At 44.2% G+C, this 72,089-nt stretch overlaps 1 protein-coding gene across 1 annotated transcript; it reads left to right on the plus strand.

Annotated features, from left to right (window-relative positions):
- Positions 1–12,942: 12,942 nt before the first annotated feature.
- Positions 12,943–26,263, plus strand: LOC138582391 (keratin, type II cytoskeletal cochleal-like). The gene is made up of 9 exons (XM_069653656.1): positions 12,943–13,562; positions 13,954–14,162; positions 14,540–14,600; positions 14,875–14,970; positions 15,288–15,452; positions 16,406–16,531; positions 20,925–21,145; positions 24,737–24,771; positions 24,861–26,263. The coding sequence occupies exons 1-9, from the start codon at positions 13,047–13,049 to the stop codon at positions 25,178–25,180; spliced, it is 1,749 nt and encodes a 582-aa protein (XP_069509757.1). The 5' UTR covers positions 12,943–13,046; the 3' UTR covers positions 25,181–26,263.
- Positions 26,264–72,089: the final 45,826 nt, after the last annotated feature.

Raw genomic sequence — 72,089 nt, forward strand, 5'->3', positions numbered from 1 at the left:
TTTCGCTGTGGATTACTTTATGCAGTATTTAGTCTACAAGTTCTCATATATTCTGAGTGTACATTATTGCTTTAGGTAACATGCTCACCTCATATTATGGGGATTCGCTGATTGCAAGCCTGTACCCGCTGTGGGGAATATGCTGCTTTTATTCTGAGGGCCCGATTCTCAAGTTGGTGGTAATTACCGAAAATGTCGTAAAAAGGGCTAACAACATTTTCAGTAATTACACCCTATTCTGAAGGTGGCGCAATCTTCCGAAGTCGGACTGATTGCGCCACTTTAGGAATATGGGTGCCGGTTGCTAGGAAGGGCTGGAAACCGACTTAGCAACCGGCACTTTGTTAACTCTCCCTTTGCATGGTTATTCTTGTGGAACTCCGCCAATTTCGTAAGCGCTTGAAATTGGCGCTGAAGTACGGTACACAATTGGTGTCGTACGGAGGAGTGCCACAAGAAGCAGTTGTTTGGTTGTGTCAGGTGGGTCTGATATATCATTTGTGTGTGTGTTACATTTGTTTTTTTATAAATAGATGGTGAAATAATGAAAGTTGTTTAACAGCAATTATAACATGAGCAGTGCTGTACAATGTAAGGGGAAGCCCTGGATATGCTTTATGCTGCCGGGGGCTGTTACCCTGTACAGGACCCCTCCACAATTGCCCCCTGCAGACACAGCAGGTGGGACTGGATTGTAAGGTCATGTCCTGAAACAAATAATGTAAATAGCAGGTGCACCAATGGCCACGTAGTTAGTAGGTCTCATGTGATCGTTTTCTAAAGTTTTATAAAGTGCACACATAAGATGATTCATGAGTTGTGTATGCATGTATGGGACATATAATATACAATGAGATGCACCCTGAGGTTACTGGTAGGGTGTGGGTATAGTAGAAACATCAACTTTTTTGGGTTGATGTTGTATGGATGTATGTTCTCTCTAAAGCGCTTAGACGTATGCAGTATATAAATAACACGTCATTATCACATAAATAACACATCATTATCAAGTAGCTGGAATGGTTAGGAGGAGCCAGGTACGGGATTGAATCACTTGCAACAGATATTTCTATGGAACTGGTTTGGCATTCAGACCGTAGATAGTTTTTGCTACCCTGATTCTTGTTCTGTTGCGGTTCTGAAAACCTCTGCACAAGTGCATATTGACCTATGTTTCTGTGTTATGTGTAGGAACAAAGAGAACATTGGCTGCAAGTACGCAGAGGGCAGCATTGCAGTGATTGCAGTGCAGTTGGTGGTGTGGAAAGATGGCCGGTGTAGTGGCAGCATATTTTTCAGTTCGTCGGAGGAATGCCAACAACGAAGGCCACCAAGCAGTTGGTCCAGTTGTACACATCATCCCACTGGAAGTGCAGCAGCCCAGGGAAGGAAGGAGACAGCGAAGTAAGGAACGTATATTTCGAGCACGAGTGAATTTGTTTCACATGTCACCTGAACAAATTATCAGCCTGTACAGGCTGGACAGTGCAGCAATTTTATACTTGGTGGACCTGATAAAGGGTGATGTGGAAGCAACTTCCAAAAAGACTACTGCCATTACACCTCTAGTGAAAGTGCTTGCGGTTCTACATTTGTGTGCAACTGGGTCGTATCAGGGCACTGTAGCCATGTCAGCAGGGCTGTCGCAACCAGATTTCTGCAACATTTTTAATGTGGTGCTAAAAGCTCTTCAGCAGCACATGTAGAAATTAATTCAGTTTCCACAAACAGCAGCAGAGTTGGCGTCTGTTAAATGTACATTCTTCGCAATTACTGGCTTTCGTAATGTTGTCGCGGCAATTGATTGCACACATGCCCGCATAGTACCACCGCGTGCAAGGGAGCAAATGTTCAGAAACAGGAAGATGCACTACTCTCTGAACATTCAGATGACCTGCAGTACTGACTTGCAAATCACACATTGCAATGCCATTTTCCCTGGGTCTGCACATGATGCATATGTTTTACACAGCAGCAACCTCCCTCTGGTGATGACTAGTGTGTCTCCAGACAAAAGCTGGCTGCTGGGGGATGGAGCTTAACCGCTTAAGCCATGGCTCATGACCCAATTTTGAATCCACGCAGTGCAGCAGAACAGAAATACAATGCGGCACATATTAAAACAAGGAAGACAATAGAACATACTTTTGGACTCTGAAAAGTCATTTTAGGTGTTTGCATGCGTCTGGAGGGGACCTTATTTACTGAAAAGGTTTGTTAAATTATTGTGTTGTGCTGCACAATTTAGCAATTCGCCGCAGACTACCATAACCAGCAGATGGGATATTGGAGGAGGAGGTGGAGGACCCCATACTCAATGGGGAGTGTGTGATCGAAGGTGCAGATGTGCATCGTAATGTTATTGAAAACCTTTTCTCATAAAAGCAATATCTAAAAGCATGTAAATGTACATTTCCTTCAACAATAAGTTTTGCAATGAAACGACATATGTAACTTTCCATTTGCAATGGCAAATAACTTTTATTGACCCACATGCGGAAAGGAAAACATTTTCAAACCACGCCTTTGCATGCAAAGGCATAACCACAACTATTTAACAATGCACATTATGTTCAAATGTGTACAAAAAGAATGAGTGCAACTGCAATAAACAAGTGCATGTGAGATACATTCACAGCATGTGTGTGTGTGCGAAGCACTCCACTTCACCATATTAAAAAAACAGATAAACATTAACCCATGAACCGTCATGGAAAATCAGTGTTTGTGAACTTCGACAACCGACCACAATCTACTAACAACCAAATGGGATGCATCTGACTTCTGACAATGTATGTCTTTTTCAGTCATTTTTTATTTGGTTTCCTCTTACTCTGTTGCTGTGGTCTGCTGGGCATCACGACTTTCTCCTTGGCAACTTTCGAGGTAGTGGGTGCATCGCACGATACCCCTATAGTAGTCTCCTCTTGAGATAGAGGGACAGCCATGCTTGCTGTTAGTAGTGTGCACTCCTTTTCTTGCACCTCCAGTAAGTTAGTCCGTTTCTGAAGGCACAATGCATTTACCTTTGCAGCAGTTGAGCACATGTGTACCGCCTCCTTTAATGCAATCATAATTTGTGCATTTTCCTTCATCAATTCACACTGCATTTCTGCACTCCTGCCCACTCCGCTGGCCACACGATCAACAGATGTACACACTTTACCAATATCACCCTTCATGTACATCAAGGCCCCCGTCAGAGCCATCATTTCGGCATAAGCTACCGAATTGCCTTTCCTAACTGCAATCAGTTTACTCTTCAAGTGGGCACAAATTTGCTCCAAAGCCAAGGTCTGTTTTTCTGAGAAGTGAAGCAAACGATTGTCATTCTGCACACCTTCACCACTTCTTGTATCAGTGGACTCCTCTGCTTGTGTTTGGGTGGGCAGGATGTCAACAGGCATCGATTGCGGAATGGGAGCTTCCTCTACATAATGCACCTCATTGCTGTCCTCTTCATAGTATTCATAGAGCATTATCTCTGTATGCTCTTGTTGATCTTCTGACTCTGTCACATGTTTGTTTTCAGGAGGTATTGTTTTCACTGCCTCTGCAATGAACTGCACTGTCACATCACCTCCCAAAGAGGCACCTACACAAAGCAAGACAAGAATGCAGACTTTAGACTGTGGCCTGATCCATCAACCCCATTCCGAAAACGGTCACTGCTAATGATTGATCACTGTGACCAATAGTTTACATGTGGCAGTGCTTGTAAGAACAGAAAGTCCTTTAAAACACAATTGTATATTTACACCATGGCATACCCAAAAGCACTTAAACAGACTCGCTTTACTAGGGTTTGCAAGTACAAACAGAAAGCTATTGCCCTCACACAACGTGCTCTGTCTACAAACTACTGTTCAGTCCTGTACTGAAATTGCATTGTCAGTTTTAGGCCTTTCCCCCACTATACAGGACTCTCAAATCTAGCTGTAACCCCCAACAGCACCCACCCATGTGTCTGACCTGGGCTGCTTAGTTGAGCCTTGCCAGCCACCCTACTCCTAGAACGGCAACACGCACACTTGCATTCCATAAGCTGAACCCCCTACAATTTTCCAACCACAATGATTATAGTCGCCAAGGGAATTTCAACCAAGGAAAAAGCACATTGAGGCCACACAAATGGGGAAAGAGCGCTATATAAATGACCAAAAATGATACAATACAATACAATAAAATAGAGCACACGTTTTTTCACTTACTACTGCAAAGCGTATCCATGACTCCAACACCCTCGAGGCTCCTGGGGTCCATTGCTGCAAGCATCTTCAGTTCAGTAGATGTGCAATTTGGCTCATACGGAGAACCTCCGCTGGTGCCCTTGCAGTGCTCTTTGCCTCGTTGCTTTAAAAAATAATTTCACGAACCCTGCGGAGAACATCATACCAGCGCTTTTTCATTTCATCTACTTTGCGTAAGGTGTTTGATACTGCATTAACTTTCAGAGCAATGCAATCCCACAGGGGTTCTGTGGGACATTGCACCAAATAACAGCACTTCGTGCGTTAGTACCTCGTCCACGAAGATGCCCATCGCCACTTCACTGAACTTCGCCTTTCTTTTGCGCCCTTCTCTTTGAGCATCAGCATTTTTCCCATCAGTCATGTTAGCCTGTGTCTGTAATGTTTGGTCAAATCACAAAATTCTTAGAAAATTGCATACAAAGCTTTTAAAATTGCACAAAAACCGACACCTTACTGTTGCACTCCTGTGCACTGTGGTCATTAGCTCTCACAATGTCCAATTGCAGCCCAAATGCCCCAATGATGTACAAAAAGGTAATCAAATTGCACAGAAAGATTTTTTATTTAGCCAAAAACACCCTTACAGTTTGCACTCCTGTGCACTGATGTTGATGTTCAAATTGCCTTCCAAATGCCCCGATCATGCACCAACAGCTTATCAAAATGCACAAAAAACGTCCAAACTTCACAACAACCCAACACCTTCACACACTCCTGTGCACTACTGTCCACGTGAAATGTCCCAATGATGCAGAAAAATGCTTTTAAAAATGTAAAACCTTAAGGCTGCCACAACCGTCACTCCGAACTTGCAGGCCTCCAGTCAGCACATGCTTTTGTTTTGATCTCGGCAGCAGTTTCGTTAAATAACGATTTCCTTAGTTAACGAAAGTGCTGCCGAGAATCTGCATTCGCCTGTTTCCAGAGGAAGCAGGCGGATAACAATGAAAGCACTGTCGTGCTTTGTGATGTCACCCAGGCCCACTTGAGAATAGCAGTGGTGCCTGGGCGTCAAGAAATGGTGCAGTGAATCGTGCTATTTAGCACACTCACTGCGCCATGATGAGAATCGGGCACTCAAACTCTCTAGTCTGGTTTATTCTAAACTGACCTTTATAAGGTATCCAGTGTATATGTAAGTAAGCCTTAGCACTGTGGAATTGGTATTGTGTTTGCCAATGTCTTACAGGATGTTCATGGCCTTTAACGGTGATTAACAGAAAAACACCTGTATTTGTGCCCTCTAGTTTCAAATAAAGTGACTTGACGTAATTTACTGTGTAAATAGTGATTTTATTTTGATAACACCCTCTTTTGATTTCACCCTCTCACCCTTGACACGTGTTTCTCCAAATAGTATTTGTTTGGTTACTCAGGAGGGTTTTTCAAACATTTCCAATCATGGCTGTAAGTAAAATGCATCACATAGTGATTAAGTGACATCTTTAAACATGAATAAATTGCTACAGTATCTTTTGGTTCAACATAACAGGTAAATGTCATCAAGGCAAATACATTCTCACTTCAATTACTGTACAAACAACATGATAAAGAAAGAAAAGATTAGGAAGAGGCATGAAAAGTATGGAAAGGGGGAAAACCAGGAGCTTTGTACTCATTTTTGTTAGATGCTTTATTGGTTAAGTTTGTGGATGATTAAGTGGAAAGATGAGTTGTAAGTTCAAATTATCCTGTAATGAGCAGCGGGTACTGGGGAGAATGCTGTTCTCTCACTCTGCAAATGTATTAAGAGTGGAATTCTGCTTGGTTATCTATATTGGGAAAGACCATATGGGCAATTTAGCATTTCTGTAGCAAAATGGTAGCATATGGATTCTAGTTATATCACTGGCAAATGTATTAATAGAGCGGAAAAGTAGGATAGATTCAAAAGTCTTACCTTACTAAGCAGTAGTCAATCTTTAGGAAGATAGGCTTGATAACCGTGGTTGTGTACAATGAAAGTCACGAAATGGGCGCATTTTTATATAATTGCTTGATGACGTCATGCATGCGGTCGGGGTTGCACAATGAACTTTAGGGACAAATGCTACTCCCCCCACCCCCAGCTCCAGTCTTCCCTGTGTCACCACGGCGGACCTTTCAGTAGGTCGTGGGCGTGCCTGCCGGTCCCTCTGTTTATCGGTCTACACTCCCAAGATTGCATCCTCGCAGTGGTCTGGGAACCGGTCTATCCCTCAGCATTTGCACCACAGTTGGGGCTCTGGGGGTGGAGGCTCGACAACTCGACACTCCAGGAACCTTGCAGGTGTCCCCCCTATTCACATCGGGTCCTCAATAATACTACGTTTCAAGGCCATCTCTCATGCAGCCATCTACTTCTGCACCCTCTGGTGGTCTCAGGATGTCCATGCTTGATATTTTACATGTTAAGTCTGGGTAGGTGTTCTCAGTGGTCAAAAAGGGCAGGTTAATTCTGAATAACTTGTAGTTACAGCCTGAGAAGATGTTTTCCTGATTCTTAGAGGATAAGTCACATTTTTATGGCTTACATACCGATCTTGTTAGAAGATCTTCAGTAGCCCTACTAGGTGGATGAGGGGAAGTGTAATAATATGCCATTAATGCACTGGTTATGGATGAGGTATCCTCAAGGGAGGAAGGGGAATACCATGCCTTGTCCGATGGTGCCCTGCTACTCTCCTGGAGGCTCTCCCCCCCCATGTGATGCTCCCTCATATAGCCGCTCCGAGTGTCAGGATCAGGTAGCGGCTGCCATCCCCTGGCCACATGCTGAGAGGTCACTGCGGGGAAAGGAGTGATGAAACCATTGGATAAATCACAGAAGGCCGAGTGTAACATCAGAGGGAACGTAGAGTGGTGGGGAGGAGAATATCATGAGTCATCAGAGAAGAAGAGGGCCAGGTGAGATTATGGTTGTGTGCCGAGCAGTTGGAACTGTGTGGAAGGAGGCACCTAACTCCCTTAGAACACTAAGCGGAGCTAGACGAGGGACAGTTAGAAAGCCCCTATGGAGTTAGGCAGACATCACTTAGGGGCACGGCATCTAGAAATTGTCAGACGAGCAGACAGACAAGGGTCACCGTTCACTAATACGAACCATGACTTAGGGGCGATTGGGTTAGGGATGTGGCAAGAGGCTGGCAAAGTTGAGATAGAGAGGGATAGCCCTAGAGTCATTTTCCCCCTAGCCCCACTAGCCCCAACCTAGGTAATACTCCTGGAAAAACACCATCTCATGCCCCCACATCCAATCTCAAAGGAGCACTCATCAATGAGCGATCCCTCAGAGCTCATGCCATAGAAATCCATGACCTCATAGTGGACCAACAACTCAATATCCTGGTGGTCACTGAAACATGGCTACACCATGCTGCAGGCCCACTCTTAGCTCTTGCTATCCCCCAAGTTTTAGCATCCACAGAACAGACAGGACCAACACCCAAGGAGGCGGAATCGCCTTAATAGCCAGAACCAACCTGCAAATCAGAGTTTGTCCAATAGAACAAATACAGGGCTACAAACTACTATTGGTAAAATATACATCCAACCCCAAAACCACTACCAAATTTTTGGTAGTGTACAGATCACTGAATAAAAATACTCACCTTAACTTGGACATCCCCCTACTACTAACACCCATCATCAAGCCCAACACTAAATGTATCATTCTCTGAGACATCAACTTATGATATAGTGATCACCTTGATCCTGACGCATCAGCCTTCCACACTGCAATGTTAGACATGAACTTCACAGCTGATAAATGAACCCACCCACTCTAAAGGAAGAACACTGGACTGGCTCCTCACGATGAATGCACAAGTCAATATTGATTCCCTCCTCCCTGTAGCGTGGTCAGATCACTTCATTATCAACTTCACTCTGAACAACAATCTCATAGACCACATTACCTCCAATAAACCCGACACTTTTGAAGCCAGAAATATTAAGAAGCTCTCAGCAGACAACCTCTCCCCCGTCCTTAATGCAGCATTAGCCAACACTTCGCCAGACACCAACAACCCTGCTTACCTAGCAGAACAGTGCCACACCCATACTATTGACTTACTTGCTTCCATCACCACCAAAACTCGAAAAACAGACAAACGATCACGCACCTGGTTCAATGTGGAATTAGTCTCCCTGAGACACACAAAAAGATCGCTTGAGCACCTACACAGGAAAACTAACACCATAGAATCAGTGAAAGCCTTTGATGAAGCCAACAAAAGATACAAATCAGCCGTAATCACACAAAAAGCAGATGCCTTTAACTATCGCAACACTAATTCCTCCTCAGACAGCAAAGAACTATTCTCTATCCTCAGAGAGTTAGAAAATCCATGACAAGTTATGACACCCACTAGCGCCAGCAAAGCCTGGTGCACCACAATACAAGACGCTCTAGCAGCCAAAATCCTACTACTGCAAAAAAAAGATTGAAAGCAAAAAAACCCTGTCAGCAGAAAAAACTCCAACACCATCACAGATAAACTATCTTACTCCACTCTGGGCAAGCCATTTCACTTCACACCAGTCTCTCACTAAGAAGTGTTAGACACCATAGCCAAACTTAAAGCCTCCAACTGCAAAGAAGACCAACTCCCATCCCACCTAGTTAAACTTTGCACCCTTACCCTCACACCCATCATTACTGAATGTGTTAATGCCTCCTTCTATACCAACTCAGTCCCCACCAGTATTAACAAAAACATGGGTAACCCCCCTCCTAAAAAAAACCCATTTCAGACCCCTCAATCCCCACTAACTACTGACCTATTACAATGCTACCGTTTATCCTAAAAATAATCGACAAAATGGCTTACTCCCAAATACAAAACCACCTAGGACAGCACCAACTACTAGGAGACTGACAGTCAGGATTCCACCCTAATCATAGCACAGAGACAGCCCTTCTCGATCTGAAGATCCAAATGGATGCCACCGGAGATGCAGGCAAACTCTGCCTACTAATACTACTGGATCTCTCAGCGGCATTCGATTTGGTGGACCACGACAAACTCTGTGGCACACTAGCAAATAACTTCAACCTGTCTAAGGATGCCACTGACTGGATTAAATCATTCTTAGCAGACAGGTTATCAAGAGTGTCCATTGGTAAACAATCAGCTGACCCCATACCAGTTCCCATAGGCGTCCCGCAAGGTCCCTGCCTATCCCCCACACTGTACAACGCTCATACTAAGCTGCTCATCTCTGCCTGGATGCCATGGGTGTCATCTACACCAACTTTGCAGATGACACCCAGATCCTCATCCCACTTACAGGCAACCTTGAGCAAGACTCACTGTTCATTAAACAAATTACTCAATTATCCAAACTGGATGGCTAATAATAGCCTCTGCCTCAATGATGACAAAACAGAGCTCCTCATAGCAGGTTCATCCTCAAAAATCGACACACTTCAGCCGGCCTACAAATCATTCATCATTGATGGCACCTCAATCCCTGTACTTAAACAAGTTAAGACACTTGGTGTCTACTTAGATGCCACATTAACTATGTCCAAACAAGTCAACACACTAGCCTTCTCTACTGCCTACACCTCCAAACTCATCTCCCTTAGTCGTACATTCCTCTCACCTGATAAGTGCGTCACATTAGCAAGATCAATCTTACTCTCCAAGCTTCACTATTGTAACATCCTCTTCCTTGGCATGTCCAAAACCAACATAGCCAAACTTCAACTTATGCAGATCAAAGCTCTCCGAGCTGCCCTAGGCATAACAAAATCCAAACACATCTCCAACGTCAGGAGAGACAACCACTGGCTCCCCATTCAAGCTAGGATACTATTCAAAACTCTAAGCATCACACACAAATGCATTGCTAATAAAGCCCCCAAATACCTCATTAACACAGTCCTGATGAAATCTCAGACCGGACTCCTTGGATCCAATAACAACCCACAACTCGAAATCCCTAGATACAAAAGAGAGAAATCGGGGGTAGCAGCTTCAAAGCCCTTGCTCCAAGATACTGGAACGCCCTACCTACCAGTATCATGAATGAAACATCCTACCTACAATTCAAAAAATCACTGAAAACTTGGCTATTCAATCAATATTAAATTGAACGAAGACCCCAACTCACCTGACTAGACCTCCACCGTCTGCTGTATATACACTGTATGTAACATTACCATTGTTTTTACTGTATTCATGCTTTATAATATTAAGATTGTATTTACCCATTGTTTTCAACTATGCCGTGATACCTCTGGTCTGGGCGTATTATAAATGTAATAAATAAATAAATGGCCTTAAAGATTCTAAGAATCCCTGAACCAGTTCTCTGTAAGAATTCCAACAAACACCCTGGGACTTCTACTTGAAGCCGGAATAGTTCTGGGCAGCGAAACCCACCACACATGGTTGTCAACTTTCTCAGGCCCTGACAAGCCAGAGCATTGACTGCTATGTTGAAGTTTTAGGTAGGCTTCTCTGGAGAATCTGGCTTGATGAGGCAGTCACTCAGATAAGCATGTGCAAAACATTTGTCCAACTCCCTCAGATGGGCCACAACCACTGCCATGCAATTACCTTTGGGATAGATTTGTGGCAGAAAGGTTGGACTTTCCACCGATAATGGTGGTTCTGTACCACAAGCTCAAAATCGTCCTGTATTCTTTGTCACAAGGATGTGGAAATAAGTCTCGTAAACAGACTCAGCACATCCGGCCCCCATCTGAAGGTGCAGGAAGATTTGCTGTAAGAGCAGCTTCCTGAAAATGTTCCCTCTTTACATAGTTGCTGCTGTGCCTTATAAGCAGACTCAAAATGATGCCTTGTCCTCTCAAATTGTGCCCTCAGCTTAATCCCTTCCCTGTCCTTGAGCCTGCGGGTAAAATATTTTTAGACAAACAGGATACTATTTAACTTAGTGGTTATACTGTAGACAACCAATGCAGAGAGCATGGTCATCTTTTTTGACATGGTGCCACCACAGGAGGCACACTGATTCCAAAGTGACAAAATTTTGGCTCAAGACAATGAAGGCGGTGTAGAAAACCCGGAAAAATACCTACCTTCCTTCACTTAAAAGGTCCTTGCAGGGGACATTGAGCGAAGCTAAGAATTGTGCTCTAAATGTGATAACACACAAGCGTTAAATCCTTCAAAGAGCAGAGAAAGGGTCCCAAGTTCCTCCTTGCAGGGTACAAAAAAGACTTGGCATCAACTGATAGGAGTCAGGAACTGCTGTCTGCCATTCTGCAGCAGTGTTACTTTCCTCTTCACATGTAAAGCTGCCCAGCTCTCTCCTTCGGTATTCCTCTGTGTGGGGCTTCTTATGTAGGAATAATTCATTTGGGCCCACAAATGTATTCTACTGAGGGAAAACTGGAAAACAAAAGCCAGATAGACCAAATCGCATTGCTGTCTTCTAAATATGAAATATAGTATTATTAATATCAGTGTTTTATCTATATTGATTAAATAAATTGTGTTTAGAAGTGGGATTGCGCCATTGTTAAACGCTTTTGTAAATCAATTCCATAGTATTTACAAATCCAATAAAGATGTCCTTAAAGGTGACATTTTTAAAAAGCAAACTTAGAAAGTATGACAAAAGAAAATGCTCTGTCACTTGCTCACGGTGCAACCCGTCTGAAAGCAGAGAGGGACCAGCAGGGCAGGCGAGGCGCATGTGGGAGCGAGGTACACGGTTGTGCCTGTGCATGCCATTCAACACGTATGAACAAAATCGCACAGGGCGTGGGGGTTCCACCTAACGGGCTGACATTTATTTTCTTGAAGTTTCGCACGAGAAGCCTTTTTAGTCAGCCATCCTAAAATATAATCCTAGCTCCCGCATGGAACGTCTTATGCACACATTTCCATGTGTATATCTCCTTTTCCCTTTGATAAGATGTAACTAAAGATGTACATAGTTCAAATCTTAAACATTTCCTTTGCCCTACAGGTTCACGAAGCTGTCAGCGTTACTCAGTAGAGGTTGCGATGCATGCTGGGTTATCCTGCTTAGCGAATTCCTACAAGTAAGGTAGAGGGGCACATCTATGACGTTTCTCATAATGCAGTACTCGGGTCGGTTCAGGAAAGGAAAGGCATGTGTTCTCCTACTTGCACCACATATTATCTAAAGCAAATACGGAAAACCCCACTAAACATGCCACACCCACGTCATGATAGAAATGCACATAAACATTACAAAAAAGAATGAGACTGTCACCTTCAAGGACCGCATCATTACCAAAAATGCATTGTGAAGCATGCTTTCCTTCTAAGCCAAGAGGGAGGAACCACATTCTAAAAGCTGCATCAACCATAAAATCCATTTTGCAAAGAAATTATGCTGTCTATTGAAGTTCTGGGAAGCTAGAAGACCAGAGCCAAAGGGAGGCAACTCTCAGCACATTCAACCAACCCAAAAGTCATATAAAAAGATGCTGATGTGATGGAAACTTCTAAGGATCTTGGTCGTTAACTATAATTTGGAATCCACATTGTAATTCTTTGAATATACCCTTTTATGGAGATAATACTGCCAGCAGAACATGAGCAGCATCGTTTTTATTTCAGAGGTGTGTGGTTATTAGTCGCCCATTAGTCAGGATGAACAGGGCGAGTGCCTGCAAAGCTTCCAAGCTCATAAATTCAAAGGTAGGGTCCTTGTTCAGCGTTTATGGGACCAATCCCAGTTTTGCTGACAGATAAAAGCAGGTTCAAGCTCAGCCAGCATCTCAGACGGATGCACTCTGTGCCACTCAGTTGTCTGCTCCAGCGCATTTTCCATTTCTTTTCATTCGATCTTTAAGGAGACGCAATGTCTCAGCAATCCATTCGCACTGGCTCTAAGGGGGGACTGCAGGGGTTCAGCTCTTCTTCAGCCTTTCTGCCCAGGAGCGGGAGCCAGTACAGCGCTGCTACTTCCACAAGAAGAATCGTTGGCAGTTCGGGTATTGGAGGGACTGGTGGTTTTGGCAGCAGAAGTCTCTACAGTGCCAGTTCTGGTCCAAGCAGAATTTCAGTTGGTGGCACCCGCACTTTAAGAAGTGGATATGGTTTTGGTGCCCCTGGTGGAGGATATGGGTTTGGTGGAGGAGCTAGCAGTGCATACATTCTTGGAGGAGTATCAGGTGGTGCTGGAGCTGGCCTTGGTTTTGGGTTTGGAGGAGGATTTCCAACATGTCCCCCGGGAGGGATTGCAAACGTTACTGTCAACCAAAGCCTGCTGACTCCTCTAAATCTGGAGATAGACCCACACATTCAGCAAGTGAGAAAGGATGAAAAGGAGCAGATCAAGACCCTCAACAACAAGTTTGCCTCATTCATTGACAAGGTAAGATTTCAGTATCAAGGTATTTGCAAGTCCAACACGTAAATTGTTTAAAGGGGAGTAGGCACAAGCACCTCATTTCCAAACTGCATATTTCTAATTAATAAATGTCATGCATATGTAACCATGAGCTGTTGTAACTAAATGTATTCTTAGAAATACCAAGACATTCCTATGGGCACTTTTTATACAAGTGTTACTAACACATTGACCAGCCTTTCACTTATTTTGGAACCCTACTTCTCCCTCTACTTTTTTTAAGTATGGGTTTAAGACCCAACATCATTTTCTTCTACTCTTTAGTTCATTTACCAGAAGTAGTTGCACAGCCAAGTAGCAACTTTCATAAACATGATAAAAACGTTAAAATAATGTCCTACCTGCTGGCTTTCAGGTGCGGTTCCTAGAACAACAGAATAAGATGCTGGAGACTAAATGGAATCTTCTGCAAGACCAAAAGACAGCGAAAAGTAATATGGAGCCTCTTTTTGAGAGCTATATCTCAAACCTAAGGCGGCAACTGGAAGGTATGGGTGGGGACAGAGTCCGTTTAGAATCAGACAGGAAGAACATGGAGGATCTTGTGGAGGAATTCAAGCGAAAGTAAGTCGATCCGAGTCATGTATTCTGATCAACCTTTGTGAAGTATGCCATAAAATTATTTTTCCCATATCAGAATTAAGGAGTCAGTTAATATATCAGTGGTAGGAGAGTCCATAGGTCCTAGTGTTAACACATATGTTATAACTTTATTTCCAAACTAACCTCTGCTCCCATGTTTTTTAAAGCATGAAAAATAACTACTTTTCACACAAGAAATGGAAGGGAGGATATAAAGTCCAACTACCCATCATGTGCATGTGACAATATCTTTGAAAATTGTGAATATTCTCAACCCCTGGTTAAAAAAAGCAATGCTGCAATAAATATGAAAATTAAAGTGTGCTTTGTATCATCACATCTTTTCATTAATCCATCAGATATGAAGATGAAATAAATAAGCGCACAGCAGCTGAGAACGAATTTGTGGTCCTCAAGAAGGTGAGATCTAGAATATTTTACCATAATTTACCCTAATATTATCAAAACCACATCATTTGAGACTTGTAATTCCTAGAAAATATATACACGTCTTAATGAATGACTGTATAATTTCAAAATGGTTTCATGACAAGTGAAGTAAAATATGCATGATGCTACTAGGAAGAAACATTATTAGAAAACTAGGCCAATTAAAGTGACAAAAGCAGAATGCATGTCAGCAATGATCTGCTAATGAAGAAAAATAGGTCTAATTTAATCTGCTCTTATACAGGATGTTGATGCTGCCTTTTTGAATAAGGCAGAGTTACAAGCAAAGGTGGACTCTTTGGTGGAGGAGATCAACTTCCTTAGATTACTGTTTGAGGCGGTAAGGAAATCTCACTTAAAACAACATTTATGAGGGAATGCTTATACAAAATGGGCCCCTGGAGTGTTTGTAGTCTTTTAGTTAATAATGAAATGGGTTGATGGCTTTTTGCCATTGGCTTTCATTTTTTAAATTGAGTTAAAACCAGCAGTCACTTTAAGTCAACAATTTGTATGTGCTTTTGGTTTCTGTTTTCTAAAAAGGATGGGCAGCTAACCTTAAATGTAATGTCAAATAAAGACAGTTCACCACAAAGGGCAGGTGGAAATGGATCCAGTGCCGAATAAAGCAATGACATAGTCTTTGGCAATTTATAGGAAATATGCCAGCTGCAGGCACAGATCTCAGACACCTCCGTCATTGTATCCATGGACAACAACCGGGATCTGGATCTGGACAGCATCATCGCCGAGGTTAAAGCTCAATATGAGGACATGGCCAACAAGAGCCGAGCTGAAGCAGAATCCTGGTACCAAACTAAGGTGTGTATACTCTAACCATACATCAGGTCACATATAACATAAGTGGGTTAAAAGCAGACAGTAAAGTAACCCATAGGGCCTCATCACGACCCAGGCGGTAAGTTACCGCCTGGGCCGTGACTTTACCACCATGGCGTAAACTACGTTTACGCCATGGTGGTTGGCGGACTTACCGCCCCATTCGGACCTTGGCGGGGCGGTAAGTCCCCAATCCCCATTTACCCTTCCCATTCCCATTTTTGCCCCATAGGGCATAATGGGAGTGGGGAAGGCGTTAATTACGCCACCGTAAATTACGGTGGCGTAATTAACTCCATGGTCCCTTAGCGCCATGGATTTTAACACCTGCTAAAAGCAGGTGTTAAATTCGCCATGGCGCTAAGGGACCTTGTACTCAGGCGGTAAGGGTCGGCGCTGTTTACGGCGCCGTAAACCCCTTACCGCCTGGGTCGTAATGAGGCCCATAATCACTAACCATGTTAATTATACTAGCCCTTAGTGGCTTAATGGACAAAAGGTAAAATCGCGATGTTTTTGAAAGGAACCAACACTTTTCCATACCGCAAACACAAAATGAATCAAAGTACAATCATAATATTTATTGGAAAGTCCAAGTAGGTCCTCCAAATCTATTGGGGAAAGGTTTTGTAAGTTGATCCAGGCCTGATTTACGAAGAGTATTTCAGTGGGTTTTTCCCATTGAAAAACATTTTGGTAAAATGTATTTGCTCCATTCACAAACTCCTCTGGCCCTCCCGGCCACTCAGTGCTGTATCAAGTGCCCAAAACGAAAGACAGCGAAAGATAAAGAATTAAAAGACAACGAAATGCAATGTATGAGCCTAGGTAAATCAGAGAAGAAAGTCGTAGAAACAGTGCACAAGTACCGTTGTTTCTTGGGTGCATTCAAATTCTGTTCTTTTCCACGTTACATGTTTGCATTTCTTTCTTAGTATGAGGAATTACGTACTACGGCTGGACGACATGGAGATGATCTGCGTATCACTAGAAATGAAATCACAGAGCACAATCGAATGATTCAAAGACTGAAGGGAGAAATTGATAACGTGAAAGCACAGGTAAGACAGCAGAATTCAAGAATTCAAGTAACGCAAACAACAAAGCATATGTTCTCATGAAGGTGTGATTTTATCACAAACTGTTTTGGTTAGAACAATGTAAAAAAATTAAGGGCATGCTCGTTACCACGATAGAGCAAAGTCTTTCAAAACAACAGAACAAACGTGAACTATGCGACAATTGAGAGCTACATTTAGTGTTGCTACTACTACATGACCAGACATATTTATTACAGATAAAACTGATGAAGTGGATGCAAACTGACGAAAATGTAATGCACAGTGGTGTTATTTAGCCAATATCCAAGTCACTGGTGAGGCTTGACAGACCAAATTGGCAAAAATGGATTAGAGATGGTTAACACAAAAAAACCTTTCTATAACATGGAGCTGACTTATGTCTCCAGAGAGGGGCATGTTATGTTGATATACTTTTCCATTGCCCCAAATCACCACCAAAATAGTTTCCGAGCGCCAAGTCGGGTCTGTGGAGTGGTGTGCTGTGCCCTCACCAAGAGTATCCAGACGTTAGTCTGCTGGAGGAGACAAAATGATCAAGAAGAAGAGTAGAGGAAGGGAAAGCAGGAAATGGGCGCTACAAACACAGGGGGGGTGGGATTCAGCAGGGGGGATGATTTTCGCTAGCAGTGTGTGTCTATGCCAGTCCTGTAAGGTGTACTATAGAGCTGCAAAAGAAGGATAGCAGATATTCCCTAAAAGTTTGCTAAAATGGGGTTGCGTTTCCAAGTGAGATTGGTGGAATTGTCCGTTAGTAAACAGTGTAATTTTGCATGCATGAGGGGCTTGACTGGGTGATTGGGCAATCCTGAAATGTTGGTGGCTTATATGCCTGGGCATCGGCAAACGTTTTGCCTGAGGTCAAATTCTGGAATGTTAATGCTGGGCTGCTAAGCCTGAGCACAGAGTGAAGTACGCAAGAATAGACTCTGTACAAAGGAGAATGTTGTTGGTAACAGAATAAGGGAATTAAGTGCTCAAACTAGTATGGTAAGATTGAAAAAAGCGTGGCACTTTCATGGTATTATTAAAAGTTTGTTCCATGTCGTATCATGCTAGAATGTATTGTAGCTCATGTGAGACAGGGTGGGCCCATACTTTGGAGTAGGCTATACAATTATAGTTCTAATTAGCCATTCAAGGGCTTCCCGTTTACAGCCAATGTCACACAGTCTTGCCAAAAGACGACCATTTGACACTATTCAATGCTAAGAGACAGTCTCGGGAGCACCAGTGCATGGGTGCCACCCAAAATGCCAGTCAACAAAGGCCATCCATGTTGGATGCATCCATAGACATCCACTTGTGCAAAGTCTGAAGCAAGCCAGTATCGGTACAGAATATTATCACCATGTTAATATGCTTAAGGATGTAGGTTAAATACGAAATAGTGTAAGGTTTACAGTTTTAAATTCTAAAAAGGAACATTGGGCTCAGTGCAGTATGATTGGTTTTCACACTAACCTTACAGAATTTCTTTTTAGAGATTAGGGCATTTCCTCTTGAACACCACAATACGCAGCAGCCAACTCTAGTAATTGTCTATCACACCTACACCTCAGCGCGTAAGACAATTGGTTGCCCTAAAAAATGTCTATATAAATATGAAATAGGGCAGAATCTCAACGCTGAAGGCTTTTAAGCAAAAAGGTCACTCTGGCTGATTTTAAAGAGTTTGGCAATTTCACAAACATAATGAGGGATTCATATTTTTTCTGATAGAATAGCCCAAGTTAGAATGAAGGGTTAGCTTCTTTAACATTTTTGGAGAACAAGGATCTAATGGAAAGTTAGTTTGCTAGTTTTAGCCACTGTGATGAACAGCTTCTGATCCAGGTGTTGAAATTCTGAAAACTGAGAATCTTTATTAAAAGGTACAATATTCATGAGTTACTTCGGTAGACCATTGAAAAAGATTGCTGTTTTTGGATCTCAGATAAGTAAATATCAGTTTGACTCTTGGCGAGATAAAAATGGTGAGCAATGTTTATTTATAGAATTGAGGTGGTGAATGACTTTTTATGGCTCAGAGCTTGCAACTTGAAATGTTTACCCCTGTGCTACGTCATCACAAAAATCTTGAGTAGGCATGACATTTTAGATTTGAGTAGGAGAGCAGAACTAGTTAAGAAAATAATAAAATTCCTCTTGAGAGCTACCAGAAACCTATAAGTGATTGCCATAGTATGTGTGGCTTGTGAAATGGGTCTTTTGTATTTTTTCTTTTGTAAAAGCATTTGCTTTAACAAAAGGGTCTGACTGGTCCTCCACACTTTTGCAAATCTTTCTTTATCTTTCTTCAAGGTTTATATCTTCTGGGTGACTCTGGGATTCTTATTTCCCCTCCTGCTGGCACCCACATTTTTCTCTGGAATAATAAAATCCATTTTTGTTTTAAGTTTCTAAGTGAGATAATGCTATTCCTTATCAATGTCTCATATGAGGAATATGAGATACAGGCACATGGAATAAATATAAATGGGAGATGGAGCAAAGACCTAATAGACATTGGTTCCACTAGCGGCTACGCCGCCTTAAGGTGTGGTTGAAAGACTGAATTGAGATCCAGTGGAGAGAGAAATCATATTTATTGGCCAAGTGGTCGAACCAAACTAGTGGAATGGGGGCTTTGAAAGAAAAGGCATCCTTGGATATGAATGTTAAATCTAGAATGTGACTATCCTTATGAGTAATTTTACTGAGTTTTTGTGGTACCAACTTTCTCTGCTATGGAAAATCAAGCCCTTCATCCCAGAAAACAACTTCAGATCTGCTGTCCAAGCCTTGGTCTTCTCCCACCTGGATGGTGGAGAGGGCGGCAATGTCCTCTTGCAAGACCTTCCGGTGACAACCATAGCTCCCATGAGGTGTCCCGCAAGCTGCAGCACGAGTCAAAGGACTCCGCAAATTCACCATTCACCATCCGCAAAACCACATCACCCCGACCCTCCTCAAAATAGACTGGCTCCTACTGCATGCCTGTATCATCATCTTCAAATCCTGCTGCATCATCTACAAGGCAGTCACCCTGAAGTCCCCAAGCCACCTCACTCAGATACTCAGCATATCTGGAGGCCTACAAGTCACCAGAAGTAAGGGCATGTGCAGACTTGGACTCCGCCAGTGCAGGAAGGGAAAAAACAGAAAAGAAAGACATCTCTTTTTACGCCCCAAGACTCTGGGATCGCCTGTCCATCAACATCTGCTCGCCCCCTCGCTTCTACAGTTTTTGAAGGGGTTCAAGACCTTCCTCTTCAAGGAATGGCTCCTCCCTAACTCCTAGGTGCATACACCATCCACTCCCCACCATGCCGGAGACTGGGTGATCTGATCCCTACTGTTTCCTCCCCAGGTTGCTTGTAAACCCCAATGCTGACAATTGCTCTCCCTCCCCTATTGTTAGATCCACATTCCCTTGTTTCTCTGCTCCCTAACCTTATTCTTCACCCTATGATTGTAAAGCGCTCAGTTACTTCCCGAAACTAGGTCCGCTCTCAATAAATACCATAATAATAATAATAATAATAATAATAATAATAATAATAATAATAATAATAATAATAAATAATAAAAAAGATATCCTATAGACCCGGGGCAAAAACTTAAAGAGCTGCCAGCCAGCCATAAAATGTCACGTGTCCTCGAAGTCCTCCACATCCGATGAGCACATCATTTCTTACGTGCTAAAACACAGTGACAAGTGCACATTTCGGGGCCTGTTGTAGAGCAATAATAAGGGTTCTGTAAGGTAAAGAATCAGAAGAATCTGTGTGGAGATTAGATCCTAAAATAGATAGGTTCTTTTATTTCATCATGAGCTTTGCACCAATCCCAAAGAAATGTTTAACAGTCGAGTGGATGTTTATTAATGCAAAGGAGTGAACAGGTTTCGCTCCAAACATCTCTTACCTCCGATTTTGAAGGTAGACTGGTGTGATTTTTTTAGGTCTTTCAATCATGTGAAAGTGCTTTTGCAAATAGATAAATTAGATTTCACAAGATCTGAAAAGTGCGAAGTTTGGGGGTGGAAGGATGCCACTGCATCGAGATTATGGACAAGTTTGCCTTTGGCGTGCCCTCTCTGCGGCCTGCACATCAGTTGTATAGCCGTGAGAATGAAAGCGAGACTTCAAATCAGAGTTAAGTGCACTGTGGTTTCAGACTTTCCACGTGTGGGATTACACAGAAATGCTCAGGTGTTAAAAGGGGTGTGGAAGTAAACTGTCAGAAAAGGACATTCTGCAGTTCATGTCACTTGCTACAAAGCCTGTTTATAATAGGCACTAGCATAGAGCTAAGTGCCAACAAGAGAAACAGGAAAAAAGGAAAAAGGCAGAGATTAATACTGTACCCCATCTCTTTTTTAAAATGTCAGCGTGCCAAACTTGAAGCATCTGTAAGTGAAGCCGAGGATCGAGGGGAACGTGCTATAAAGGATGCCAAGAACAAATTGGCAGAGCTGGAAGAGGCTCTGCAGAAGACCAAGCAGGATATGAACCGGCAGCTGCACGACTACCAGGACCTAATGAATGTGAAGCTGGGTCTGGACATTGAGATTGCCACCTACCGGAAGCTCCTAGAGGGAGAGGAGTGCAGGTGAGTTCATAAGAGTTTTATTTCATACAGAAAAATGGGTTCTGTGCAATAGGCTAATGGCTTATGGACCTCAACAGCACATGCACTGCTCTGTTGCTTCCTAGTTAGGTTTGCACTATATAAAAAACAAATACAACTTCATTATACACAGATTTTAGGAATAATGGAACAGGAATGCAGACTTTTGCCATTATCCACTGCATGAAGATAAAATGTGTCTGAATCATTGCCATGCATGCACGGGGGCGGTCAGTATTGGCATTTGTCCCAAACACATGGAAGCGTCCATTATTATGTTTCACTGTGCAAAAGGAGGGCAGAATATGCAGGGACTCGTGCTCTTGGAACCTGCATCAAGATGTGATCCATGACGATTCCCTGCAGGAAACAAAACGCGCAGAGTGGTTTCCCCACTCCGTGCCCCACTACATCCAGGGATTCTGATCCAAAATGGCAAAGAGGAGAAATAACGCAGATTGTCACTCCATGTTTTTACTCACCCGTGGCAATTTGGGATCTAATCAAAATGAGTATTTATAGATGTGTAAAGCGTTTTTTCTTATGTAAGATGTGAAGGGCAAAGATAGCTTTGTGAGAGGAGTGAACGAAAAAATGAGTGTCATCTGTCAACATTTTTGAGCGGTTGAATATCTAAGTAGCACAATTACCTTTTAAATAATGTTCATCATGCCACCGCTTGGACAATCAGAGAACGGACTGTGATTCAAAGCAAATGCATTTGGGGGGACGTTTTTCAAGTACAATTTGTGTTGCCGAGTTTGTCAAAAATGTGATGTTGTAGCAACATACGGGTTCACAGAGAGCCTCTGCCCATGCAGTTAAAACAATTGTCAGATCGCTTTGTGTGTGAAACTCACATTCGGAGTAGAGGTAACACACAGTAAGGCAAACTTAGTGTGTTTTACAGCTGTAATAAACAATAAAGGTTTATGCTTCCAGCTATCCAACCGGCAGGCTATTTCTACTGAATGTTAAATCAAAATGACCTTTCCAGAGCCATATAAATACAAATTCTTACACAGCTGACTGGATACATTCTTGTAACTCACTAGATTGTTCAAATGTCATTAGACATTCTACAAAAACCATGCCTTTATGTTCAGAAATGGAGGGAAGGGTGAAAGCAAGGTGGACAATCATTTCTACAATAGGAGATTCGTCTCAGAAATAATGCTGAGGATTCTGACTCTAGCTTGGAAAATGAGTTTGAAGAAGCAGAATATGAGGGCCGAAGAATCAAGGATCAGTCTTTGCTGTGAATTACTTCTGAGTTATTATGTGGATCACTGCACAAAGAAGACATTTCAACAGCCTCTTCCTTAAACTGAGTAGAAAGGTGTCCATGAGGAGCCATGCAAGAGGCATACACAAATGTTTGGAGTAGTCGTTGCTTTCGGGATACTACTTAATCAATTCTCACTCGGATTGAAGCCTGCATGACATTCTTAACATTTGGCCATAATGTAATAATGGAAGTCGTAGTCAGAAATGCCTATACAACAGTTGCTAGTTACCAGAAAGACCAACGGTGCATCCTCCTTGTTTTTTCATGTAGCCAGTTGGTTGCCTACAATGACAATCCCCAGAGAATCAGTTACCAATAATTCAGGGCCTCACTGGTAAAAGCTTAATGAAATAAAAGGGGATATGCAGAGCCTTGTCTTTATGAGACCAGAATCTAATATTCTGAGTGAGTCGTAACGCGAACTATGATCTCTAGAAAGTCTTTTGTTGCTGTAGACTTGCAACAGAAATAACATTTCATGCAGAACTGCCTGAGTAGGTGAATTTAATGATTTTAGAGTGTTTTCCCCCAAGGTCACTGGAAGGAAAACTATGTTTATTTTCAACGCTCGGTTATGCAGCGCACAATTTACAGTTGACACTATGCTACCAAAGAAGGTGACACAGTCCTGCGTTTTTCATTTTACAACAATGTATGGACCGAATTCTAAATGCACATCATGTAAGTGCGAAGAAATGTAATTCCTTCAGTCAAGAGTGGAGGGCACGCTTTAGATGGTAAGAAAAACAACTTAAAAATAAGCACAAAGGCTACACGTTGTCACCTGCGTAGGTTTTTATTAAATGGACATGTTTTCTACGTTCAGCAGTACTCTGGAAATATACACTTGAATTTTTGCACATACTCTCAAAGATATCCTCAATTTAAATTCCCAAAACAAACCTTGCAATATGCTCGCTTGAATTGTTTACTGGAATTTCTCTGAGGTGGCCTGTGTCAGCCTCTTTTAAAACGGAAATCCCTGCACTGTAGAGAAATATAGAAAATTATAATGATGATATTTATTCTCTTTTTGGTCAAGAAATGGAAGATTGCGTAGTGGAATTTGCAATTGTGAACTGTTAACATGAGATAATAGGATACAGAACTAATCAATCTGTTGGAGATTTGAACTCTAGAAAAACAGCAAAGGAATTCGACCATAACAAGGAACCCAAATCAACAAGCAAATGAATTAGCATAGGGGGCTTAGACTAAGATTCTGTGCTATGCATTATGCACATTATGCGTGTCCTATTTATCCTTAAGGTATATGCCTGAATGTTGATCATTTGGCTGTGCTCATTGCATATCATTAGATGGTGATTGAAGGCCAGACGGAGTGGCAAAAGAAGTCAGATACACGCCTTGTGCATGTGCTACTGAGGTGGAAGGTGTGAAACAACTAGAACAGGCTGAGGGATTAGGCAAGAGTGATCAGCGTTAAGGTCAGATGACTTCTCAGTACAGCAGGTTTCATAAATCTGTATGACCTGAAAAAGACCACCAAACATTCAATTACATCCCCAGGGGTATACCAACCCTCAAGACCTATATTGCCAATGCAGAAAAAATAGTAGTTAGATGGTCCAAAACTGAATAGCACTGGTACCTGTGAACATAACACATGCTTGTGAACCAAGCAGTTGCCAGAGAAATGGAACCTTGGTCTTGCAACTTCACAGATCAATAAAGGGAAAATCCAGCTGTGCCTGGAGTGGCCACAAACATCCATACGCAATGGGGGCAGACTCAGAGAGATTCAGCAAAGGACTCTCCAAACATTATGCTTTCCATGAATTAGCCACACGTGGTATTATCCTGACCACAACATCACAGAGGACAACACAAAGAGTTTGAAAGACAGGGACGAAAAATTACACTTATGCAGAAACAAAACACGCTGGTGAGAAAGGCTTCAGGAGCAGCTCAGACTATCGACCAAAGTTCACTCCTTTCTAGACAATACAAAAAAGGTTCAGAGCACAAGGTGGTGCACATGGAAGTGTGTCTCTCGTCTTTGTGCCTTCAAGTGTAAAGTATCAATACATTGGGAATTTGAAGGAGCTGGATAATGGATTATGTATAAATTGTCCACATCAGTACAGTGCTCAATGCCTAAACCACAGTTCATGTTAAACTCATTTCACTGGAATAGTCACCAACCTCTCCCAATGTTATTAAATGTCGGTCATGTGTCCCTCAGTTTGCTCTCAGTAGATATGTGTGTCACATGGGCACATTATTTGAAGATTCACAAAACATTGTTTTTTCTCTTTCATCAGATTATCTGGCGAGGGAGCAGGTTCTGTGAGTATCTGTAAGTAGCTTTCTGTCCACACGAGTACTACAGATACACGTTCGGTTTGTTTCCCAGTGAAGTCTGAGAGTGTGTGTTATATTTTACAGCTGTTGTGAGCTCTAGCACTGGAGGTGTATTCAGCTCAGGAGGAGGATACGGCAGCACAGGCGGATACAGCAGTGGAAGCGGACTGCATCATGCTGGTGGATTTAGCGGTGGCAGCGGTGGTGGAGTCGGCGGCGGAAGCAGATTTAGCACAACCGGTGGATATTCCTCTAGCGGGGTTGGAAGCAGAGGAAGTTCTGTTGGAGGAAATGCATCTGGGAGCAGATACACTTCAGGGGATGGGTATGGTGCTGGAAGTGGGGGTAGCAATATTTCCAGTGTTAGGACCGTTACAACCACTTCAAGCTCAAGAAAGCATTAAAAGGCAGATTATAGAACATGTTATTTCTAGCTGAGAGCATTACCCTTCTCTACTGACAGCAACCCAGAGTGGCTCCTCATTTGCCCATTTACTAAACTATACAAAAAAACACTGGTTTCAACTTCCAGTAAAAAATTAAAGTCACTTCAACATGTTACTACACATAGGTTTCCTAGGTCTAGTCCAGAAAGTAATAAATACAACAAACCAATGCGATGATTCTTTACAGCAACCATCTTTTAACTGCAGAGCAACAAAAACACCACATACAAGTAAAATTCTCTCTTTTACCTGTGCAAGTTATTACCTCAGAAATACGTTTTATTACCTAAAGCAGCACTTACACGGATTGATTCAGGCAGAAGAAAAGCTCATTTAGGCCAAAAGAAGTTCGACATTTTCCAAGGAATTACCATTATTGTATTAACGAAAGTCAGGGCTTTTTCTTAGAGGTTCAAAATTGTGACAGCCAGTAAAAATACTGTCAGTCTTGCAGTTGCCATTCTTCTGGCAGGTGATGATATCAGCGGGAAACCCGAAGATGCTGGAACATTACAAATCTTTCATTTATTTCTGTGATTGTAGCATGTTTATAATATACCCACTAAGAGCAAGTTAGACATGTTTTCTTTGAAAAATAAAGTACATGGGACGTGGATTTAGTTAGGATGGTACCTGAATGCGCTAAAAATTTAAAATGCGCGTGGTCCCTATGCATCAGTAAAGGTAAAGCTATTTCGAATATCTTGCATATCTCTATTAAAATGTGCCTGCTATCAGAGTTTGATAAAAGAGTCTTACAGTAACAAAATTATTGTAATTCCTAGGGTTGTTTTGCAATACTTTTCATTGCAGAAGAGAAAAACGAACAAAAAAAATGTTTCACAATTATAATTTTCACCTTTCGTTTCACCATGTTTTCTCCAACTGGCCAAGAGTCGCCTGTGATTAGGGATCCTAGAATATATGTCTGCTTTTCAATTTGTCACCACATCATCATGCTTAACTGTTTACTTTTTAGCTGCAGCTCAATTGTTTTGACTTTGTTCGCAATAAATCACGAATAAAAAAGCATCAAACACATTTAGAAGTTGTGTCTTTTCTTAACTAGTTTAAACGCACATGTTTAATAGATGCCTCCGGCAACATAATATGCATACGGGCTGCCCTGACAGTAACCACACATAATAAACATTGGCAAAGCCAATGATATCGGGGCATTTTCTATGCATTGGAATCATGTGCAAAAGTTTCAGCTTTTGCCAACATACAAGCACCCAGGAAATACCATCATTTGTCAGGCAAATGTGATATGCTCCGGTTTCAAACAAAACATGTACAGCAGGCACTACGGGGAAAAGTGAGTTTAGAAATATGTTTCTCTGTAAACAATCTTTAAATACATCAAAGCACACGTGATGTATACCAGCGGGGGAGTGCTCCTGACACATTACACCAGGAATGGTTTTGTCATGGTTTATTTCCTGCGTATCATGTAAGTAATATACCATTAAAAAAACGTTAAGTTCAAAATCACACGTCCTGGAGACACTAAATGGTGGCCACATTGGACTAGCGTAAATAAGCACAGTATTGGATGCCATTGTTTGCACATCTCCTACATACATATCACTATTAAATCGCAAAAGCATTAAAGTTCAAACAGGGTTTCCCAATATTACACATGTCAACAACACCTTCAAAATAATTGGCAAAATCCAATCATTTAATTAGTCTCAAACATCATTCTTTTCAGAAAAATGCCTGCACAGCATATCAACCAAAGGAAGACAAAGCCTCCATTTCAATGAACCACATTACTCCATCAGACAAAAGGTGAGATCCAATCAGCCAAGCAAAAACACCTGAGGAGGGATGAATCAGATTCATATAATTCAAATAATCATTCCAGATATGCAAAAATAACCATAAAGGGACACATCCCATTGGTCTGACGTTTCCCATGTATTCATCCTAAAAACAAGTGACTACATCTTCCCTGACTGTGTATCACACAACATACGACTTTATCCGAGATCCATTCATCATTCTCTTGCTTGAAGCGAGTTTCATGATAGTTCAACAAAGTCTAAATCTTCATGCAGAATTCTGCACTTAAACCACAGGCGAGAGCACGAGGTCAAGAGGAGAGCATAAGATCAAGAACCCCAAGATTACTGCTTACTATTCAAGACTAGATGGAGGCCCATACTAATGTTGTGGCTGTTCTGCTGCAGTGGAAACAGGCAGATATTCATACTCGCCTTCATTTGCATCAGTAAACACTCCCTACTCCCACCTCTTATTCAGTACCGCTCTGTGGGCTAACACAAAGGTAGGTGCGCAAAGATCATTGAGATGTTATTCTGCATAGTGTAAAATGCAAGAGAATGTATTTGTTCTACTCTCTTAAAAGCGTACCTTAAGGAAACGAAACATGCTACCTTCCCACACATAGCTTGTGCCACAGGCCTATAGAAATGTTTACTACAAAATAGCTAGCACAATTTAAATTGCTCAACATCCAACACCTTTTTATTACTCTCATCCCTTTACTCCTTCGATTTGTTGAGCCCAAACATACACGCAACATCATTATTACACATGAAAACCCCACTTTGTTTTATAGCCAGGAGCCCTTATAGTACCTTCAAAGTAGCTATGAATAAGACTATCTTTGAAGGTGGTCAGTCTTCTGGAAGCAAATACTGAAAGCAAATAAGGGAGCTTTCCCTGGATCTATGTCCGAATGGCATTTACAAAAGGCTGAACCTGCGGTTTCCAGATCAAAAGGCCGCATTCTGCAGGTTTGGACTTAGGTAAACAGCCCTCTCTTGGTCGCTTTGGGTCCCCCTACTTCTCACATTTCCCACCGCTGCACTGCACCCTCTGTCCCAGCCCTCCTACTTCAAAGCCCTCCTACACTTACCTGCTGTTGTCTCCTTCCTGCTCTCTGGAAACCACGACCCACAGAAACCTCAACGCACATCATGTTGCGCTTTTGTGCCTGAACTTTTGTGCATTGGACTTCTGTGGCCATGGTATCTTGACTGAACGCTTCCCTCACTACTCATTTCATAATCAGATCTTTTTGCAAGACTATTCAGTGCTTGTCTACTATTTTTTTAATCTCACTCTCCTGTCCACTAAATTCTGTGATAAACGTTACAACATGGGTCCCTTCTGTCCTGGTTTTGGATTGCAGCAAAATATTACTTTCAATCATCTTCACTTTCTGTAGTGCTTTTTTCAGGTAACAATGGGGATATGACCGATATCTAAAGCACTTACAGATCAATTGCTGTCTTCTCACATTCCTGGTCTATACTGCAGTTAAGCGTGCCCGGAGTAATTGGCTAGAGGGAATTATCAATTTTGTTGATTTTACATGAGGATGCCTTCCCGAAAGTGGCACGTTACAGGCTGAAGTAACAATTCACAATGCAACCCTTGATGTTAAGGTCTAGGTATGCCCTACTGACTGCACACCATTCCACAGAAGCTCATCAATGTACAGGAGCCATACTATTATGTGCCATGTGTCTCCAACATTATGGCCGCCTTTGACACAGAACTGCTCTCACCTTCCATCCATAAGGGTAACAAACAATAGAGCAGAAGATCTGCCAATAGCTGTGCCCCTTTTCTGTCTAAAGTCCGATTCCTCAAAGAGAACAAGGTTATCAGTGAGACAAATCTACATCCTCTCTAGAACAATACCTCTGAGCACATCTCATGAAAAGACCCAATTGCCTCAATTCTATCTCTATGACAGATTGCTGTATAGAGATATTTCATATACAGGGTGACCATCAAATATACATGCCCACAGGGTCTCACATTAATGTGGCAACAAATCATGTATATACTGGGCACATGCTGTTACAGTGAGTGGACACACATGGGATCAGGAACAGATGCACATATGTAAACAGATGCTCACATATAGAATCCACCAAGGTTACAATGGTCACAATGGAGCTAATTTTTTGGCATGTGTAATTCGATGGGGGGAGCCATTACATAAACACATCAACATAAAAGGCGCCCTGTTATCAAACTTCAATCATGTGCATGGCAGAGGGCAAAAAAGGGCGTATCTTGCCCTCACCTCTTGCACTCCGTCATGCAAATGAAGCAAATTCTGCCTTCCATGTACGCATGGTAGGTAGGGTTTACAATGGATCCCTTTGGGGTCTGACTCCTTTTTTCTGGTGCATAAAGCAGGAGGACCCTATAGGGATTTCCAGCATTTGCACCCGCATGAAAATGCATTCAGGAGCAAATGCTGGAGGATTTGTATGGCAGAGAGGAAGGGAGCAGCAGAAATGCAAGTTGAGTTCCACCCCTTCTCTCTGCAATAAAATGTAATAAAAATGACAAGCGACGTTAAGGCATGCAGGTGTGAAGGGTTCCTTATCAATAAGGCTCTAAACGCTGCCCCATAACCATGTTTGAAATCACCTCTTGACTATGCCATTATTCAACTTCTCCCTCCTATTCCTCTCACTGTTCTGTCTCTCTATCAATTCCTTGGTCCTCAACCCCTTCTTCCCAACCTTCTCCTTTAGTCACTGCCTATCAACATCCTTATTGGCATGCTGGAGACTTCAAACTTTCCAATCCTTCTGCAGCCATTCTATCTGACCATTGCCTCTACAACCAGCCTACCCACTCTGAAGGGAAAACATTTGACCTTGTCTTTCTCTCAAATTCACTCTACTGCTCTGATCTCCTCATCGGCCCGTCTCTCTCGGATCACTCCATTGTTCAGTTTAAAATCCCGATCCTTACACCCTCTACTTCTCTGCCCTCTTCAATGCTTAGGGGGGAATTCACACAGAACTCTTTTTCCCCTTACCTTGATGATGGCAGGACCCCTCTCCTGTCTCCACCTGCTATTCATGCAGTTTTCATTGTCAATGCTTTTTTCTCACTTTCACTATGCACTTATGACTTCCACTGACCAACACAATATGTCTCTATCCTCAGTCCTGTATCACCTCTGAGATTGAGATTCAGACCATCACAAATATGCGCCGTGCCGTACGATGCTGGTGCAAATCACGGATCCCTCCCCTCTGTATTGGGCTTTGCCAACTCCTGCTACATCACAAACCTAATTTCCTCCCTTTACAATCACTTCTACAAACTTTCATCTATCCTCCAAGCTTTGCTCACGCCTCCTGAGCCAATACCCATCGCCACCTCACTTTCGACTAATGACTTTGCTCATTACTTATCATCTACAATCCAACACACTCTCACAGCCCTCCTCTCTCTCCACTACCTTCTTTCTGTTCACCACTTCTCCTTCACCTCATTTCCTCACATTTACTTCTACCCTACCTCTCCTACGGAATTAGCACCCATCCTTTGCAGTGCATCTCACTTACCTGCCCTTACCTCCCTGAGCTCTTTATGCTTCTAAGATGTTTTATTTGGAAATGTATTGTAACAGAAAGTGCCAGCACTGATTTTCCAGAAAGAACATCTACATAAATAGTAGGAATCCCTTACTTTTGTTTGCTAAATTTAGGATCAGGTGATTCCTTTGCCAAGGACTGTGGAACCCTTGGCAAAGCTCTGTTGCTGGCCAGCTAAGTATGCACTTTAATATATATAAATGAAAGGACTTTTTACCGATATTGTGGGGTGAAAATACAGCCCCAGAGTGACAGAGATTGATAGGCCATGCTAGGCCCCTATTGTGAGAGAGAAGCTGGCTGATGTTGGGACCCATTGGAAAATGCAGGCCAGTTCCAGATTTTGACTTCCGACATAAGGCCGACAGAAGGAACAAAAATGGGCCTCCACCAACTTTGTCAAAATGGAAAGGCACTCATCTGAGGGGAAGTGTACCTCAGAACTGTAATAGTGCAAACTGTGTCCAATGGATTCCCGAAAAGACAGGTGATGCTGCAGATGCTGACTTCGTGTAAACTGTGAAAAGGCACTTTTTGACAAGATTCAAAACTGCAGCCGTACACCTGAGAAAAGATATATTGAAATGCTGTGCATTTGAAAAATAGAAAAAAGTAATTGTGCCTTACATTTAAAAAGTGAAGCCAAGTGACATACTTCGGGGTAAGACACTTACTTTCCACAAATAAACTGACATTTAAATGAAAAGGCATACTTGTTGGATAAGTGTACAATTATTTCTATGTAACTGTGGCATATGTGTGAAGAATACCAAAAGTGAACGCATATCTGTTTAAATATTGTATTCTAGATAAAGAGCAGGACCAGATGTGACACAAAAATGTCATGTTGAACACATCTTTTCAATTTAAAATGCTATCCTATTAGAATTCCACATGTAGTTTGTTTTCCCCACTGAACTGAAACTTTGACCTTAAGGTCTTTGGCTGGGCCCACCAGGAAAAGCAGGACTGGTGTTCAGTTAAATACCATGAATTACAGAGAATTAGATCAGAATTGTGGATGGGTAGATAAGCCGGCCAGCAGAAATGATCTGTAAGGTTAGGTCTCCCCATTAACTATGCATTGTTGGCCAACAGAAATTACCTTTTTTAGAGCTGAATAGACCTCAAGGAATGGCCTTCAGAGCCACTAATGGATCTTCAAACCCTCTACAAAATAGGCCCTGCTGATAAACAGATGTTCGTGTCATGTGACAGAAGTGAAATGAAACTTAAGAAAAGGTGGGGGCTATTTTGAAACAGAGGGGCACATGTGAAGCATTGGCTGATAACATAGGATTACATTTTCCTTAGTAAAAAGAGCATCATGTGTCCCAGTGTGCTCATCTTAGACTCATATTAAAGGGGATAAGAAGCCAGTCTGTACCATGTAACTAGGGATTCTGTGTGATGTATACAATGTGAGTTATGAAGAAAATGATGATTCTGGCCTTCTCATATTTCTGAGGAAATGGAAAGTTGGCGTGGTGCTAGAGTGGGAAATTAATATTTGAATCTTGAAGTGTCAGATGTTTTACTATTCCGGCTCAGGGGCAAAATTGAAAAAAATTGTAGCTCCTCCCAGAAAATAAGTTTAGTATTTTCTGACTTCAAATATAAAAAATTGGGGTAGCTGCCATGTTGTGAGATTTTTAGGAACACTAAAACTTAAACCCACTTGCCATTTTGGGATGATGAATCTTTCTCCTACCTCAGCCTCTCAGCCTCCATCATCCACACCTCCCAACTCCTCATCCTATCAGCAGGCTGTGGGCGTATTGGGGGAAGGAGGAGGGAGAGAGCTAGCCAATCGTGGGAATTATGATAAGAATGCAATGTCACCAGCCCTATAAGAGATCTGTTTTCAATCTGAGAGGGACTTTTGGCTTGACTTTTTCACTATATTCCTGGAGATAGTCTAATTCTGGACTCTTGCGAGGAACAACTAGCAGAGAGACAAGAAGAGCTACCAAGGCCTTAAAAGTTGCATGGGAGACAGAGACTGGGAAATGTAGAAGCTAGCTGGGCCTGACATTTGAGAAGCCAGAGGAGGACTGGGTGCTGGGGACTACCCTTGACTGAAGCCTTTGACCAGATCTGTGCTGTCTTCAGAGGAGTCCTGCTGTTTCCCTGGATGCACCATAACCAAGGCCTCCCATATAAGTAGATTAATCCACATGCCAACAAAAGTGTGGGGGGAATCTGCCAGCCTTAATCTCCATCTCGCATAGTGGTTAGGGGGGTGGAATTGGCGAGACCCTTCGCACATTTTATTAAATATAACTCATACTCCATAGAAAACCACCCTTTCAATTTGAATTGAATTGTTCGGGTAACTGCCTGCCTTAATCCTTTCCCTTAAATTGTGGGAGAGGGCGTGAAACTGTGTATACCCGAGCCGCGCATTGAATTAAAGTTAAATCAATTCATTCCCATATAGGAAAATCACGGGATGAGTGTTGTTAGAGTTGGAAACTAACAAAGTTCATGCACAGTGTGTTAGAGCGGTATAGGCAATAAAGTACTTGGGGGACTCTACCTTTCTGAAAGCCTTGTCTTCTTTATCGAATGGGGTGCCCACACTCCCAAAATAATGAACCGAAAAACTCTGCCATTCAAGTGAATGTAGAGTGTGCAAAACGAAAGTTCCCATTTATTCACTTGCATCCCAAATCAGAATCCCAAGGCCCTGCATTTTATGCAAATGAAAAGCCCAAAACGATGTTCCCATCTAGTTCCTTTGCCATACCTTGCCTTTCAAATAAAAAGCCCAAAATGATTTTCCCATTGAGTTCCTTTCCCAAACCTGTATTCCCACTCCCTGCACCTTGCCTTCAAATTAAGGGGTCATTTGTAACTGATGCCTGGGGGTAGGGGGTTGCTGGAAGAAAAGAGCTTGATAACAGACTAAGCATTCACTACGTGAGTTATATTGTTCTATGGGATTAATTGCAAGAAATGTGATGTAAAGTGATGACTGATCATCTCTACATTTTTTTTTTATTGTTTAATCAAAAAGAGATTTTTACAATGCTGTCTGGACGTTTCGTGCATTTTTACTATTTGTCTTGTATAGAACAATTTATCGTAGGCAGCGTCAGTTGATTTTGTACGCAATTTTCTTCTAGTGTTCAAGGATGGACGTTGAGTAAGTTATTGTCGATGTGTTCCAACATTTTGGCTGTGGCGATTTGCCAGGCTGTCCTGTCGCCTCCATATGTCTTCATCTTGTAAGATGTCAAATCCTGTCAGTGGCGTCAAATAACGCTGTCTAATTGCCTTGGTGGCTGGACAGACCATTAATAGATGTCGCACTGTTTCCTTTGATGGTTGTGGGGTGTTGTGGCAAAATCGACCGTTGTCTGTTTGTGCAAGTCCTCTGATGTGTAATATTTCATTTGTTTTTAGTAAATTTAGCGGTGCGCGTAAGATTGAGCTGCGAGCCTGTTTATTCAGTAATTGCTTTACTAGGGGTTGCAACTCCTTTCGTTTCAGTGTGTTGCTTGGCAGATGTGAGGTAAGCTGTAGCTTGTCTGCAGTGTCTAGTGTCTTTGCCCAGTCAGCGTCTTTGATTTTGCATAAGACTCTGCATGGATTACAGATAAGTTTGTTTTCATCAGATGCAATTGAGTGGAGTAGGGCTTGATTTTCCTTTTGCCAATCTGTCAACATAACGGAATTTCATGTATCCATCTCAAGTTTAATCATCCTGAATATTTCATTGCTGTCATGCATTCTACACTTCCTAAACAGCATTATGGTGTTACAGCTAAGAGTGCATTCTAGGGACTGAAGGCTTAGTTTGCGTCTGATGGTCACTCCTCATGTTGAGTTAGGCAACTTGAGCACTTGTCGCTAAAACGAGGCTTCAAGTTTAGCCCATAATGGCTTAGGGATGGTAGGCATAGCTTCAGTGCCGTATGTAACTGCAGGCACAACCTTCATTTTATAAAAGTTGATAGTTGGCATAAGTGAGAACTTCCCAAATTTGTTATCTATGGCCTTTCCTTGGGCCGCTAGTTTTACATACAGCTCTGCTTGCATGGTAGTTTCATGCCGTGAGCTGTCCAAGTAAACTCCCAGGTATTTGAACGCTTTGACGATCTCAATTTTTGTTTGACCCAGATGCCAGTCGATGTCATTGGTTTTCTTGTCATGTTTTTGTAAGATCATGATTTTTGTTTTGTCTTTATTGATTTCTAGGTGGTTGTTGTTTGCATACTGTTAGAGGCCATTTAGTTGGCGTTGTAACCCTATTTGCGTCTGATCAAATAAGGTTGGATTGTCCGCATAAAGGAGGCGGCCAATTGGTATGGTTCCAATTTTCAGGGGGGAATGCTCTTGTCATCTTCTCAATTTCTTGGATATCTACGATGTAAGTGAGAAAAAGAGCTCAGGCTAGCGGACACCCCTGCTTTACGCCGCGTTTGCTGGGAATTTCTGCTGACAATTCGCCCTCGCGACTCAAGCGCACTCTTAATGTGGTGTTGCGAGGAAGGGCTTGGATTGGAGCTAGGATGTTTTCTGGACAATTCCAGGCTTTTAGTTTCCGCCATAAGAGGGATCTTTCCATGTTGTCAAACGTTTGTGTGAACAGGCGTTGGTTGTTTTGTAGAGCTTTACTTTTTAGAATACTGCAGACCAAAATGTTACAAGTGGTGCCTGTGTTTTTTTTAAACCGGCTTGGAGATCGTCATTACATTGTGCGGAAGCTGCCCATGATTGAAATCTTTTCAATAATAGTGTGGCATATACCTTGCCTATGACGTCCAGTAGGGCTATCGGGCGAAAATTCGAGGGGTCTGTAAGGTCGCCCTTTTTGTAAATTGGTACAATCGTGGCTTTTGTCCATGATGTTGGTATGGATCTTGTTTCGGCACAATGCTGAAAAATGACGCTCAAGAAGTCTGCCCACTCATTTGGGTGAGTCTTAAGTTCGACGTTGGTAATGCCGTCCGGGCCTGGTGCTCTTGAGTTTTTTATTTTTTTGATTATGTCCAGAATGTCGTCTCTATTTTCCAGATTGACCCAATTCACGACGCCCTGTTGTTGGTCACTGATGTTTTCCCTTGTGGCCACTTTGAAGACAGCTGCGAAATGATTTTCCCAGGTAAGTTGGTTAATATTGTTCAAAATTTGGTTCTCCAGAGGTTTGTCTGTGGCTCTCAGTAACAACCAAAAGTCTCTGTTGTTATTCGTGACGAGCGCTTTTCTGATCTGTTCGGCATCTGACTGATAGAGTTTGTATGTATGAAATCTCACCCAGGCTTTGTATTCTGCTTTCAAGATTTTGATTGTTTCGTGGACATCTGTTATTGGATGTAATTTTTTTGCGGAACACACCGCTCTTCTGTACTCACGTCTTTTATCCAATAGTTCTTTTTTGTATATGTGATTGGTGTTAAATTTTGTGGCGTTCAGATTTTTTTTGGTCGTGTGTGTGGGATCAGCAGTGGTTGATAATCAATTGCACTGCTTGTTTGTAGTTGCACTGATACTTTGTATTTTGACGTTAGGTCATTGATGGCCGTGGCACTTAGCTTTAGCCAGGTACCTTGAACATTCGGCTCAATTTGTGGGTTTGGTTGTTTTTTATTTGCTGCTTTGCAGTTGCCAGAGTGTCTCTAGCAGGTTATGGTCACTTGTTGAGGTACGCCTTACATTAAAAGAATTTGTGATGCATAGGAGCGGCTGGGAGACGAAGATGTGGTCAATCGTTGATGCGGAATTTGCTCGCTCCCAGGTTGGAATTCTGTTTGTTTGTGGAAATGCCTCATTCAGGTTATAGAGCCCATGTGAGCTGGTAAAGTTAAGCCATTCTTTGCCTCGTTGTTCTGCGGCGGATTTTGAAAATGTTGCTCAATCATTTTTTGATATTTTACAAGTTGCGTTTAAGTCACTGCATACAAGTATGTTAGTTAGTGGATGTTCTGTCATTGCCTTGTCAATTGTTTCATCACACAGAGCAATGAGCTTTTTTGCAGTTATTGCTGCCGGATTCCAGTATATGTTGACTATTACGGCTTTGGTAAATGGGGCTTTGTGATTGTTTTCATCTTTCCAGGTTAATAACACTGCCAGGATTGACTGGTTTGAAGTTAGGATCTTTTCAATCGATGCCCCACATCCATTGCGGCATGCCGTCATCAATCCTGAGGTCGGGCGTCCTTTGCAGCCTCTAGCTGCAGGAGCTAGAATGACTTGGTAACCTTTCATGGTTGGCGTTTGTTGAAGCCATGTCTCTTGGAGACAAATGATATCATATTCTCCAAGGTTGAGCCCCACAGGTAGAGTCAGGTGTGCATGGCCTCGCGTGTTCCAGGAGCATAGGGTTATTTTCTGTGGTCGCTCCTCTGCTTGTTGTGTTGTCGGTGTCTCGAGGAACGCGGATGTGTATTTCTTGCGCTGCAATGTGAGGGCTTTAGGTAACCAAGCCCATAGTCCTGTTTTGTTACTTTCAGGTGCATTTGTGGAGTCAGAGTGGCACTTATTGTTTGTGTAAAGGTTCTTGTCATCGTAGTCTCACTGTTTTTTGTCCATGGGTCTTTTTGCTCTTGACTCTTGTAACCTGTTCTGACTTCCATTGTGAGATTTTTGTTTGTCGAAGACTCTCTGTTACGTGTTGGTTCATTTGGCATATGTTGACTCTCTACAGATTTGTGAGCCTTTGCTGTTCTATGTTCATTTTGTTGATTTTTTATTAGTGCGTTCTTGTCGGGCGCGTTATTGTCAGAAGCAGGTTTCTTGTATCTATCTGAGTTTTCGTGATTTTTGTTGCTTACTTCCTTTCTTTCTTGATCATCTCGCTTCGTCGCATCTAATACTTTGTAGCCACATTTGTAGATAACATGTTTATGTTTTTGTATCAGTTTGTAAACAGTTATTGATTCAAAGTGGAGCAACGCTGCTGCCCCATATCTGTTGTGCCAAGGGTCAACAATTCTTATGTCTTCTGAGTGTAGGCCCCTTAAGTTGCTGATTTGATGTAGTATTTACAGTACGGATCTCCTGCTTAAGGTGAGTTCTTCTTTATTGCTATGTCTTTGTGTCATTCTGAGAGACCATCTGAACTCTTTCTTTTTGTTTTGTTTGGAGTGCTCGTTTGTCTCAGAACTTACTCTCGAGTGAGAGTTACCTAATTTCGATCGTAGGTCTCTTGAGCCTCTTATTCTGTCTTGTGGCTTTTTACGATCTGCCGCATGATGGTTTTTTATTGTCCCTATGTCTTGATTCTTGGCTGTGTCGTCTTGATGTTTTTCTTGTATTTTGTGATGTGAGTATTTAGATTTGACTTGTATTGGGGAGTGGGCTCTTGGCCTCTCTTCTATGCTTTGTCTCTTTCTTCTATCTGACTCTGGATGTCTGTTTCTTTTACCTGTGCTGCACTTGTCGTCATTTCGCTCGTCCATTTTTGTTTTTGTCTCTCGCGATGAATTGTTGTTTCGCACTTGAGGCTTCTTGTACTCACACAAATGGGATTTGTAGAGTAAGCGATTGCGTTTTTCCTCTAATGTTTCAAAATCTCGCTCTTTACGTTTCTCTGTGCTGTTTTTCTTCGCACTGGGGGATACTTCATAAACTGAGGGTGTTTCTGCTCTGTCATTTGCATGCTTAGTACTGGCGTCATTGTTTGTTTTGGGCTGGCATCCGCATATACTTTTAGATTTATCAACGTATCTTCTAGGTCAGACCTTTCTGCTGATTAAGCTGCGGCCGATGGACTACTTTTGTTTCTAATAGCTTCCAACACTGCGCGTTGGGATGCCCCTTGCTGCTCCTTATCAGGTGTTGATGAGGTTAAACTCTTCAATGTAACGGAACTTGTTGATGGAAGTGTGTCTTGCTTGTTGCATTTGATTCCAGAGGTCCTGCGTTGTTGGACAAGGGGGTCCTGAAATCATCTGTGTTGACTTTACCCTTATGGTTAAGCGGCTCGAATATTGCATGTGTTGTTTCTGAGACTTCATTGTTGGTCTTTTTGATTAAGGTTGGTTTGTTCAATACTAAAACCACCTTTGGAACAATTTTTGATTGCTCCATGGTCACTTTTTTATATTGTCAGATTTTGTATTTGTACTTCGACTTTAAGTCTGTACTTTTGAGTTTTTTGTCGACTTGTTGTCAGATGTCAAGTCGATGATTGTTTTAGTCTGAGTGCCGGAGTCCTTTGTGTTATACTTTTTGGCATTTATTTTGCGTGACGCTTGCACGTTATTTGTGGCTTTGATCACGCCCATCAGTTCACTAGTGAGTTGCTTGATTGCCTCTTTGTTATTTTTGTCATCTTCTTTTGCGGTTATGTAACCTTCTATGTATTGCACTTTGGTCAGGATCATGGCTTGAATGACTTGTTGATCTTTTACTGTTTCATTAATTGTCTCGTATAATTTGCAGAATGGATTGAGTGCAATCGTTATAGCTGACATTATGCTTAACATGTCAGTTTTCTTTGGAGATGCGTCTTGTGTTGCGCCCGGAGTTTGTGACGAGGGTCCTCTGCCAGCGGTGTATAGATAATCACTATGCCTCCTTCTCGGAGTTTGTAGGAAACTAGTCACACTCAGTGTTTTGGCCAGCGAGTGGTTTGCGGCTGAGGATATAGAGTGTTTCCTTTTGTCTTGCTGATTAGGCTGTTTTTCCTGTTCTGCCATGCGGTATTCCTTATTCAATGCTGCTGGATTTAGGTGGTTTGGGGGTGGCAGTTGCTCTGGTTCCTCGACGCCTGCTGGAGCAGGCACACTGTCGACTCCAGTCTCCAGAGACTGACTCAGCTCAATCTGCCTTGCTTTCTGTGATGATTGGCTGCTTGAGCATGGCATGTTTGTGCAGGCAATTTTGCCATTAGTTGGTGCAATTTGTATTGAGGAAATTCTGGCGAATTTTCCGGCATCTGAAGGTCGAGTACTTCTTCTAACTCCGGCGTTATCTCTGGCGTGTTATCCAATTTACGTTGTTTTGCATGTGGCAAGGGGTCTTTCACGGCGGCGAGCATTTCGGCGTTGGAAAGTTCACTAAAAATTGTACTTTTTGTGAGTAGTTGGGTTTCAAAAAAATCCGTCAAGACTTGCATTGTGCAGGTTTTTTTTACTGCTGCAGCACTTGTATTGATGTTTGTGCTGCCTTTGCTGAAGTGCTGCAGCTGTTTGTTGAGCGTGTTGACTTTTCCTAGAGCTGTGCATTTTTTTTTCTTGGGTTTTTTTTTTTTTGTGTACTCGAGTTCCAGACTATTTTCTCACAATCTTCTCTGGATCTCTTCCTGCAGTTTCGTATTGCTGATAATGAACTGTCTATATGGTCATCGCAATTGAGCGCTGACTTGATTTAGTGGACTTGTTGTACTTTTTGTGTGTGCCTTTCCACACGTGGCATGCACTTGTGCTGTTATAATCAGCGTGGCCTTTTGCAGTGTGGTAATCGTTGTCCTGCTGTCAATATAATTTCTCTCAGGTGCACGAGCCACATGATCCTTCATTGTGGCGATGGGCTGTTGCTCGCAGCTAAGCTCTCGGCCCACCCACGGTCGACCCGCGACCTGTGCCTTACCGGCCCATTGGGGCCCGATCACTGTCGCCAGCTGACTCGATCCACGCCTGCGTCTAAGCTACCAGTGCGTGACACTTCCATCTCCACAGCGGAGCCGTTGCTGCCTCGCTTGGCTTCCCCTCCGGGAGACTCCAGCGAAAACCAGCACGGCGGCGCCGGGCGGGGAAGCCCTCTGCTTCTGCCAAGCATCAGCGGTTGGTGGCGCCTGAGGCTCAGCTCTTGCCTCGCGTGTCAGCGCAACTTCTTCGGAATCAAGTAAGTCAGTTATGCCAGTTGTGGGCATGGCGGGGCAGGGGCTATCTGAAGGGTTAGGACCCTTGTATGACTGATCAGGTTGTGTGTTGGAGTTGTGAGGGATTCGGGGGAGTTGTTATTCACCCTTTTTTTGAACAGCTGCGCTGTGATCAATGCCACCGCCCACTTTCTTTGAGCTGCGTAGGCAGCGGACGTCGTCTTCTTCGAGTTTGCTGCAGATGGCAACAACTGTAATCAATTTTTGTTTTGTTGTCATTTTCTCCTCGGGATATGATGGGGAGGTAGGTGAGGGGGAGCCACACTTTGCGTTTTACACTATTGAGTTGTTGACAGGTGTGTAACGTGCACAGTGTTTGTGTTTTACAGTGTGTTGTTAGTGGGGTGCACGACGCGGCCCTAAATTCCCCGCCAGACCACGACAGACCACTTGCTTCACCACTTCCTCTCCGTGCAAGCTTCGCGCTGCGAATGGTGTTTTATGTTCCTTGCAGACACCGGGACCTGTGCTGCTCCTCCTCCAATGATGGCCACGAAAAAAAGACTCAGGAGTCCAGTAAGCAGCCCACGACAGACCACTTGCTTCACCACTTCCTCTCCGCTCCGTGGGTATATTCCAGCTAAATGGTCAATAGCCAGAAAGTCCGTCCTGTTAGTTGCCTTTTTGCGTCAGCATACCAGCTTTTCGGCCAGGCTCCACTGCTGCTCGGAAAAGCTGAGCGCGCTGGAAAGAAAACATTTTACCTGCGTGTTGGAGTATCTGAAAATCCATTAGAAATGTATGTCGTCAATTGGTGCAAGTAATTTGAAATTGTGATATGGTGTAGTGCCACAGCGTCTGTGGCGATGTGGCGACGGTCCTATTATTCTTTGCCAAACCTTAAATAAATATATATTCTTAGTATACCCCAGCATGGTTTCTAGCTCATTAGGTACGAGATAGGTATGAGGCCTCACTAAAGTTGAATCTGCAAAGCGCTGTGTTTTACCCACCTGGCTTGGGGGGGGGAGGAGAAAACCCCGAATTGAGAGTGACCGACCAATACATTGTGACAAAACAAATGTGTGAACACTGAAATCATGCTATAGTTTTCTTCCAACTTTATGGGAAATAAAGCCTTTAACAGCCTTTGCTTGTAATGGTTGAACAGCTATTTATTTATTTTATAAAGCGCCTGTACAGCAAATGGTGTCTCAAGGTAAGGTGGCGGGGTGGGGTGACAGGGATGAAAAACAACAAAACAGTCCTAATAGGTCTGTGTCATACGGATCGCGCAAATGCAGTAACAAGAAGTGTAAGAGAGAGGGTTGTGGGAAGGGGAAGTGCCGGTTGGAGCGGAATGCAATAATGCTACGGTGGGAAGGGAAGTGCAGGGCAGAATGGAGAGCGTACAAGTGCTGAAGGGGAATGCTGGTGGGGACTGCTCATTCCTTGTAATAAGTGAATATGCATGGCCCGTAGCCACCTAACCAATGATTATGATCCACTATTGAAAACCAAAGCTATACGGTGCAAGTGAGGTGACAAGCTTTCACATCAAACCTGTTTTTATATGATATGGGAGGAGGATGGGGGCATGTTTTACTGCAACCTTTCACTAGAGTTCTGGACCCCGTCATCCCGAGTGAGGCATCTGTCACTACAGTTATCTCTGGCCATGGTTGCCAAAAAGATTCTCTGTTCAGAATGTTGTCCTTGCAAGCCCACCACAGAAGGTCCTGAGAGACTCTGCTTGGAACCTTCATGTGGTCTGACATTCTACCTGAGAATTGGGATCATTGGGTCCTGAGAGCCCAATGGCGGTATCTCATTCTGAGGCGAGCCTCTGGCACCAGAAAAATGCAGGAGACCAAGCAACCTCAAAAAATCAAAGGACATAAGATGCTGGGCACTTTGGAATTTGGTGACCATCTGCAGAATATGCTGAGTTTTCAACTCCAGTGGCGAGGCTTTCCCAGCGGAAGCATCCAGGACTGCTCCAATAAATTTGAGTCTTTGAGATAGTATTATGTGTGTAATTGAGGGAAAGCCCAGTCTGTGACGAGAGTTGCAGTTTATGCTGAGATGTTCCCGAACTTGACGAGAGTTGCAGTTTATGCTGAGATGTTCCCGAACTTGTTCGGGTGAACATACCCTGATCAGCCAATCATCCAGGTAGGGATAGGGTTTGGGAAATAGAAAGTATGGGGAGTGCCCTTTCAGCCACAGGTACTTGTTCTATAGCACCTTTCTCTAGCAGGGTCAAGATTTCTTGCACAAGTAGCGGATCCGGAACTGTGAAAGAGCTGTTCCCCGGTGGATGATCCAGAGGCCTTCTTTGAAATGGAAGGCAGTAACCTTGGGCTACAGTTTCCAGTGCCCAAGCATTTGAAGTAATGTCCCACTATTCTTTCAGATGCTGGGTAAGTCTGCCTCCAAAAGGTGTCTTGTGAGTCAAGGCCTATGAGTGTCTTTGAGGCAGCTGAAGTGGCAGCTGAGGGTAAAACTGCTGCTGCTTGGGTTGGCTTAGCACCTCTCCCTCGTCCACCACGAGGGAATCTTCTCTGACCTCTTTGATTGGCTTATCATCTTCCTCTTCCAATTGAGTAGAATTGAAAGGACTTACCCTCCCCAAGAAGATGAACTTCCTGAATCATGCTGTTCCATCTTCATCTTGTATCCTGATTTGCAACATTATGTGTTACTACTGACTTCTGCAATTGTATTCGCTCTCCTCTCTTGCTTCTCCACTCTTTTTGACTGCTTACTCTCTGTTCTCTCCTCCCCTCCCCTCTCCATTTTCCCATCTCCTCCCCTTACTTTCTTCTATGAACTTACTCTATCAGAATTGTCCCTGGACCTAGCATGATAGCAACCTCGTCTGTCGCTCCCCTATCCCCTTAGTGTTACCCCCCCCCTCCATCCAGCACTATCTGAAACGTTGTCAGGCCTAGTACGATAGTCACTTGTTTTGTTCCTTCCCTCCCTTTCTGCACCCCTCTCCCTCACCTTTTGTTTTCCTCCAGCTCTACCAGAAATGTCGTCGGGCCTAGTACGGTAGTCGCCTGTCTGTTTCCATTTCCTTCCCACTCTCCCCCTCCCTTCCTTATCTATGTCTTAGCACTTGCACTATCTGAAATGTCGTCAGGCCGAGTACGATAGTTAATTTCACATCCTTACTGTTCATGGCCTGTAAGAATGTTGTTGTATTTTCCCTTGTTCCCTTCCTTGCCTTGAAGCGCTTTGAAACACATTGTGTATAGGCACTATATAAATGAACTATGATATCATATCATAACTGGAGTAGGGGTGTTGAGGCTGTCTAATGGCGGCGCTAAGGGATTTAGCCGCCACTTTTGAGGTCTGTAGCCTTTCCAAATGCTCATCAGCCTTGCTGCCAAACAGCCTTGAGCCGTCAAAGGGCATGTTGAGGAGTCTAGACTGCACATCTGGTGCAAATCCAGATTTCCTCAACCAGGCAAATCTGCGTAACACTGTGCTAGTTGCCATGGATCTGCTGATGCTGTCTGCAGTATCCAGACCTGACTAGAGACATTCACCCATTGCCTCCTCACCATTCTTGATTATTTCCAGGAAGTCATCTCTTTCTTCACCTTCAGTGATGTGGTCAGCCGCCATAGCTACGCAGTTGCACAGCGTAAACGTAAACCTTGACAAGGTACAAGTTGTATTAGCTGACTTTAATGCCATACTGCCAGCAGTGAATGTTTTTCTCGCCCAGGCATCCACTCCTTTATCATCCCTATCAGGAGGTATAGATGGGTATGCTGATTGCTTTGTAGATGTAGCAGCCTGAACCAAACATTCTGGTGTTGGATTTCTTGTCAAATACTCTGGGTCGCTGCTGGATGGTCTATATTTTCTAGCAAGGTTTGTATTCACTGCAACCGCAGTTTCTGGTATCTCCCAATTTGCTGAGACCCTTTTCTGTAGTGCAGTGTGAAATTGCAAAATTTGATCTTTTTGGGGATCCTGGTCCAAAATATCTGTCAGGTCATCCTGCTCAAAAGAAGGAGTAGGTCTGCTCCAGCCTAAGAACTCTATCATCTTGCTCATTAGCGTCCTATATGAGGAGTCAGCGTTGTCAGTAGGATCTGGTTTGCCAAATTCCAGTTCGGGAGAGATATCTAAACCACTGGCTGAATGAAGGTTATCATACAAGTCTTTAAATCTAGACTCTTCTGAGATTAATTAATCTGGCACATTAGGGATGCCATATTGTAAACCAAATGGTGGTGTGTTATCATCTGAAGGTTCAGTATCGTCAAAGATAGTGGTTAAAGACTTAACGTCTGGCAAGGATTTGAAAACCTTTTTTCTGGATTGCCGTAGGCTTTGACAACTTCCAAGTAATCATCAACAACGACTTCGTAGTCGGAGTCGATTTTGTCAGAGTCAACTTCGGCACTGGTGTCGATGGCGCCGACGGTGTTAGCAAAGTCATCAGCGTTATCGACCTCTTATGCTTTTTCGAAGGGACCCTCGATGGACTGGATTCCTGACTTGTCAAAACCCTTAATGATTTCTCATCGGATCAAGATTTATCTCGATGCTGTACCAGCTTATGGCTCGGTTTCAAAGATTTCGTCTTCAACTTCCCTTTGTCGTCTTTATGCAGATCGACAGGGGCATGGACTTTCGGCTTGTCCTACGAGGGAGTCGGGCGGCAGTCTCAAATATTTTAAGCATTTCATTACGAAACTTTTCCCATTTGGCTCGGGAGACTGATTTAATTGGACATTTGATTATCTCATCTGAGAAATCACTAGAGGTCTAAGGTGACCTGTGACGCCGTTTCTTGGCATTCTTCGAAGAATACGACAAAAAATGGCATGATCAACTTCCCGATTGAGACCTTTTAGATGTTATCCATCGAGGAGAATCCCTTGATTTATCAGTCTTTCTCTTTGACCTCTTCGAAGGAGACTTTGAAGGCAACCTCCCCACCGCCATTTTCCTTTTACGCTCCCTTAGGGCCTTTTCAGTCATTGCCTTACAAAAGTTACAGTCAGAGGTACGGTGACCGGTACAAAGGCACCACAGACATATGCGGTGGGGGGGGGGTCGTTGATCGACATCTTCGATCCACAGTCTTGGCACTTTTTGAAGCCCATTTTAGGTGTTGATGGAGCCGATGGGGAAGACATTTTCAATGATCAAAAATAACGAACAAAGTTCACTGAAGAACCGAAGCGTGCTGTAATTCTTCGAAGCGTTAGCTCGGAAAAACGGAACTAAAGCCAACAGGCACTGCATGCGCTACTTATACTGATCATGATGTCGACAGTCGAATGGAGGCCCTCGAGGGACATCGATTCGCTGAGATAGCACACAGCGTCCCCTGTCGAAAAGATTTCTGAAGCAATAGCTGGATGGATAATTATCTTAAGATGAGGAATGCGTGGGAGGAGCCAATCCATTCAAAAGCCTATTATAGCATTATATATAAATATATATATATTATTTTTTTTAACGTGTTGTGGTTAGTTAAAACCTTATACACAAATATTAAAAGACAATGAATTCAAAGAAAGCATCCAGAATTGATTGCCATAAAAGATTAGTTTACAGCATTTTTGTCCCACCTAACAATCACTATTAAAACGTAGCCTGTAAATCAAAATGATTTCATTGCACTCTATATGACATATTTATGAATTTAGTTCCCAGGAAATACTTTCTCACCACTTTACTAACCAATAATATTAAACTGAAGGCAAACATTCCATAACCTTTCTGTGTGTTTGCAAATGGCTATGCCTAAAAGAATTTCTTTCGTACCTAGGATTTCAGCAAAGTTCCAGAAATTCACTCTCAAACCTTGATATTTCCTGGCATAAACCCCAGGGCCATGTACATATCCGTTTTGTTGTTCTTGAATAGCTGGTAAGTATGCTTCTCAAAACTCCCAACTTCCCCACATTAGAAAGGTGCCACCAATCTACAGAGTACCCAAGAACAAGGTAACAGGTCACTCAGGGGATTTGATGAGAATGGGCAATATCAGACATGAGAAACCCCTTTGCAGACACATTATTATTATTATTATTGTATTTGTAATGCACTAAAACATTGAAAGGCATCAGAGTGCAGACTAGCTAATAAACACTAAATAGAGAGAAATAGGCTAAATCAAATCCAAGCAATCAGGAAACAACCAGGCCAAGGTCAGGCTAAAAGAAAAGAAAAAACACTTATCACAAGAGAAATGTCTTGAGTCTCTTCTTTAAAGTTGGTAACTCAGGAATCAGCCTTAGTTCAAAGGACAGCTATCACATCAAAGGAGTGAGTTCCAAAGAGCAGTCATTTGAAACGTGGAGTCTGTAGAAATGCTTTGGCAGAAGCAGTGTTGTATTTAGAAGCTGTCAGCTGTCGTAGGCCCAAATTAACTCCACCTCTGCCAGACTCTGCACCTTCACCAGATTCTGGCCCTTCAACAAACTCTGTTTGCATTGTTCAAACCGCACCCCTTTCACAACCATTTTGGCTCCATAACATTATAAGGACGTTTTTAAGGTTGCAGGAATTAGGAATGTATTGCTACCTCTCTATCAATTCAAGCCTTTCATCTTCTTTGTCAGTTGAAAGAGGTTTTCAAATCTCTCCTGCCCAAGATTTGTAGAAGGTAGCATGTTCTACAGTTGAGTGCACTAGAGGTAATTGTTAGCGCTAATTGTCTACTTTTGGTTAGGTCTGAAAATCTTTTAGAGGAAGCGTTAGGAACATAGGCTGTCTGCCAAATGGGCACAAGTGAGAGAAGGCTGGAACGAGGAATTTTGGGTTCAATGTTGATATCCGGTTTCTCTCACAAATTGCCTGCTGTCACTCTATGAAAAACACATAGGGCCTCATTACACGGTAGGCGGTAACCATGGCGCTATTAGCGCCATGGTTGCCGCCGGTATTTTACCGTGTCCACCTTGGTGGTTGGCGGAATTACCGCACTACTCCAAGGTGAGCGGGGGCGGTAATTCCCCATTCACCAAGGCACTTCCCCATTCCCATTTTTGCCCCATAGGGCATAATGGGAATGGGGAAGGCGCTAATTATGGTACCGCAAATTGTGGTACTGTAATTAGCTCCAAGGTCCCTTTGCGGCACCCTACTTTAACGGCTGGTAGAACCAGTTGTTAAGGTTGGGTCCCGCAAAGGGAACTCACACTTACTGCCTAACGTGTAATGAGGCCTTATTGGTCTGTTATGCCATTGCAACATAACTAAATGTGTACATCTGGTCTTGTCAAAATGTAAAGTTTATATGTGAAATATATGCAAGTGGTACAGGCACTTCTTATACAAATGTTGAATATAAAGAACTCAACCCCCTTCACATGGTTGCAGCTCTGGTGTTAGCAGGGTCATAATAGAAATAAGGCAAGCAGCCGGTGTACTTTTAATCCCTTCGGCTAGAATGCCATTAAAATATGGCAAAATCACAAGTGAAGTTTGTAATCTCTGTCTGGTCATAAACACTGCAGTAGAGTAAAGACAGTTGGAGAAGGTTCTTGGAATCTTTGGCTGTGCATTCTCACAGTGAAGCAATAGATAATGGCAACCATGAACATTCATGTACGAGAAGCAACAGCCTTCCTAGTAGCTGCACAATGCAGGCACCTTTTATAACAAATGAAGTGCTACATACTGTTGACATCATTGCTATGTGCAATTGTTCAAAATATGCAACACTCCAAGAGTAGAACTGAGCAAAGCATCGGGCGTTCCGGCACAATATTTCCTTTGTGGGTGTGGTTTAGGCTATGGGTCTTGCCAGCTTGCGTTTCAGGTAAATTAAAATGTTTGTTAACTCCATAGAGTTGGACTGTACAATACATAAGATTTGTGGGTATAGCTATAGATGTCCTGCTGTTGTTTGACGTACTGCTTCACAGTAAAAGTCCTACATTGTATTTAAATGATAATTAATTTAAATATTATGTATAAACATCACAGTTATGCACTGTGTGACATACTTTGTAGTTGGTTCTCCTGGTAGTACTGTGCGTGCAGCATAATGCCATCAAAGAAACATGATGAACCGAGCACAGGTGCCATTTGCCAGCTTAGCACTGAGCAGCTTTTGTAAAGATGACTGAATGGATATCTTTACCAGTGTAAGGAAGGCATGGCATCAAACCGTGAAGACAGACACAAGGGATCACAGGGTGTTTATTGAACTTTCAATGGGTTGGTAGAACGCCTATCTAACCCTACATCTAAGGATGGGAGCAAGCTATGACCATCAAATAATAATAAAGCAGTCCTAGTGGAGTCCTAGTGGAGTCTATGCCAAAATAAAAGGGCCCATGCTAATAAACCTATTGCCAATCCATACTTCTAAATACAAAGGGTGTGGGACACCAAGGTATGCAAAAGAAAAGTGTTAAAGAAAATATATGTAAGAATAGTTGAGCAGTGGGCTTCCCTTTCCCACGTTTTCAGCACGGGGTGACAAGGCGGCACACTCGAGTTTTGCACACACTTTGGCTTCTCTGCCACGAGGATGCAGTTCAAAAGATAGGTCTCAGGGCCTTGTGCACCAAAGTCTCTTTCCCAATAAAAGTCTCTTATGGCAGAGGGCCTGACATAACAAACAAGTACCAAAGTTCCTTTCTTATCAGGATTTTCATCTTCACAAGTTCTTGGGTGGTTCACTATTCACCATGGATCTCCCTCCGTTGGGCGCTGACCCACCCTTTAGCACAATGTTCACAAATGGTCTCCCTCGATCAGGCTCGGACCATGTACTCTCACTTTTTTAGTTTTCCTCTTTGTATAAAAAATCAAAGACTTTCGAATGTGCAACGGTTTTTGCTTTAACCGTTACACAACCACTTTGATTTACTTAATTCACCAATCTCATCTTTTCTTTACTTTCGCTTCTGCCACTTCTTGGCTGTATACATCACAGAGACCTTCAATTGAGCATACACGTGGTGCCTGACCACATTGTTAACGGTATTGTATCTTTCTTGGTTACAGTTCAAACATCCATCAGCAATTGAACTTTAGTTGTGTCCTTTATCCCATGCGTTAATATTGTTTGTTCTTGCGCTCTTTATACAATGTTGCTGCTTGCAACCTTGACTTCAACACAGACCAGTCTTGCATCGGTCCCCCCAACTCACTGGCTGTGTTGATCTCTCTGGTGCTGCTTTGACCTTGGAGACAAGGACGGTACCACGGCGGCTGCTGCTCCTCCCCAACTCGGTCAGTCAAACGGGAGGGCCCCAGGTATCTCCGACACACAATTCAGGATTCTTCAGTCTGGTTTCCTGGCCTTAAGCTTTCTAATCTGAAGGTTTCTGGAAAGTAACGGTTTCTCATCGGAAAGGTCAAGGGTATCTCCGTCCTTGCGATCCCTTCTTGGTTTGCCGTCTTTCTCCCCTTGTTCAGCTGCTGTCTGGAAACGCTATTCCTTTATGTGCTTTGCTGTGCTCAGAGTAGGCTCTCGTGCTCTGCCTTTTATCCATGAGGGGAAGCTTAATGGAAGTCAGGTGTGAGTTGATACCAGTAATTGCCTGACCTTGCCTGACCATAGTATTGGGACATGTCAGGTACAATGATGGGGTGTGTGTCTGTTTTCTCCCAGAGCGGGCTGTCTATTTGAAAGTGTTTGTGAAGGGAAGGGGTGGTAAGGTTCCTGAGTATCTTACCTTGCAGGATGGGGTAAAGATATTAGAGGGGGAGTGATACCGCGGCTCACCATTCAGTGTCCCACTCCCCGAAGACCCCTCACCCAGTGTAACACTCACCTGATTCCCGTAGAGGCGCCGGTCTTGACTGGGCGTATACCGTATCTTCAAAGGGGCTGGCTCTTTGGGCTGGACCTCTGTGCACTGTATGTCTGACTCGAAGGGTAAGATGTCTGCAGATAGAAAATATGGGATTAAGGAACTGGGTTATTGAATGTCTCTCTCTTCTTCCCTTTCTCTTCTCCTGTAGAACCCCAAAGGTTAACGCTCTCACCTTAGGTAAGTGAACGCCGTGCTCTCCATCTGCCTCGGGGCAGGGTGCTGTAACCAGTTTCTTCACTGGATAAGGGGAGCAGGCCTCTTGACTTCAGAGGACTGCTGTCCGTCGTTTACTGCACCAACGGGAAGTTTCGAGTAATTCTAATGTCTTTAAAGTCTTTAGTAATGATGTTTCTTGTTTTGCAGGGTTCCGGCGATGGCGGATGATGGGCTGAAGTGAGTTGAAGATGGAGCCCGTGTGATGAATAGAAGCGCCTGGAAGCACGTAAGTAAGCGCTTGTTGCCTGCTTCACGATGTGCTCTAACTGTCTTTTTATTTTGCAGGTACAAGTTCGGAGCGGCTGCAGGGTACCGGAATACCCACTGGGTTAGATGTGGAAAGGAGTAATGGCACGTGAGTATTAAAGTTCCCCAATGTCTTTAAACGCACCTTGTTTTGTCTTTCAGATGTGGGATGCAGCGCCGAAGGCCTCCGGAGCGTGCGAAGAGTTGGTAAGCTTTTGTCTTTCAGATGCCGGAATGCAGTGTGAAGACCTCCGGAGCGCACGAAGAGTAGGTAAGCCTTTGTCTTTCAGATGCCGGAATGCAGCGCGAGGCGTTGGTGACAGCCGATGGACCAGGTAAGTGAAGAGCTGTCACTGAAGACCGTAATGCTAACCTGTTCTTTCTTGTCTTTATAGGTGTTGCTGAAGACTGGATTCAGGATGGTAAGCCTTTTTCCTTAGGCCCAGGATCAGATGCAGAAGACACGATGAGCGTTCTGCTGCAGAGGATGCAGAATAACGCAAAGCAAGATTCATCCATCGGGTGTGGTTTAAATAGCCTCCTGTAGTGCTTAGGTGTCTCCTTCCACAGCCACGCCTAGGTAAGAAAAGAGTTCCTGCTTTCCAGAAGAGTTCCAGTGTTCTGAATCTAGGGAGTGGCTCCTGCCCCACCCAACAGGAAAAGTAGTTCCAAACAGAAGAGGATCAGAGGCTCAACTGGCAGGCAAGTAAGCAGCATGGTCTGCTGCAGGTAAGTCCACCCAAGCATTATGAGCCCGGCGCTTCCAGCGCTGGGACTGGGCATATTTATGAGCCTGGTGCCACTGGCGCCAGGACTGGGTCCAAAAGGTCCCAATTGGGACTGGTTGGCACTCGGAACCTGGGTTATGGATCTGCTTCCAAGGGAGTTGGGAAAACCCTGACCTTTTGGAAGCAGAGATCATGACAGTACCCCCCTCAAGGCCCCTCCCAAACCGGGCTTCTCCGGGGGTTTTGGCTTGTCAGGAAATGTTCGGTGAAATCTTTTGATTAGGCGAGGAGCGTGGACATATTCAGCAGGTTCCCAGGATCTCTCTTGGGGGCCGTAGCCTTTCCAGTCAATTAGGTAAAATAGTTTAGATTTGGAGATCTTGGAGTCCAGAATGCTTTTGACTTCAAACTCGAGTTCTCCATCAACTAGGATAGGTTTTGGAGATTTAGTTAGTCGGGTTTGAGGTTGCACGGGTTTTAATAGAGAGACGTGGAAGACCGGATGTATCTTCATGTGCGGGGGCAAGTCCAACTTGACCGCTACTGGGTTTACTATGGTAGTGATGGAATAGGGACCAAGGTATCTTGGGTTGAATGTGCGTGGCCCTTTTAGAGGTAGATATTTGGTGGATAACCAGACTTGATCCCCTACTTGATATTGAGGGGCTTCCTTCCGATGTTGATCTGCTCCTTTCTTGTATTGTTCTTTAGCCCTTTGAAGGTGAGAAACAGCTTCCTTAAAGGCTTGGGTGATTGTAGAATGCAGGTAGTCTACTGCTGGTGTTTCAAGATCTTGGAGGGGATCCAACTCCGAGGTTCGAGGGTGACTGCCGTACAAAAGAAAAAACGGGGTTTTCCCAGTTCCCGAATGGACAGAGTTATTGTAGGCATATTCGGCTATCCAAAGGATGTCTTTCCAAGTTTTTTCAGTTTGTTGCAGCATGCAGCGTAAATACTGTTCCAGAGTTTGATTGGTCCTCTCGGTTTGTCCGTCGGTCTGAGGGTGGTGACTGGTCGATAGTCTCACATCAATTTGAGCCGACCGACAGCAACTTCGCCAAAAATGAGAAATAAATTGACTACCTCGATCCGAAATTAGAACCGAAGGAAAACCGTGCAGTCGGACGATGTTTTCGAGAAATTCTCGGGCCAGAGTTGCTGCTGTTGGCAAGCCTTTGAGCGGAATGAAATGCGCCATCTTGGAGAATAAGTCCACGATTACTAGAATCGTATTGTATCCGGAGCATGGAGGTAGATCGGTGATGAAGTCCATAGAAAGCGTATGCCAAGGGCGAGGTGGGATGTCAATAGGGCGTAAGAGGCCTGCTGGTCTTTCCTTTTGACTCTTGTTTTGGGCGCATACTCCACAGGACATTATAAAGTCTCTGATATCTTTTTTCCAAGACGGCCACCAGAAGTAGCGCTTGATCTTTTCTGAGGTCTTGGCCATACCGGGATGTCCTTCCATTAAAGAATCGTGATAACAAGAGATTACTTTTTTCTGTAAATCTGTGTTGGGTAGGTATAATCGTTCTTGGAAATACAATAAGTTGTCCTTTACTGCAAAGTCCTTTCCCTGCAGATGCCAATTCTGTATGTGCTGGAGTTACCAGTTGCCTGGCTTTATCCTTAACTTCCTCTATGGATTTTGTGGCGATTACACCCAGAATTCTTTGTTCGGGAATGATTGGTACAGGTTTAGGGTTGATCAAGTGTTCTTCCACTCCCATCCGAGAAAGGGCATCAGCTTTACCGTTCTTTGTACCAGGTCGATAGGTAATTATGAAGTCAAATTCGGCAAAGAATAATGCCCAACGGAGTTGTCTAGAGGATTGGGCTTTTGCGGTTTTCAAATATTGCAGGTTTTGGTGATCCGTAATCACAGTAACGGTGTGTCGGGCCCCCAGCAGATAATGCCGCCAAGCCTTAAAGGCAGACTTGATAGCCAGAAGTTCCTTGTCAGTAATCGTGTAATTGATTTCAGGAGGCGAGAATTTGCGGGACCAAAATGCCACGGGATGCAACTGATTGGTTACCGGGTCCTTTTGTGATAGAACTGCCCCCATGGCAAGGCTTGAAGCATCAGTTTCCACGATGTAGGGGAGTTCGGGGCGAGGGTGTTTTAAGATTGGTGCAGAGATAAATTTAGTCTTCAAATCCTGGAAAGCTTGTTCCGCCTCGGTAGACCATTCAAAACGTTTGTTTTTCTTTAACAAGGCAGTGATGGGCTGGACTATTCGAGAGAATTCGGGGATAAACCTGCGGTAAAAGTTAGCGAAGCCTAACATGCTTTGCACACCTTTTACGGAGGATGGTGATGGCCATTTGAGAACTGCATCGACCTTCTTTGAATCCATACGCACTCCGCCAGGTGATAATATGAATCCCAAGAATTCAACTTCAGTCACGTTGAAAACACATTTTTCCAATTTAGCGAAAAGTTTGTGTTGACGCAATCTTTCGAGGACCATTTTCACGTGTTTCCGATGTTCAGATTCCGATGAAGAATAAACGAGGATGTCATCAATGTAAACAACAACACACACATCTATGAGCTCTCTGAGGACATCGTTCATAAAATATTGAAAGGCGGCCGGGGCATTGCAAAGTCCGAAGGGCATGACCTGATATTCAAATAGCCCATACTTGGTGCGGAAGGCCGTCTTCCATTCATCACCCTCTTTTACTCGTACCAAGTGGTAAGCTCCTCTAAGATCCAGCTTTGTATATATTCATGCTTTTCTGACTTGGTCCAGGAGTTCAGGGATCAAAGGTAATGGATATCTATTCTTAACGGTGATCTGGTTCAGGGAGCGATAATCTATACAAGTTCTAAGGTCTCCTTCCTTTTTTGGAACGAAGAACAAAGCTGAAGAAGCAGGGGACTTGGAAGGACGAATAAACCCATTTGCCAGGTATTGATCCAGGTATTGTCGAAGGTGAAGGTTCTCAGGCTCGGTGAGGGCATAAATTCTACTACAAGGAGGAGTAGATCCAAGTATCAGGTCTATCTGGCAGTCATAAGACCTATGAGGAGGTAGAGAGTTAGCCTGATCCTTCCGGAAAACATCTTGGTATTCTAGGTATTCGGGAGGTAACTGGGGAGTCTCTGAAGAAATTGCTGCCAGTGCAACACCAGGTGGAGGGTGACAAGTAGAGACACATTCTGGAAACTGGACCGTTCTTGCTCGCCAATCGATCAGAGGATTGTGTTTCTCTAACCAAGGTATTCCTAGAATAATCTGAAACTGAGGGGCCTTGATCACATCGAACACGATCTCCTCATGGTGTCCATCTTGACTTACTAGCGTCACCTCTTGAGTGGTATGCGTTACTGGCCCGGAGGCTATCTCCGTACCATCCACCGTAGTAATGATGTCCTTTACAGCCTTGGGACAAAGAGTTAGATTCATCCTCAAAACCATTTCATGATCCACATAATTGCCGATGGCACCACTGTCGACGTAAGCTTCAATTGCATGTAATCGATCCGGATTATCAGGGCTAATGAGGACCATAGGTATCACGAAATGCGAGGTCACGGAACTGGTTTTCACGCTCGGCAAGAGGACCTCTATTCTTGTCGGGCGAGGTCGTTTCCCTGCTCAGAGTTTGTAACTTTGGTAATTGCAGCTCCTACTGCCTTCTTGGCAGGTTTCACCGGACAGTCTCGAAGAAAGTGCCCTGAGTTTCCGCAATAGAGGCATAATTGCAACTGTTTTCTCCTTTCCCGCTCCTTTTGTGTTAGAGGACCTTTCAGACCCCCTATTTGCATGGGTTCCCCAGAGTCTACTCCTTTGGAAGGAGTTGGCGGTTTGGAAAATACTCGAGCATCAAACTTGGAACGATCGGCCTTCCTGTTCTGCAGTCTGTGATCTATTTGAACGACTAAGTCTATATAGTCCGAACAATCTTGTGGGGGATTCACTACTTGGGCTAACACATCTTTGAGCTCTCCACGTAGACCTCTATAAAACAGCGTAATCCTTTTGTCCTCAGGCCATTGAGTTTCCACTATCAGTCTGTTGAAAGACGCAATATAAGCCAAAAGGTCTTGATTACCTTGTTGCAACGAAAGAAGCTCATTGTCCAAGGCCTGCCCCTGTGAATGTCTTGCGAACAGTTTTTCCATACTGAGCTGAAAAGCTTGAAAATCATGGAGGACCGGATCATCTTGATTTACTAGAGGGATCGACCAGTCTGCCGCATTGCCACTAAGGTACAAAAGCACGAAAGCTACTTTGGCTTGATCAATTGGAAAGGCTGCTGGCCGGCATAAGAAATGCAACCGGCACTGATTGATAAATACTGCAAACCTCTTTGGGTCACCAGAAAATCGTTCGGGCGGAGCCAGAGGTACATTCCCAGGTAGGTTGATCTGCACTGGATTCATAGAGGATGTAGAAGGAAGATTTCCCCCAGATGTGGGTAACGGGGTCTGTCCGGCTTGTGACTGTAGCAATTGTCTAGCGAGATCATCTGTTCGCTCCTTGGAAATAATCAGTTCCCTTCTTAGAGCGTTCGTTTCCTGACGGGCTGCATGCACTTCTGCCCTTAGTTCCCCAAGTAACTGGGCTAGCTGGTCGGTATCCGAGGTTTCCATAGCGCCTGGACGGGAGTTTTGTGGTAGGCTTTGCGTTCTGTAACGCTCACCTGATTCCCATAGAGGCGCCGGTCTTGACTGGGCGTATACCGTATCTTCAAAGGGGATGTGTAACACACGGCTGGCTCTTTGGGCTGGACCTCTGTGCACTGTATGTCTGACTCGAAGGGTAAGATGTCTGCAGATAGAAAATATGGGATTAAGGAACTGGGTTATTGAATGTCACTCTCTTCTTCCCTTTCCTTCTCCTGTAGAACCCCAAAGGTTAACGCTCTCACCTTAGGTAAGTGAACGCCGTGCTCTCCATCTGCCTCGGGGCAGGGTGCTGTAACCAGTTTCTTCACTGGATAAGGGGAGCAGGCCTCTTGACTTCAGAGGACTGCTGTCCGTCGTTTACTGCACGAACGGGAAGTTTCGAGTAATTCTAATGTCTTTAAAGTCTTTAGTAATGATGTTTCTTGTTTTGCAGGGTTCCGGCGATGGCGGATGATGGGCTGAAGTGAGTTGAAGATGGAGCCCGTGTGATGAATAGAAGCGCCTGGAAGCACGTAAGTAAGCGCTTGTTGCCTGCTTCACGATGTGCTCTAACTGTATTTTTATTTTGCAGGTACAAGTTCGGAGCGGCTGCAGGGTGCCGGAATACCCACTGGGTTAGATGTGGAAAGGAGTAATGGCACGTGAGTATTAAAGTTCCCCAATGTCTTTAAACGCACCTTGTTTTGTCTTTCAGATGTGGGATGCAGCGCCGAAGGCCTCCGGAGCGTGCGAAGAGTTGGTAAGCTTTTGTCTTTCAGATGCCGGAATGCAGTGTGAAGACCTCCGGAGCGCACGAAGAGTAGGTAAGCCTTTGTCTTTCAGATGCCGGAATGCAGTGCGAGGCGTTGGTGACAGCCGATGGACCAGGTAAGTGAAGAGCTGTCACTGAAGACCGTAATGCTAACCTGTTCTTTCTTGTCTTTATAGGTGTTGCTGAAGACTGGATTCAGGATGGTAAGCCTTTTTCCTTAGGCCCAGGATCAGATGCAGAAGACACGATGAGCGTTCTGCTGCAGAGGTTGCAGAATAACGCAAAGCAAGATTCATCCATCGGGTGTGGTTTAAATAGCCTCCTGTAGTGCTTAGGTGTCTCCTTCCACAGCCACGCCTAGGTAAGAAAAGAGTTCCTGCTTTCCAGAAGAGTTCCAGTGTTCTGAATCTAGGGAGTGGCTCCTGCCCCACCCAACAGGAAAAGTAGTTCCAAACAGAAGAGGATCAGAGGCTCAACTGGAAGGCAAGTAAGCAGCATGGTCTGCTGCAGGTAAGTCCACCCAAGCATTATGAGCCCGGCGCTTCCAGCGCTGGGACTGGGCATATTTATGAGCCTGGTGCCACTGGCGCCAGGACTGGGTCCAAAAGGTCCCAATTGGGACTGGTTGGCACTCAGAACCTGGGTTATGGATCTGCTTCCAAGGGAGTTGGGAAAACCCTGACCTTTTGGAAGCAGAGATTATGACACCCAGGTGATCCTCTTGCAGTGGTCCACTGCCGGGGTCTGAATCCAAAGGCGATGGCCATGCCCTGGCCACCTGAGAGAGCTCCCCGGTGACTAGCTGGTAAGACACCTTCTGGATTCTCACACCAGACACCTTTACAGATGTGAAACAGTGTGTACATTTGTCACACAGTTTTTGTTCTCATCCTTCTATGGGTTTGTGGATCATTTAATTGGTTTCTTGATGCACATTCAGATTTCCTCTTCATCATTTTAACTTCTCTATGATCTATTTCATGCCTGCACCTTTGGGCGGCCACAGACCTCTGAAATGGTGGACCTGGGAGGAAAATTAGTGCTTGCTTCTGAACATCATTTTAGTTTCATCTGTGGGGACTCTTAGCTCGATTTAAGAATAGGCATGCGTTTAATGTTGTAAAATGATGCATAATGTTTAACCTTTACTTTTCTGGAGGGAAAATCCTAATGTTTGTAACAATTCAAAAAAATAGAATCGTGTATTTGAATATGAAAGTGATTGCTTAACACAGTGTATGTGTGTATTGATTAGAAAGAACTCCAAAGATAATGTGAAGTGGCACCAATAAAACCCATGAGGTTTGGGCTGTTTTGCATATTAAAGAGGATTTCGGGAAGATATGAATGACCTAAGAGCTTTATATCTGTCATATATGTCTGTGAGAGTTGTATGACTGAATCACTAAATACCTAAAGCACGCTGCGTTTGGTATGCATTTTCCTTTTTTTGTTTTTATTTTTGTTTTAAATCAAATTTTATTTACGTTTTTGCAGTTTCAGTCCATCATCAATAACACCAACTAATTCAACATGTTAGAATTACATTTCTCCCCCCCACAGCCCACACCCCGAATGCAGTTCAGCTATATTCTTCCAGTACCTTACCAACTTACTGCGAGAGTCCTGCATGCTCACAATTTCTTTTTTTAAATAACTTCCATGTGTGAGCTATCAAAGATACTTATTGAAGAAGGGCAACCAAATCCCCTCTATGTCTGTCTTTATCTCATCTAGGATTTCTGTTGGGTATTCCATGCCATAAATGGACCTCACCTTTAGGACCCAATCCTTCTCCGTAGGGACCGTTCCCCTCTCGCATTGTTGGGCTATACAGCATCTCGCCGCCACTAGCAGAGTATGGATAATGTGACTCTCCTCCACCCCAGCCTCACCCCCCCAGCCACACCAAATAACAACAGGCTGGGTGCCCCATTTCTATCTATTCCGCCCACACCCTTTAGCCATCCCAGCACCACTTTCCAAAATGTCTGGATCAGGGAGCATTCCCACCACATGTGGTAACAGTCAGCCTCCGCCCCACCACAGCGCTAGCAACGAGCATCTACCCCAGAATACATTTTTGCTAGGGTTGCAGATGGATAGTGGCGTCAGTGCAGTAGCTTGAATGCCTGCATTCTATACTGCAGGGGTAGTGTGAACCTTTTCACCCCTCTGCACATTTTACCCCATAGCTGGTCGGTTATTTCAACCCCTAGATCTTTCTCACTGGCAACCCCTCTACATGTTGCCCCCACCTCAGTTCCCTGTACAACCTGGATATTCTTCCTCAGGTGTTGGTTTCATGCAACAGCGCTTTTCCAAGGGGGATCAGGTCCCTGGGTAGATTGCCTCCCCATATGGATTTCGTAAGGCCTCCCTTTAACTGCAAGTATTCCTAACCATCCCACCAATCTGCTAATGGCATAGATTCTCCCTCTCCCCAGAACTGTAAGTCTTCATTGCTCTCCTGAAGAGAAAATAATCAACCACTGCTCTCAGATGTAGCGGAAGAGCATTCCACAAGCTAGGGGCCAGGACCGAAAAAGAGCGACCACCGAGGCGCATCGATGATATTTAGGAATTTTGACCCGCACATGGGATTCAGAGTGCAGATTTCTTCTGGGCAGTACTTTTCCAGTTTCATTTTGAGATAGTGAGGACCAACATTGTGCACAGCTCGGTGGACAATACAAAGAATCTTAAACTCGATCCGTGCAGCCACTGGCAACCAATGCAAACGATGTAAAAGAGCAAGAGAAGGAGCCAGAGGGGTACCTTAAGCGCCAATTGTGCAGCTGAGTTATGAAGGACTTGCAGCCGCTGAATCTGGTACTTTGGCTGTCCCAAGTAGATACCATTACAGTAATCTAGGGAGCCCATTATTGTAGATGTCACCAATGTAATGCAGTTTTCAGGAGGAAGAAGGGTAAGAATTTTCCTCAAGGCTTTCAATCTTCCAAAACCCACACTACAGATGGACGAAATCTGGGCTTCGCGTGATCCGTTTCGGAGAAGTTGCACACCAAGACTTTTTACTGAGGCACAGGGGGGTGGTGTTACGCTCACCTGACTCCCACGGAAGCGCTGGGCTGGTTCGCGCTGCTGTGACCTCTTCTAAGGTGATGCGCAGGGTTCGGAAGACGGACTGGACCGGGCCCCCAAATCTGGCTTGTCTGGCTCGCAGAAGTATCCTTCTGTAGGCGAAAATAGGGGATTAACTGTCTGCGGGGTAATGCAATCGGCCTCCCACTTTCCCCTCTCACCCTCCTTGAAACCCTTCTGTGATTTCTCGTAGCGTCTCACCTTAGGGTCTGGAAGGACGAGCTCTCCATCCTGCTTCTGATGCAGGGGCGCGTTGGTATCCAGTTACTTCACTGGATTTTTGGATTGGTGAGAACCAAACTTGCTAGGCTTCCAGATAAGTTTTTTGATAAGAGGTTCCCCTTGTGTCCATGCATTAATGTACTAATGCTAGTGTCTTTTTCCCCATAGGGGCCGGGGTACGGAATGCCGGGGAACAGGCACCGACCCGAGATGAGAGGTGAAATCCTTGTAGAAATCAGGTAAGTCTTTAATGAGCGTTTTTTGGTAATGTCTTTTCATTCGCTCATTAACGCTGATGTATCTTTTTCCCCTTAGGGGCCGGGGTCCGGAAATGCCAGGATGCGGCGCAGACCCGAAATGAAGAGGGAATGAATCAACAGGTAAGTCTTAACATGGAGATTTAGCGTTCCTTATTCCCTTCTCTCTCTCACCTTTTGTTCTGGTCTTTTTCTCCCTAGGCGCTGGGGCGTGACTGCGAATCCGGATGATCGCTGCTGAACATGGAGGCGCCCTGTAAAGGTGAGTGGAATGCGGCGCTGCAGCGATCGACGCGATGAGCTTTTAAATTAAAGTCTTCCTTTTCAGGATTGTCGGCGAGATGTCTCCGGGATGCGGATTTAGCAGGTAAGGACTTTTCCTTCTTCTGTTCTCTTCTTCTCTTCCTTTGCAGGTGATCCAGGATGCTGGCAGGAGTGGCAGAAGTCAGGATGCAGGAGCAGACACGGTGAGCGTCCAGCTGCTAGATGCAGAACAACGCGAAGCACGTGTGGCTGTTCGGGTGGGGTTTAAATAGCCTTGGAAGAAGTTCCAGGTATGTATCCTTCCTCCAATCAGGTATGTATCCTTCCCCGACCACGCCCGGATGGTAAATTAGTCCCACAGGTAAAGTAGTTCCTTTCAGGCCTCAAGGAGGCCGGGATCCTGCAGCATGGTCTGCATCAGGTAAGTGCACCCAAGCATTCCCATAATGAGCCTGGCGCCTAGGGCGCCAGGACTGATGTCTTTTATGAGCCTGGTGCCATAGGCGCCAGGACACTGTCCAAAGGGCCCCTATATTTGGTTGCTGGGTCCTTCCTTGGGGACTGGATGTCCGTTTTCGGGGACGCTGGGCTTGAACCGGCTCCCCGGGAGCGGGCATCATGACAGCGCTCCCCCCCAAGGCCCCTCCCAAGGTTGTTCCCTCCGGGGGTTTTGGTTTGTCTGGGAAGAGTCGGTGGAATTTCCTGACTAATCGAGGTGCATGCACATGGTCGCTGGGTTCCCACGACCTCTCCTGAGGTCCGTATCCCTTCCAATCAATTAGGTAGAACAGTTTTGACCTAAACATTTTTGAGTCTAAAATGTTCTTCACTTCGAACTCGGGCTCCCCATCTATTAGAATAGGTTCTGGAGGTTTGAGTAGTCGGGTTCCGGGTACCACTGGTTTCAGAAGTGACACATGAAAAACAGGGTGAATTTGCATACTAGCTGGTAAATCAAGTTTAACAGCCACTGGGTTAATTATTGCTGTAATAGAATAAGGTCCCAGATATTTTGGGTTAAAAGTTCGAGGCCCTTTGAGTGGTAAATGTCTGGTAGCTAACCACACTTGATCCCCAATCTGATACGGAGGTGCTTCAATCCGATGTAGATCAGCATTCTCCTTGTATTTTCTCTTGGCTTGTTGTAAATGCGTAGTTGCCTCTTTGAAGGCTTGGGTAATTGTAGAATGCAGATGTTCTACTGCAGGCATTCCGAGGTTCTGAGGTGAGTCAAGGTTTGAGGTTCGAGGGTGATGCCCAAACAAAGTATAAAAAGGACTGTGGCCAGTTCCAGAGTGTACCGAATTATTATATGCGTATTCGGCTATCCAAAGAATGTCTTTCCAGTTGCTTTCAGATTGCTGTAACATACACCGTAAGTACTGTTCAAGGGTCTGATTTGTCCTCTCGGTCTGACCATCGGTCCGAGGGTGGTGACTGGTCGATAATCTTACATTGATCTGCGCCATTTGACAACATTTGCGCCAGAAGTGGGAAATGAATTGGCTTCCCCGGTCAGATATTAGTATAGATGGGAATCCATGAAGCCGAACAATATTTTCGAGGAATTCTTTGGCTAGGACAGAAGCTGAAGGTAAACCTTTCAAAGGAATAAAGTGGGCCATTTTGGAAAACAAATCCACAATTACCAGAATAGTGTTGTACCCCGAACAAGGAGGCAGGTCCGTAATAAAATCCATTGATAGGGTGTGCCAGGGTGCTGGTGGTATGTCTAGAGGTTGAAGGAGACTGGCTGGTCTTTTCTTTTGACTTTTATTTTGGGCGCAAACACCACAGGACATCACAAAAGATTTAACATCTTTTCGCCAAGAGGGCCACCAAAATTGTCGTTTCACCTTTTCCTCTGTCTTGGCAATACCGGGGTGTCCCTCTATTAATGTATCATGATAACCGGAAATAACTAGTTCGTGAAATTCCTTATGTGGCAGGAATAAGCGTCCTTGGAAATAAGGTAAACCATTATCTATGGTAAAGTCTGATCCCTTTTGTATCCATTCCTGTAAGGTTGTAGGGTCCAGGAGTTGTTTCACTCTGGCTTGAATGTCTTCAAGCGTCTGTAACAAAGTCATGCCTAGAATCCTCTGTTCGGGAATTATTGGTACTGGTTCTGAGTTTGTATCAGATTCTCCCATTCCAATTCGGGATAAGGCGTCTGCTTTGCCATTCTTGCAGCCAGGTCGATAGGTAATCACGAAATCGAATTCAGCGAAAAACAAAGCCCATCAGAGCTGCCGTGATGACTGAGCCTTGGCGGTTTTCAAATACAGTAAATTCCGGTGATCAGTGATCACTGTGTTGGTATGTCGAGCGCCAAGCAGATAATGCCGCCAGGCTTTAAAAGCAGACTTAATGGCTAACAGTTCTTTGTCCGTGATTGCATAATTAACCTCGGGTGCCGAGAATTTTCTGGACCAAAATGCTACGGGATGCAGTTGGTTGGTTTCGGGATCTCTTTGGGACAGGACAGCTCCCATGGCTAGGCTGGATGCGTCAGTCTCGACGACATAAGGGAGATCTGGACGCGGGTGTTTCAATATAGGTGCGGAGGTAAACTTGGCTTTTAAATCCTGAAAGGCCTGCTCGGCTTCTTCAGACCATTCAAAACGTTTATTTTTCCTCAAGAGTGCAGTAATGGGTTGTACCACGTGTGAAAATTCCGGGATAAACCTGCGATAGAAATTGGCAAAGCCGAGCATGCTTTGAACCCCTTTTACAGAGCTAGGTGATGGCCATTTGAGGATGGCATGCACTTTTCTTGAGTCCATTCGGACTCCTTTGGGTGTCAGGATGAAACCTAGAAACTCGACTTCTGTGGTATGGAAAACACATTTCTCCAATTTAGCAAATAGTTTGTGTTGGCGCAGTTTTTCAAGCACTGTCCTGACGTGTTTTCTGTGATCAGATTCCGAAGAGGAGTACACCAGAATGTCATCGATATATACGACAACACAAACATCGATGAGTTCCCGAAGGACATCATTCATGAAGTATTGGAAGGCAGCCGGTGCGTTACATAATCCGAAAGGCATCACCTGGTACTCGAATAATCCGTATTTAGTACGGAAGGCAGTTTTCCATTCGTCGCCTTCTTTAACTCGTACCAGATGATAAGCCCCCCGGAGATCTAACTTGGTGTATATGCAAGCGTTCTTCACCTGGTCAAGGAGTTCAGGGATCAGAGGCAGAGGATAACGGTTTTTAACTGTTATCTGGTTCAATGCGCGGTAATCGATACAAGTTCTAAGGTCGCCTTCTTTTTTGGGCACGAAGAACAAAGCCGAGGATGCCGGGGACTTTGACGGGCGAATAAAACCATTAGCTAGGTATTGATCCAAATATTGTCTCAAATGCAGATTCTCAGGTTCGGTAAGGGCATAAATCTTGCTACAAGGGGGTTGTGCACCGGGCACCAGATCGATTTGGCAATCGTACGATCTGTGAGGAGGTAACGTGTTGGCCTGTTCCTTTTGGAAGACGTCCTGAAAGTCTTGGTATTCCGGAGGTAGTTGCATGGAGGCAGAGGTTACAGATGCTAGATTAATCTTCAGGTTTTCTGGGTAGCAGGTTTGTGTACAATCCGGGAAGGTTATTCTCTTAGCTCGCCAATCAATTCGAGGATTATGTGTCTCTAACCAAGGGATTCCAAGAATAACCTGAAACTGTGGAGCCTTGATTACATCAAACACAACACCCTCAGGATGGCCGTCGGGACCAATGAGTCACCTCAGTAGTGGAATGTGTTACCGGTTCAGAGGCAATTTCAGTTCCATCGACTGTGGTGATAACATCTTTGCTGGTTTTAGGACGGAGAGGGAGGTTAATCCTAGAGACCAATTCACGATCCACATAGTTTCCAATAGCCCCACTATCGATGTATGCCTTTATTGCATGCAACCGCTTAGGCTGTTCTGGATCTACGAGAACCATTGGCACAATGAAATGCAAGGTCTGAAAGTTAGTTTTCAAGCTCGGCAAGCGGACCCCTACACTCGTCGGGCGGAGTCGTTTCCCGAAACAGAGTCGTCATGGTTTTTATCATCGGCTCCTACCGCCTTTCGGGGCTGTTTTGCCGGGCAATCTCGTAGAAAGTGTCCAGAATTCCCACAATAAAGACATAATTTTAACTGCCGCCTCCTTTCACGTTCCTTTTGAGTTAAGGGTCCTTTAACCCCTCCAATTTGCATAGGCTCAGAGACATCAACTCCCTTGGGATTAGCATGGGTCTTGACCAACACCCGGGTCTCAAACCTGGACCGATCTGCTTTTCTGTTTTGAAGTCTGTGATCCAATTGGACCACTAAGTCTATATACTCTGTGCATTCTTGGGGTGGATTTACAACTTGGGCCAAGACATCTTTAAGTTCTCCGCGAAGGCCTCGATAAAACAACGTGACTCTTTAATCCTCTGGCCATCCCGTTTCCACAATTAGTCTATTAAAGGTTGCACTATAGGATAGGAGGTCCTGATTGCCCTGTCGCAGGGATAGAAGTTCGTCATCCAGAGCCTGCCCCTGAGAGTGTCGAGCAAATAACCTTTCCATGCTTGCTTGAAACCTTTGAAAATCACGGAGAATCGGGTCATCTTGAGTAACCAGTGGAACTGACCAATCGGCAGCGCAGCCGCTGAGATATGACAATACAAAGGCTACCTTGGTCTGATCATTAGGGAAGGCCCCAGGTCTGCATAGGAAGTGCACACGACACTGATTCATGAATACGGCGAATCGTTTGGGTTCCCCAGCAAAGCGTTCGGGTTGGGCCAGCGGCATGTTTCCAGGTAGATTCATCTGCACAGGGTTACTGGAAACCACAGGAGCGGGGTTCCTTCCGGAACCGGGTAGAGGAGTTTGCTCAGCTTGACCTTGCAAAAGCTCTCTGGCCAGGTCATCAGTTCTTTCCTTTGATATTATTAATTCCCTCCTGAGGGCATTAGTCTCTTGACGAGCGGCATGTACTTCGGCCCGTAATTCCCCCAGTAATTGGGCCAACTGATCAGTCTCAGAACTTTCCATAGCGCCTGGGTGGGAATTTGTAGGAAGGCTTCGCGTTCTGTTACGCTCACCTGACTCCCACGGAGGCGCTGGGCTGGTTCGCGCTGCTGTGACCTCTTCCAAGGTGATTGCGCAGGGTTCGGAAGACGGACTGGACCGGGCCACCAAATCTGGCTTGTCTGGCTCGCAGAAGTATCCTTCTGTAGGTGAAAATAGGGGATTAACTGTCTGCGGGGTGATGCAATCGGCCTCCCACTTTCCCCTCTCACCCTCCTTGAAACCGTTCTGTGATTTCTCATAGCGTCTCACCTTAGGGTCTGGAAGGACGAGCTCTCCATCCTGCTTCTGATGCAGGGGCGCGTTGGTATCCAGTTACTTCACTGGATTTTCGGATTGGTGAGAACCAAACTTGCTTGGCTTCCAGGTAAGTTTTTTGATAAGAGGTTCCCCTTGTGTCCATGCATTAATGTACTAATGCTAGTGTCTTTTTCCCCATAGGGGCCGGGGTACGGAATGCCGGGGAACAGGCACCGACCCGAGATGAGAGGTGAAATCCTTGTAGAAATCAGATAAGTCTTTAATGAGCGTTTTTTGGTAATGTCTTTTCATTCGCTCATTAACGCTGATGTCTCTTTTTCCCCTTAGGGGCCGGGGTCCGGAAATGCCAGGATGCGGCGCGGACCCGAAATGAAGAGGGAATGAATCAACAGGTAAGTCTTAACATGGAGATTTAGCTTTCCTTATTCCCTTCTCTCTCTCACCTTTTGTTCTGGTCTTTTTCTCCCTAGGCGCTAGGGCGTGACTGCGAATCCGGATGATCGCTGCTGAACATGGAGGCGCCCTGTAAAGTTGAGTGGAATGCGGCGCTGCAGTGATCGACGCGATGAGCTTTTAAATTAAAGTCTTCCTTTTCAGGATTGTCGGCGAGATATCTCCGGGATGCGGATTTAGCAGGTAAGGACTTTTCCTTCTTCTGTTCTCTTCTTCTCTTCCTTTGCAGGTGATCCAGGATGCTGGCAGGCGTGGCAGAAGTCAGGATGCAGGAGCAGACACGGTGAGCGTCCAGCTGCTAGATGCAGAACAACGCGAAGCACGTGTGGCTGTTCGGGTGGGGTTTAAATAGCCTTGGAAGAAGTTCCAGGTATGTATCCTTCCTCCAATCAGGTATGTATCCTTCCCCGACCACGCCCGTTTGGTAAATTAGTCCCACAGGTAAAGTAGTTCCTTTCAGGCCTCAAGGAGGCCGGGATCCTGCAGCATGGTCTGCATCAGGTAAGTGCACCCAAGCATTCCCATAATGAGCCTGGCGCCTATGGCGCCAGGACTGATGTCTTTTATGAGCCTGGCGCCATAGGCGCCAGGACACTGTCCAAAGGGCCCCTATATGGGGTTGCTGGGTCCTTCCTTGGGGACTGGATGTCCGCTTTCGGGGACGCCGGGCTTGAACCGGCTCCCCGGGAGCGGGCATCATGACAGGCGGACATGGACCAAGTTACTCAGGCCAGTATTGTCAATTCCAGAGGTGGTTCCTCCCATGGGGTCCGACCACCAGTACCTCTGTTTTATTTCCATTTAGTTGCAGCCAATTGGCCAATATCCAACTACCAACTTTCTCCAGTCTCGCAGTTTCTTGGGAGACGCAGCTTTAGAAGAGACCAGCCGGAATATTAGCTGCGTGTCATCAGCATAATAATAGAAGAGTACTCCGCATTCTGTAATGAGGTCAGCCAACATTCGAACATACAAATTAAAAAGAAGTGGGCACAAGGCCGACCCCTGTGGAACTCCACAAAATAACTTCACAAGAGGAGAGAGAAATGCTTGAAAGGAAACTGAGATCGGCGTTTTAAAAAAGATCTGAACCATACAAGGAGGGAACCAGTAACACCTGCTTGCTCCAACCTAGTCAATACAATTTCGTGATCTACCGTGTCAAAACCCGCAGAGATATCCAGGAGAATAAGTACTCCGGTCTCTCAGCAGTCCTGAAGTAACGCAAGATTATCTAACAAAGATATCATTACAGACTCAGTTCCCATCTTGGGACGAAAGTCCGATTGAAAAGGGTGCAGGCAGTCATTTTCTTCCAGAAATGTAGAAATCTGAGGGATGATCACCACCTCCAACAGCTTCATCATTACTAGAAGCAAGGAAACAGACCTATAATTTGCAGGCACTCGAGGATTTCTTGAGTGTTGGGACTACTGCATGTTTAAGGACAGGCACTACAATGCCCATTGAAAAAGAATACTGCAGTGAGTAGGTCAGCATGCCCATAGCACTTTGAGGAAGAGCTTTCAGAATGTGAAGGGGGACCGCATCTAGGGGGAGGCTGATTTAAGGCTCATAAGAGCTTTCAATGTAGTTTCGTCATTTATTGGATCAAGTGTAAAACTGTTTGCCAGAATTGAAGAAGAGAAGCCATTGCTAGACGGAGTCTGCGTGATCACCTCAACAGTTTGGTGATCTTAAATTCCCTTGCGAATATCGAGAATTCTTTCATGGAAAAAGGTACTGATTTCTTCGCATTTTAACTGGGCATCAGGAGGTTTAGTGGAATTACCCACGGGGCACACTAATAGCTCCTTGGCTACTAAGAATAGTTCTGTAGAAGCGCAGGCAGATTCAGGTATCCGGTTGGCATAGTATTTAGCTTTTTCAGATCAGATTATCTGGTGATAACAAAGCACAGCTTGCTTATAAAGGTTGCGGGTGTCTGTGTCGTATTTCAGCTGCCAATTTCTCTCAAGACGCCGACACAGCTGCTTCTGAGATTTAAATTCAGGAGTATACCACACCTCAGAAGGCTTTGTTCTGCCAACGTGGGGGAGACTAGGAGCTAGTATATCAGCTACTGTCTCAAGGGAGTTTAGGAGAGAGGAGAAACAGCATCACCCTTCTCCCTATGGATCCTAAATTCCTAAGAAAGTAGGTCCGCCATGTCAGTCAGGTCAACTTTATGCCACAGTCTACGAAGTTGCAGACGATGAGATGCCTTCAGGGGCAAAACGGGATCTCGACCAAAAAAGGGATCAGAAAATGATCCGACCAGGCAACTGGAACCGGGGTACAGCTAGACACCACTCAGAAAAAAATAAGATCAAGCGTGTAACCACTCTCATGGGTGGAAAGATGATTGCACACGCCAAAATCAGAGATTCGATAAAGTGGTCACTAGGTTATTCGTATAGCGATCTGAAGGATCATTAATTAATATGCAAATTAAAATCACCCAACACCATCATATTAGGGTGTGTCATACTCAGATTGGCCACCAGCTGAGCAAAGTTAATTGCAAAATCAACATGGCTAGCAGACAGCTGTCTATATACCAATAAAAAGTGGATGTCATGTTTACATTAACATGTGCTCTAATCTGCAACAGTTCACAGGGCAGACAATGGGCTACTGGATAGCAGATAAATTGACCCATGCACTTTCTATTTGGTTTTGTTGGAACTTACTGTGTTCTAAACAAATTATATTGAGATACAATAAGATTCCAACTTCAGTTCTTGCAGATTCTGTAAAATAACAGGTGCGTTGGAGACCACCAAACATTGGGTAATGGACTGCATTGCTTTGAGCAATTTGTGCAGGGTATATCTAGGAAAGTTATTTCATCTGTCCACTAGATGGGATACTGATGCAATCTGGCACACTTGCTTGGCGGGGAGGACTTCCTTGACAGTTATAGGAGTCACATGTTTTATTAGAGCACTGAATTTAGCAGAGTTTTAGGTTGACTAAATGGATTTATGAATTGTAATGTATTTATTCTGTTTGTACTTGATGAGGAATGTTATTTTGTATGTAAGCATGCAAGTATTAGTTTTTAGCTTTGTCATCTTTTCAATTAAATTCTTTTTAAGGAAATGTATTTTGTTCATTATGTATTATTAAAGGTTGAGTTTTCTCAACTAACAAGAAAAAATAAATAAAGACATTAAAGAGAAGTTGAGCCATGGTAGAGCCCTGAGGGTCCCCACAATCAAGTGGGAGATCAGATGAAGAAAAGTGGCCTAACGCTACTCTGGATGTTCTATCCAACATATTCCTCATCTTTAGATATCTCCTTCCTGCAAACGCTGCTTCAGAAAATAATTTCAGCAGGAGACCACCAAGGGGTGCAGATGTTCTGGCTGCCTGAGCCGTCGTCCCCCTGCCCAAGCAGAGAGCGATGGCGAAGCGTCCCATAAATAATAAAAGCCTGACACAGTCCAAACACATAAATCAGACCCGGACCCCCTGGAGTGCACACAGGTCAAACGGTGGGTGAAACCGAGCCCTCATTCGATCCCAACGCAACCCGTTCTGCTGCAATCGGAAAGAAAACATGGCGAACGCAGCTGAACCTAGTGGTGAGCCCTGCACCTCTGGTGCCCCGCAGGAGATAAAGAGGTCCTCCTGAGACCGACTGCCGGCATTACGATAGAGTTGTGTTTGTCCTATGAGCACACAACAGAGTTCTGGCTTGCCGGCATGCAGTGAGGGAGGAAATGAGGGACAAAATCTCTCAGCTTACTGGACGGTGGCCGCACCCAGCAACACTTGCATGAGAGCCGGTAAGAAAGGCACATACCAGCCCCAGCCCCAACCCGCCATCAGTGTAGATAAGCCTCCCGTCCACACGAGCAATGCAGAGAGCGCATCCAGCCGACTATTCACAGAGTGACCATGAAGAGCAGAGACACGGCCTCGCCCAACTGGTAGACACAGTAAACTGACATTTCTTGACGCAGCTATGTTATCCGGTGCTCACAGCTTAATCAAGCTTAACGTAAAACGTCCTTCCACATTACATGGCGCACTAGTAACAGTGGGGTACTTGCAGCCATAAACTTAAACAGTAAACAGATTATTCATAATGAGGCAATCTGACCAGCTAAACACCCCGGGGGTGAGTGGAGTTGGAGAGTGAACGAAGGGTAAGCACTGACCACAGAAACCCTTGTTTGGTGACAGGGGCAGAGTGAGCAGACTGCAGTTTACAGTCTGTGTGAGAACCATAATTGCTACCAACCAAGAAGGGAAAGTCAAACGTACACATCTTCTCTCGCCCTGGACACGCGCACTGCGCTCAAGTTGCACAGTTTTCACTGCAATCCCCTGATCATGGAGCTGGAGCAGGGCCTGAACTTACCAGAGATTCCAGGGATTGATCGTGATAGCTCAACGAAGGCTGACATCCGCCTCTTCCTGGGAGAAATTCAAATTGATTAAATCCAGTTTTACTGAGAAAGTCACTGACCTGTAGACCAGAATGATTAAAGTGGAGGACTGTTTAGAGGCTCTGGAGAACAATCAACTGTCAGATGGCCTCATGGCAATGAACAGCGAAGCTCGGTTCCTGGACTTAGAACAAAGACAAAGGGATGCCGTACTGAAGCTGGATGTCCACGAGAACTGAGAACAGAGATCATATATACGAATAATGGGCTTAGTGAGAAGCCGGGAGAAACACCATCCTCACGGGAGGGTCGGATGAAGGCTCTGATCACGTCACTGTTCGACCCCACAGAGTTTGTTAACTTTGTAATTAACTTTGAGCTCAATAGGATACACAGAGCCGGAGGTCCAGTGAATGGCCAGATGATCGGTCCTCGCCAAATGTCATTACTTTAGACAGAAACAAGACATCCTGCAGAAGGCAAGAGAGAAAGAACCTATTGGATTTAAAGGATCCAGCATCAGAACATTTCACGTTCTGTCAGAGACTACACTAATTAAGCGGAAAGGCTTCTGCCCATTAACGACCTGGCTAGGGGAGCAGGAAATTTGCTACCGATGGGGGTTCTTTCGCTGATCTCTGAGCACGAGGAATACTGTGTCACTTCAGAAGAGGAGTCCCGAGGGGTCCTGGAGAGCTTCCAATCTGGCGCACAAGGGACAGACAGAGACAACGCTTGAATGCCCAGGTGCCCAATGCACAAAGCCACGACATCCTCACCATGGAGATGCCAAGCTCAAGGCACTAGGAAGTACAAACATTACAATACGCCATGAAGACTGAACCCTTGGAAGCAAAAGATGTATCTTCATTTTATACAAGTGTCTCATTGTTATCACCGCATTTATAAGCGGCACTATATGGAGTAGAAAAGAAATATGTTTTTTTTGTTGACAAGTTGTGGTAGGTCCAGAATGTTAATTAAGCTTTGTTGGGACTGGTTTGCGACACGTCATAACACGGTTGTGGGACGTTTAAGACATTAGGTAGACAAAAATGTTCTATTTGTATTTTGCTTGGTGAGGGGTCCCTGAAGCATGGCCATCTTACTTTAGGGCATCACAGTTAAAGAGGAGTGTCAATGGCAGCACTTTTCACTGGGGGGGGGGGAGAAGGGACTCACATCTGGAGGGCAACAAAGGTCATGTCAGCACTCTCGCAGTTAGACAGAAAAATTCTTCCTCCCACCGGGGTGTGCTGTGGGTGGGGAAGATAAGATTTGT

This window comes from Ambystoma mexicanum, chromosome 3q (genome assembly GCF_040938575.1).
Source record: "Ambystoma mexicanum isolate Mex_15411 chromosome 3q, UKY_AmexF1_1, whole genome shotgun sequence".
Taxonomy (NCBI): domain Eukaryota; kingdom Metazoa; phylum Chordata; class Amphibia; order Caudata; family Ambystomatidae; genus Ambystoma; species Ambystoma mexicanum.

Bases quoted from the DNA above. Each gene is read 5' to 3' on its own strand.
- LOC138582391 (XM_069653656.1), top strand. From the start codon at position 13,047: ATGTCTCAGCAATCCATTCGCACTGGCTCTAAGGGGGGACTGCAGGGG. The intron at 13,563-13,953 runs GTAAGATTTCAG...GCTGGCTTTCAG, and splicing joins TTGCCTCATTCATTGACAAG to GTGCGGTTCCTAGAACAACA. The intron at 14,971-15,287 runs GTAAGGAAATCT...GGCAATTTATAG, and splicing joins TTAGATTACTGTTTGAGGCG to GAAATATGCCAGCTGCAGGC.